Below are 72,089 nucleotides of genomic sequence, written 5' to 3'. Positions count from 1 at the left end.
TCAGTCCGACCATGGCTTGAGCGATCGAGCGGGAAAAGGGGCGGGCCATCGGCATTACTCTCAGGGCAAAATTCAGCTGGCCCACCAATTGTTGTAATTGATGCAGTCTGACTTTAGACTCACTAATACACGTTTTCAGGGAAGCCCTGAATCTTAACACCTTTTCCCTTGGTAATCGAAAACAACCTTCCCCTGAATCGAGCTCGATCCCCAGGAACTCGAGGCAGGTCGAGGGACCCACAGTCTTACCTGGTGCCAGTGGCACACCAAAATGCTTCATTAAGACACAAAACTCATTCAAAGCCTGTCCACATTCCGGATCCCCGGCCGCCCCCAGAAACAAAAAGTCATCGAGATAATGCATGACATGTTGAAAACCCGTCCTCTTTGTGAAGACCCATTGCAGAAAACAACTGAACTTTTCAAAATAGGCACAAGATATAGAGCATCCCATCGGCATACATGTATCCATGTAATAGTGACCCTGAAACATGAAACCAAGGAGACGCTGATCGTCTGGGTGTACCGGGAGCAACCGGAACGCTGACTCAATATCTGACTTCGCCATCAGCGCCCCGGGCCCTAGGCGATTCAACATGGCGACGGCCTCATCGAAAGATGCGTACCGCACCGAACACACTTCCGGGTCTATCGCATCATTCACGGAAAGACCACGTGGGGCTGATAAATTATGTATCAGTCGGAACTCACCCGGGTCCTTCTTCGGGACCACCCCCAAAGGAGAACAAACAAAGTTAGCACACGGTGGCTCATCAAATGGACCGGCGACTCGACCTCGAGTAACCTCCTTCCCAATCTTTTCCTGTACCACGGTCGTATGTTGCAGGACCGACATTTGGTTTTTACATTTTGCTAAACCCTGAAACTCCCCCACTGGGATGCGGAAACCATATGAAAACCCGTTCCGCAACACCCCAGCGGAAGCATGATCCGGGTATTCGCTGAGCCAAGGAATCATTGCCATGGTATCAATCGGAGTAGGTAAAGGCACCCCTCGGACTATTTCAGACCTGTTTGGTGCCTCCTCTACCACCGTTATCACCCGTTTTGGCTCTGCACATGGACTCAGGATGGGATGACTGCCCACACCCTCCACATTCGTGTCTAAATTTGCACGACCCCTGGGGCCTCGTACATTTACCCCTGTTAAAGTTCCAACAAATCCCCTTTTTACCTGCGTTGCCGTTCGGCCTCGAGTGGTGGTCGTTACCTGTACCTGATCGAAAGGGTGTCCCAACATATTGGCGTGAGGACTCACCCCCGCTACTCCCTACCAATGGTAACTTCAACATACCAGTACTCTCCATTTTCGACCACGAAACAGAATCGTAACAATCCCAAGTCAAGTTCTTGTCGTGTTCCTTCGCTTTTCTAAAAATATTATCGTAACAGAACCACTGATTGCCCCCATATGATACAGAATATTCCATGATCCGCGACTGATAAATAGGCAATTCGGACAGCAACTCGGGCCTACGTTCACCCATGATGGAGGTAAAAATTCCCCATGCCCTGCCCCAAGTGCCAATGTTTTCGTCAACCTTAAAGGCGGCCATCTTTGCGCGCCAAACACTCGGATGCATGAGCTCCTTTTGGCTCTTAACATGCTCCATCTCATAATGATCTGTAAGCAACGAGAAAATGTTTACATACTCATCTGCCCACATCTTTTCCTTAATAGCCAGAGGGACATGCTGACCCAACTTTTCCCTTCGTGAGGGTGCAGACTCATCCCTCGCAATCGGCAATGGCCGCTTACCTGAACCGGAAGCTGCGTCTGCCGCTGGACCTGCTCCTGTCGATTTTCCACCCACCGGAGACGGCGTGATAACTGGCGATGGTGCCTTCGCCCTATTTTCACGCAGTTGCTTCATCAACACCCGTGCGTCGTCAGCCGTGGCGCCCTCGCCATTTTTCCCCAACCACGCTGCCAATTGTGCTGCCAACTCGGGCGGCATATCCTCCTCGGACACGGGGGTGACCACCCCGGGAATCGGATTCCCCTCTGTCGGCACCGGAGTTGGCCCTTCGAGTGGGGTATCGGGAACCGGGATGTCTCCCCCAGCTGCCCCCCGTCGGGGCCTCTTGCCCTTCCCTCCTGGAGCGGCTCCTGCCAAAGGTCGTTTCGGTCCCCCTTCCCCGTCTCTAGCCGCCATCTGCTTCTTTAGATCGGTTACCTCTTTCATGAGCATACGGAGCATCTGGTCGGTAGTAACTCGCTTTCCGACTTTCTTAGGCATTCTCAGACAGAGTATCTGTAAGACAAAAAAGAAAGATTACCACGCTCAAAATTGGCTCTTCGTTCCGTCTCGAGCTCACGTGCAGCGAGGAGGTGCAGCTTCAGAGCACAGGAACAAGAGGATGCTTTCTTGGCTTGTTGCTCCTTTTATCCGTCTTCAGGGCGGGCGTAAACCCGCCCCTGCCTGCCCCAAAGGGCGTGGCCGGCCGCGTCAGTGTCTAGGCCAGCCCACTCCAGGGCGGGAAAAAGCGCGCCCCGGCTACGCTGCTTCGGGCATACCAGCCGAGACTCGCCTCCCGCCCAAGATGGCTTCCCGGGGGGATCGTGGTACTCCGCCATACGTTCGGGGGGACCGAATGGTCGCCCCTTTCCAGTATTACTCTGTTGATGCGGTAGGTCTTTCCTGTATAAGAACAAGAAAAGGAGAGAGGACATTGTAGACATTGCATGTGTATAATCCTCACGATTACATATATAGCAAATATTATGTAAAAGTTGTTATAACTGTGCAAAACCAGTGATGGTTCAAAATAACCTCAGACTGGATCATCACTATTTTGTGATAGTCACATACATAGTGCATTGTGTTACGTCACCAAAGTTAGATAATATACAAAAGTTTAACACTCACCCATCAGTGTGTGGGAAGTAAACCTCACCTCACCCGGCAACTGCTCGGACGGATAAGGCACCGCTCTAAACATAGAAAGACAAACTCTATAAAAGATGCATGTCTTAAAGATACGACCTCAATGTACTGTTAGGAAACTCACCTATTTTCTTGTCTGTCTGAAACATGCACCCCACTGGTGTATTTGGTGGCTACATCGAACGACTAAGGCAACTAACCCCCTTCAATGTATTCAAGGAGGTGCTCCACAATTATGCCAAGGTGCCCAACTGATGCCTGTGTAAACAGCTGAATGATGTTGCTGTTTCAAAAAAGTGGAGAAGTCTCCACCCCAATTCATTATCTATTCCTCAAGTGGAGGGGCAAAAATGTCAACTAATTCGCCCCTTGAAGTCTAAACAACCTGGTCACATCTTACCTGTCCGTCGGTACCTTGCGGCAGGATCTCGAGCCGAAGGGGAGGCACCGATGGGCAGGTCGGGCGTCTATTTATAGCGCAGCTAAGTGTCTAATTGAGTTCAGCTGGTCCGCTCGTCTATCGTGCTGTAATTGCGCAGTGCAGAACAACTACACTCCGCGCATGCGCACAAGCAGACAGGCGTCGGGGGCGCATGCACGAGGGTGAGGACGCCTTTTAGTGCGCACAACGCATGCCCATTAGCCATGTGCTTATTCTCCTGTCTCGCCGAGTGGCGAGACACTGCAAAGAAGTATCGCGCTTGCGCGATCAACTCAATATTCAGCACTGCTTTCCGCGTCTATGCGGAGACACGGAGAATACAATTGTTATTGACTAAAAAAGCTCCGTGTCTCCGCATAGACGCGGAAAGCAGTGCTGAATATTGAGTTGATCGCGCAAGCACGATACTTCTTTGCAGTGTCTCGCCACTCGGCGAGACAGGAGAATAAGCACATGGCTAATGGGCATGCGTTGTGCGCCCTAGCAGGCGTCCTCACTCTCGCTCTCGCGCGTGCAAGACAAGTTAATAAGCACATGGCTAATGGGCATGCATAGACATATGTGGAAAGTCATGATAAGTGTCAGAGAGAAAATTTGAATCTACAGTTATAGGAAATGTTACTGTTTATTTTCATCTGATAACTATTGTACTTAACAAATCATAAACTTTTGCCTTTTTTGCATTACTTCTTTAGAAATGCCTCTATTAATTTTTTTCTGCATGTCCTTCATTACGCAGAAAAAATGCTGAGCGGCTGTATATAGGTCAAGTTCACTCTCTCTTAAATCTGTAGCAACAGAAAGGTAATGGACAAAACGCTTTAGATTTTTCATGTAGTTGACAATTGTCTGCTGGGCCAGGCCTGATGTTTTTAGCTGATTGAAAAACTCACGTGTCCGAGGGATGTTTTTAATGAAATCCGTAGTTGGTTCTTCAGGTTTGTAGAAATATAGGAATCTTGCTACATTTTCCAGCTTTAATTAAAAAAATACTGATAACAGTTATTATATAATTTGCTGAAAATCATGATTAATAGTATTCGCAGTATAAACAGCTATAGTTAAGAGCCTTTTTATATTACCTCTTGTTTGAAGTTGCAGACAGAGAGATCCTCATTCAAATAGTTCCGGAATCCAACTAAAGTTGGCAATCCAAGGAATGCTTCCGGTAAAGTCCCATGTCACTAAGCTTCTTGCGTATGGATGTCTGCCATGATTTTCCTTTTGGGCTGTTGAATTGAATGGTGAAACGTTTTAGAAAACAAACAGTTTAAGATTGAATAGTTAACCAAGATGCAGGTGATGCAAACAGATGGTGGTTATTTAAACTTTCGGTTGATATAATTCAGATTCTATCTCAGTTCCTTCTTCGTCGTCTATCTGAAGGTCAGCATCCATTTTTTCTTCTGATATCACAGGAAGTCTAAAAAGAAAGGGTTATATTTGAGCCTTAAAAATGGAGTGGACAAATATACAAGGTAATAAAAAACATAGGTTTCCTTACAAGGTTGCAACAGTATGCATGGATAGAATGGAGACCCCCCCCCCCAAAAAAAATTAAAATCATCTGTTAGTGAAATAGAGGATATATAACAATTGATAGTGTATAAAGAGCTAACAATTATAGCAAACTAACAATAATTACCGAAAGATTGTTTACTTACACAACAACTGGATCAACAGGCTTTCCAACAACGAAACAACATTTGTTTCCAACATTTTTTTAACAGGTATCAGGGCCTCTTCATTGATAAGAAGCTTGAGATTTTCATAATTGTAGATCCTTCCCTTCGCAAAATGGTCAATCATGGATGATCTAGCTTCTTTGACTGTTTTTCTAATCTCTTCAGGAGTGCTTTGCTTCATGCAAACTCTAGACAAGGGAAGTGGCAACTGAAAACTGTTTTTAAAACACTTCCCGCAAACAAGAGGAATGCGATTGCTTATCACTGGCTACACCAACCCATACATTTTCAATTGACTGTGCCCCTCCCCACCAGAAGTTGGGCCCTTGTGATGAAGCTGAGTCGCCAAGTTAGTGAAACTGGTTTTGAAGCCTGCCATAAAACTCAGCATGGAGTCCATCAGCTTACACATTTTGTCCATAGACTCGTCGCTTGCTGGTGTTGTGCCATTGGTGCATGCTGGCACTGCCCGGTGTCTGCCTCGCACGGCCCGGTGTCTGCCTCGCACGGCCCGGTGTCTGCCTCGCACGGCCCGGTGTCTGCCACGCACGGCCCGGTGTCTGCCACGCACGGCCCGGTGTCTGCCACGCACGGCCCGGTGTCTGCCACGCACGGCCCGGTGTCTGCCACGCACGGCCCGGTCTCTGCCTCGCACGGCCCGGTCTCTGCCTCGCACGACCCGGTCTCTGCCTCGCACGGCCCGGTCTCTGCCTCGCACGGCCCGGTCTCTGCCTCGCACGGCCCGGTCTCTGCCACGCACGGCCCGGTCTCTGCCACGCACGGCCCGGTCTCTGCCTCGCACGGCCCGGTCTCTGCCTCGCACGGCCCGGTCTCTGCCTCGCACGGCCCGGTCTCTGCCTCGCACGGCCCGGTCTCTGCCTCGCACGGCCCAGTCTCTTCCTCGCACTGTGATACCGGGGCTCTAATTTTTGGTTTTGGAGCGGGGCCTAGCAAAATAATTCCTTGTTCTTAGGCCGGTGGGCCTTTTTATGGCTTGTTAGCCCAGTATTTGCATGAACTGGCTAGGGTGCTCCGGGTCTGTCCAATTCGACCCCAGAGTCTTCTGGCCCTTGTCCGCGCAGTGTGCCCCTTGTCAGCGCAGTGTGCCCCTTGTTCGCGCAGTGTGCCCCTTGTCCGCGCAGTGTGCCCCTTGTCCGCGCAGTGTGCCCCTTGTCCGCGCAGTGTGCTCCTTGTCGGCGCAGTGTGCCCTTTGCCCGCGCAGTGTGCCCTTTGCCCGCGCAGTGTGCCCCTTGCCCATCGCCATGTGCCCCTTGCCCATCGCCATCTCCATGAAACTTGCCCAGTCTTCATCCTGAGATGTGCTGGGAGTCACCGCTAGTTGTCATCTGTGAAAACAGGGGAAGGTGAGCCCTGGCTTTCCGTGCCATTGTCTTCGTGCGTTAGACTCCATCTTGGAAGAATCTGCAGGTAATGTGTTTGGAATTGGTCCCAGCACCCTCCCTGACCGCTGATCTGGGCAGGTTCCAATTGGATTCTGTTCCCCACCACTTGTTCATTAGTCCCCCATCCCTGCCATACTTACTTTTCCGCTGTGTGTCACGACAACCAATTGACATGGTGTACATTCTGGGAAGTCTGGGGTGTGAAAGATGAGCACAGGTTATCATCCTGTGAATGCTCTCTTTGCTATCTATTCCGGGCACCTTTGCCTGAGTCCACCCCAAAGCTCTCCCACACCTGAGTGTCCCGACTTATCCTTTATGTTCTCATCCCCCTTAACGCTCCTCAGGTGAAGACCAGTGCATCAAAACCAGAGAAACCACATTACCTTGATTGGAACAGAAAAAGGGAGGAGGGGTGGAGGGGATATGAACATACACAAACATATTTACACTTCTGGCCCGTGCCTGATGGTATGCCTGTCCCCATCTAGGTCTACCCTGCTGCTGCCCTGCTCTTAGTACCAATTGGAAGTTCAGGAAGTAGAACATTCCCCTGCTAATCTTGAGACATTATAACACAGTCTCTTGTGTTTCACATCCCTGATGTGGGCTCGGAGGTCCCTATGTCAATTGTACTGGTCCCAAGCTCAATTAGCTCCAATGCGTCCATCCTCGTGGCATTCAAGGAGCTGTATAGAATAATGCACATGATTAGGACCTGACAGCAATATGAATTGCAAAAACCACAAGGCCCCTGTTTTCCTCATTCTGAGAAGCCCTTCCATTTTCTTTCCTTCCACCGTAACATCTGTATGCCACCGAAGGTGTGCCCCCTACCTACTTAATGGCTTACACCTGCAACGTGAGCGCTCAGTATCCTTCTCATCCTCCTGCAGGCAGTCACGTATGGCTGCAAAACCAATTTCAAACCTGTGCATAAACACCCAGCCCACAATGCTCAGTTCTTCCAATAGGTTGCAGCTGATCAACCGGGACCCATGAGTGCAAAGACCCAGTTGGCCCCCACCGTGCCAGGCTGGTAAGTCGACCAATGACCCAAACCTGGCTGCCCCTGGAGGGCGGGGTCCACCGTGTGATCCTCCATAGCAATCACTCCAGGTCAGAGTACTCCAGGGTGCTGGGCCACCCCTCCCTGTAGAGGGTGCAAAGGTGCACCCACTCCAACCGCGGGCAGAAAAGAACAGAGGTCGGGTCAACACCCCAGCATGTGCCTGTATGCCCCCGGCTGTCCCCGCTAAGCCCAACTTCGCAGGGTGGAAGCCAAAATACCCAGGGTCTAAGTGGCCCTCAGGCTTCTGCCCCTGCATGCACCGAGGTGATCCTGAGGCCCCTATTCACAGCAGGCCCATCCTGTATAGCCCTGGAGGCCTATAGCTGCTATGGTAGAGCTCCACCCCAGGCACGTGCCTCCCTGCCTGAGGCTGTCCCCGCTGACCGGGGCTCGGGGGCTGCAGGGCTCGGGGGCTGCAGGGCTCGAGGGCTGCAGGGCTCGGGGGCTGCAGGGCTCGAGGGCTGCAGGGCTCGGGGGCTGCAGGGCTCGGGGGCTGCAGGGATGCAGGGCCCCGGGGCTGCAGGGCTGCTGGGCCCCGGGGATGCAGGGCTCAGGGGCTACAGGGCTCAGGTCTGGAGGACCCGGGGAGGCGTCACATGCGCCACCGGGCTTGGGAGCCCCGGTTGGATCCAGGGGCCCGTCCGGGCCCCGGGTCAGGTGTCACGGCCCGGGGCCCATCAACCCGGCCTGCCACAGTGCCAAAGGCCCAGGACAGGGGTTCCGTTGTGCCCAGGGAGCCTGCCCTTCTTGTGAAGGTGTCGGCAGGCCCCAGGTGGGGTCCCCATTGAAGCCAACATGGCTGGGGCCCAGCTGAAGGCCCAGTCCTCCGGTCCCCCATTCCCCGGCGCCAGCTCATCTTTTTCGGCCCCGGTGCCCCGTTCATGGCTTCCCCTCTGGGAGTCAGACTGCACTGTTGGGAGAAAAAAACATTGCCAGGCGGTCTGCATTATTCCTAGCTGACGTATTCAGGTGACCGGCCTGCTTTGAACACTCTAATTTTTTCAAAGTAAATGCTTCGAACCCCCAGGACACTCAGTCAAGAGCATCAAGGGGGCGCCGAGAGGCAGGGGCTGGGACAGGCAGTAGCTCGCCTCTCGGCGGACCGCCAGCTCGATCCCAAGATCCAACTACGAGCTTTTTAACTGCAGCAACTTTAATATACGCTATTGGAGCTGGAATTACCGCGGCTGCTTGCACCAGACTTGCCCTCCAATGGATCCTCGTTAAAGGATTTAAAGTGTACTCATTCCAATTACAGGGCCTCAAAAGAGTCCTGTATTGTTATTTTTCGTCACTACCTCCCCGAGTCGGGAGTGGGTAATTTGCGCGCCTAGATGCTTGTTTCCGGTCCAGGGAAGACATGGCTTAGCAGTTCGGGCTGGTCTGTTCCCATGAAGCACATCATCAAACTGATTTGCATATGGCCATGTCTGAAATGGGGTGGTGGAGTGAGCTAAAGAATGGTAATGGAATAAACCAAGATCAGTTGACTGGGGTGAGTTTTTGATTTGCTCAAACGCTCCGTCCATCATCCCCTATGTAATCATGAGTATGGACACTCCATCTAAGATATACCTAGTGGACACCATTAGGCTCCATGGTGTCTACACTAACAAAGAACAAACTAGGCAGCACATACTACAACTGCATGACCTACACACTGTCGGTGCCTTGTAACCTCAGGTTTGGGACGATACTCAAAATGGCCCAACTCTCGTACAGTACAGAGACCGGGATACTGTTCTGTGCAGGGCGAAGGACCAGCAAGAAACAATGTAAAAGGACAATGCTGTCTCGTTCTGCCCGGGCTTCACCTTGACTGTACAGGCTACCAGAAGAGAGTTTGTGCCAGTGAAAATAATGCTCCAGAAACAGGACATTAAGTATTTCATGCTCTAACCTGCAGAACTTTGCATTTTCCATTCTGGAAAAACAACATACTTTGAAAACAAAATGTGATGTAGAAATCACTGCAAGGCGCGCATTTTCACATGAAACTGGGGGGTTTCTTCAAAGGCTTAAAATCAAACTGCCAAAACAAACTTGCTTGAATGCTTCATTGCGAATTTATTTCATTCCAATAGAGGGAAAATCCATCAGGTATTATTCATGTAATGTATTAAACATAAATCCCCAGAGGGTTAAGAATCGCTCTGAAACCGATGTTGTGCAAGAACAGTAAAAATTTTGTTGAAAAGTGGTACCAAATCCTGAACAAATGCTCGTTGGATTTAATTTTATTAATCATACAAGAACTTTCCAAAGTCTTATCAGAAATTGAAGTTGATCTGAATAACATGAAGAAGGAGCTTGAAAAGCTTCCAGATTTACAAACAACGCTGGAGGACGTAAACAAAAGACTCGACAAATATGCGAAGGAAGTAAATGATCGGAAAGTCAGGAAATACAAAAGAGACACAATTGATTATAAATATGACGAAGTGTACACCTGGGCAGAAATTTATAATCAGAAGAAATGGCAGCAACCCAAAACCAAACCATCCACGGATTCATCACAAGAAAGTCTAGTATCTGAATCTGACATCGCACAGACAAGACAACCTATTGAGAAAACTCAACAGACAAGACAACCCATTGAGAAAACCCAACAACCTAGCACATCCACCAATAAGCAGCCTTTTTTAGACATCAGCCCCGCAGCCAACGCACCACCTATAATCGCATCAGGAGGGGGAGAAGAAACTCCCGAAGAAATAGCCAAACGAACCAGGAGTCAGAAGTCAATAAAACCAACTTAGTGATCAACATTTCATCTAAACCTCTGACACCAGCCCAGATGGCGGTTTTGAACAAAGGAACTACATTTGTACCTACATATAAAACTAACTTGGCGGAAACTGAGATAGCACTCTTTAAGTTTTTCAGAAACCTCAAACTGAAATATTTCTTCAAAGATGCGCCACCTTCCAATACTACTGACATCAGTCTTTAAACCCAAGAGCACATTCTGTGCACCATATTCACACAAAACCATTGAAACTGTGGAAAGAATGATACTTACCGACATTCAAAAAATCAATTACAGCAAAACCACTAAAAACAACTTGTCTAAGAATGAACTGAGTACTATCATACAGTTGTCAAAGGATGCTGAAATCACTTTTCAAAAAGCAGATAAAGGGGGAGCCCTTATCGTCATGGATACCATCTTTTATAAATCCAGTGTCAACCAACATGTAAATGATGTGAACACTTACATTCCTTTGGACAAAGATCCCACCAAAGAATACCAAAAAATTCTCACAGCAATTCTGGATCATGCTCTAGAACAAAAATGGATCGATGAAAGAACACACAAATTTTTGGTAACCAAATACCCAAGGAGGCCAAAACTTTATATGTTACCAAAAATCCACAAAGACTTGAAAAAACCACCCTTCAGACCAATCGTGTCTGCGTGCGGGTCTATATCTGATAGCATTGGCAAATACCTAGACTGTTTTTTACAGCCGATCGTACAAAGAGGGCAAACTTATATCAAGGATACTACGTCTTTTCTCAACTTACTCAAAACCATAGAGTTGGAACCTAACACTGAATATTGGCTCAGTACAATTGATGTAGTGTCACTGTACACTTCCATACCACACAATGAAGGTCTTGAAGCGTTTGAATGGAATCTTTTGAGAGATGATCAATGTGAAGCCAATAAAATCTTTCTAACTGAACTCATGCACTTTGCGCTATATCATAGCTACTTTGAATGGGATGACAAGTTCTACAACCAATGTAATGGAACCTCAATGGGTTTCGGGGGGGCCCCCTCGTATGCCAACCTGTACATGTCTAAATTTGAACATGAGAACATATTGAACAATACTAACTGGACTGATCACTTAGTAATATTCAAGAGATATATAGATGATTTGTTTTAATTTGGAAAGGTGACAAAGAGCAACTGTTGACTAACATCATGGAAATTAATCAACTAAACCCAAGGATTAAGTTCACACATACTGTTCAAAAAGAAACCATCTCTTTCCTGGATGTACAGATAACCATCACCAATCAAAAACTGCACACTCAAGTGTATAAAAAACCCACTGATCGTAATTCCAGTTTGCTGTACCAAAGCTTTCATCCTGAAACTCTGAAAAAACATTTACCTACGTCCCAATTCATTCGTCTCAAAAGAATCACCTCGGACCCTCATAGATTGGAAGAAACCCTTAATGATCAATTACAACAATATCAAAAACGTGGATATCCCAAAGATGTCCTTGAGGAATCCATCAAAAAGGTAACGAACCTCACAAGAGATCAACTGTTAACATCTCATCCTCCATCAAAGGCAAACAAAACAGTATGCGTTTTAAAATACTCAACTGCATTTACACAAATCAAGAGAATAATCAACCACCATTGGAACTTGATCAGAATGGAACCTGACCTAACCAACCTCTACAGTGAACAGTGACGTTTGCTTTCAAAAGATCTAGAAATCTTAAAGAGACACTGAGTGCCAGAAAAGTAATGAAAACGTCATCTAAAGGCATGCTCAAATGCCTTAATTGCATACATTGCAATAATATAATACCTGGCAATACTTTCATGCATCCAACCAGAGGCCACAAAATTGATTTACAATATACTGGGACCTGCGACACAAAAAATGTGATCTATGCCATCAAATGCCCATGTGGCAAAATTTATGTTGGCCAGACGGAAAGGAAGATCAAGACGAGAATATCAGAGCACAAAAGTAATATTCGGACAAAAAATATGAAATCAGCAGTAGCAACACACTGGCTGGAAAACAATCACCAAATCACTCAACTAAAATTCACCATATTAGAGATACTCCCGCAACGTCCAGACATTGATCCAACGAAACAACGACTTCAAGCAGAATTTTACTGGATCAAGAAACTGAATTCCCTCCAACCAGCAGGGATCAATGATCGAATCGAATTTGCATGTTTCCTGTAAACCTTAGACACTTCTATCGGCTGGATGAGTGATCCCAGACTCCTCTACGGATGACATCTAGGACAATTCAGAATTTGATACTCCTATTTTGCATTATACAATCTGTGTTTACCATTTTTATGTACTTCAGCTCTGTGAGTGAGCACTGTTTTATTTATATCACGATTGCTTATGTTTGTATTCCGCCAATCATGGATTTTTCACGTTTTGTTTTTTTTTCACCCAGCTTTTCACTCGTAATCCACATGTGCAATGTATTTCATTCATTACACCCTTAGCTTTAGATACGTGCGCTGATCGTATATTGCACTCTCGCACTAACCTTTGTTTATTTTTCTGAGTCACATCACATGACCCCAGTGGGCCAATCACAACTCACTTAACCGCGACGCTACTACGCGCGTTTTAAGATTGCGTATTACCGCATACGAATATATTTTTTTTGAGCTTTCGGTAACATTTCCTGTGGTGCACCACATCATTTACATTGCCATCTGCATTAGTTTTGGCTTCGTTTCCCGCCGTATGTAACTATTTTTCGTAACCGTATCACGTGACCCCCTGATATTCCTATATTGCTTCTTCCCATAGGTCCTTTCCTTATCGGACCGGTTCCGCGTTCGGAACACTGAGACGACCACTCGCTACTGTTGCGGTAAGCCTCTCTACCCCGGTTGTAGTCTGCCTCCCGGTTAGGCTCGCACTCCTTCCTTCCTCGCGTTTACATTTCTTTGCCGAATACCCCTTGCTTTCAGCACTTTACCCGCTCACACCATACACTCGATTAATGCATTACAATGTTTCACGCTGTCAGTCTCTTTTCTTTTTCACAACTGTTCTATGAAGTACGCTTTGTTTTTCGTTTTGATGTATATTGCAGCGTTCAGGCTTGATAATGTTCAATTGGCCACAGGCACAATAACAGCAATGTTTTATATGTTTGGTCACTATGACCCCATGGTTCTTTTGCCTGAAAGTGATGGTCTTGTATGTTTTTCATTTATAGGCCCCTGACGAAGGGTTACCTCTCGTTAACCCGAAATGCATTGGGCAAGCATCAAGTAATGCGAGGATTTATGTTTAATACATTACATGAATAATACCAGATGGATTTTCCCTCTATTGGAATGAAATAAATTCGCAATGAAGCATTCAAGCAAGTTTGTTTTGGCAGTTTGATTTTAAGCCTTTGAAGAAACCCCCCAGTTTCATGTGAAAATGCGCGCCTTGCAGTGATTTCTACATCACATTTTGTTTTCATGATTTAAGGCACTTCCCGGCAGAGTGCGACAAGGAAACGCGCTTAAACTAATTGAATTGGTAAAATTCAGTGAGTGCACGGAGATATCATAACCTATTTTCATAGACTGTTGCCTACCTCATCTCCCAGCGCACCAAAAACATTTAGAAAATGCAGTTTGAAGAAATAGCCCAGTTAACTACCAATCAAGCCGAGTTGTTAGCTTTCACTTCTGAAGCGGCAGAAGAAATATATGGACTCATACAAGAGACCAGAACTTTCAGTCCAAACATCTCTACTACAGCGCAATTAATCCAGCAATTTGAATTTCTAAGCAAAAAAGAAATCAACCAAAGATTACATGCGACCACATTGATACATTATCATAAAAATAGGAGAATCCCCAGAGGGTTAAGAATCGCTCTGAAACCGATGTTGTGCAAGAACAGTAAAAATTTTGTTGAAAAGTGGTACCAAATCCTGAACAAATGCTCGTTGGATTTAATTTTATTAATCATACAAGAACTTTCCAAAGTCTTATCAGAAATTGAAGTTGATCTGAATAACATGAAGAAGGAGCTTGAAAAGCTTCCAGATTTACAAACAACGCTGGAGGACGTAAACAAAAGACTTGACAAATATGCGAAGGAAGTAAATGATCGGAAAGTCAGGAAATACAAAAGAGACACAATTGATTATAAATATGACGAAGTGTACACCTGGGCAGAAATTTATAATCAGAAGAAATGGCAGCAACCCAAAACCAAACCATCCACGGATTCATCACAAGAAAGTCTAGTATCTGAATCTGACATCGCACAGACAAGACAACCTATTGAGAAAACTCAACAGACAAGAAAACCCAACAACCTAGCACATCCACCAATAAGCAGCCTTTTTTAGACATCAGCCCCGCAGCCAACGCACCACCTATAATCGCTTCAGGAGGGGGAGAAGAAACTCCCGAAGAAATAGCCAAACGAACCAGGAGTCAGAAGTCAATAAAACCAACTTAGTGATCAACATTTCATCTAAACCTCTGACACCAGCCCAGATGGCGGTTTTGAACAAAGGAACTACATTTGTACCTACATATAAAACTAACTTGGCGGAAACTGAGATAGCACTCTTTAAGTTTTTCAGAAACCTCAAACTGAAATATTTCTTCAAAGATGCGCCACCTTCCAATACTACTGACATCAGTCTTTAAACCCAAGAGCACATTCTGTGCACCATATTCACACAAAACCATTGAAACTGTGGAAAGAATGATACTTACCGACATTCAAAAAATCAATTACAGCAAAACCACTAAAAACAACTTGTCTAAGAATGAACTGAGTACTATCATACAGTTGTCAAAGGATACTGAAATCACTTTTCAAAAAGCAGATAAAGGGGGAGCCCTTATCGTCATGGATACCAACTTTTATAAATCCAGTGTCAACCAACATGTAAATGATGTGAACACTTACATTCCTTTGGACAAAGATCCCACCGAAGAATACCAAAAAATTCTCACAGCAATTCTGGATCATGCTCTAGAACAAAAATGGATCGATGAAAGAACACACAAATTTTTGGTAACCAAATACCCAAGGAGGCCAAAACTTTATATGTTACCAAAAATCCACAAAGACTTGAAAAAACCACCCTTCAGACCAATCGTGTCTGCGTGCGGGTCTATATCTGATAGCATTGGCAAATACCTAGACTGTTTTTTACAGCCGATCGTACAAAGAGGGCAAACTTATATCAAGGATACTACGTCTTTTCTCAACTTACTCAAAACCATAGAGTTGGAACCTAACACTGAATATTGGCTCAGTACAATTGATGTAGTGTCACTGTACACTTCCATACCACACAATGAAGGTCTTGAAGCGTTTGAATGGAATCTTTTGAGAGATGATCAATGTGAAGCCAATAAAATCTTTCTAACTGAACTCATGCACTTTGCGCTATATCATAGCTACTTTGAATGGGATGACAAGTTCTACAACCAATGTAATGGAACCTCAATGGGTTTCGGGGGGGCCCCCTCGTATGCCAACCTGTACATGTCTAAATTTGAACATGAGAACATATTGAACAATACTAACTGGACTGATCACTTAGTAATATTCAAGAGATATATAGATGATTTGTTTTTAATTTGGAAAGGTGACAAAGAGCAACTGTTGACTAACATCATGGAAATTAATCAACTAAACCCAAGGATTAAGTTCACACATACTGTTCAAAAAGAAACCATCTCTTTCCTGGATGTACAGATAACCATCACCAATCAAAAACTGCACACTCAAGTGTATAAAAAACCCACTGATCGTAATTCCAGTTTGCTGTACCAAAGCTTTCATCCTGAAACTCTGAAAAAACATTTACCTACGTCCCAATTCATTCGTCTCAAAAGAATCACCTCGGACCCTCATAGATTGGAAGAAACCCTTAATGATCAATTACAACAATATCAAAAACGTGGATATCCCAAAGATGTCCTTGAGGAATCCATCAAAAAGGTAACGAACCTCACAAGAGATCAACTGTTAACATCTCATCCTCCATCAAAGGCAAACAAAACAGTATGCGTTTTAAAATACTCAACTGCATTTACACAAATCAAGAGAATAATCAACCACCATTGGAACTTGATCAGAATGGAACCTGACCTAACCAACCTCTACAGTGAACAGTTGACGTTTGCTTTCAAAAGATCTAGAAATCTTAAAGAGACACTGAGTGCCAGAAAAGTAATGAAAACGTCATCTAAAGGCATGCTCAAATGCCTTAATTGCATACATTGCAATAATATAATACCTGGCAATACTTTCATGCATCCAACCAGAGGCCACAAAATTGATTTACAATATACTGGGACCTGCGACACAAAAAATGTGATCTATGCCATCAAATGCCCATGTGGCAAAATTTATGTTGGCCAGACGGAAAGGAAGATCAAGACGAGAATATCAGAGCACAAAAGTAATATTCGGACAAAAAATATGAAATCAGCAGTAGCAACACACTGGCTGGAAAACAATCACCAAATCACTCAACTAAAATTCACCATATTAGAGATACTCCCGCAACGTCCAGACATTGATCCAACGAAACAACGACTTCAAGCAGAATTTTACTGGATCAAGAAACTGAATTCCCTCCAACCAGCAGGGATCAATGATCGAATCGAATTTGCATGTTTCCTGTAAACCTTAGACACTTCTATCGGCTGGATGAGTGATCCCAGACTCCTCTACGGATGACATCTAGGACAATTCAGAATTTGATACTCCTATTTTGCATTATACAATCTGTGTTTACCATTTTTATGTACTTCAGCTTTGTGAGTGTGCACTGTTTTATTTATATCACGATTGCTTATGTTTGTATTCCGCCAATCATGGATTTTTCACGTTTTGTTTTTGTTTCACCCAGCTTTTCACTCGTAATCCACATGTGCAATGTATTTCATTCATTACACCCTTAGCTTTAGATACGTGCGCTGATCGTATATTGCACTCTCGCACTAACCTTTGTTTATTTTTCTGAGTCACATCACATGACCCCAGTGGGCCAATCACAACTCACTTAACCGCGACGCTACTATGCGCGTTTTAAGATTGCGTATTACCGCATACGAATATATATTTTTTTTGAGCTTTCGGTAACATTTCCTGTGGTGCACCACATCATTTACATTGCCATCTGCATTAGTTTTGGCTTCGTTTCCCGCCGTATGTAACTATTTTTCGTAACCGTATCACGTGACCCCCTGACATTCCTATATTGCTTCTTCCCATTGGTCCTTTCCTTATCGGACCTGTTCCGCGTTCGGAACACTGAGACGACCACTCGCTACTGTTGCGGTAAGCCTCTCTACCCCGGTTGTAGTCTGCCTCCCGGTTAGGCTCGCACTCCTTCCTTCCTCGCGTTTACATTTCTTTGCCGAATACCCCTTGCTTTCAGCACTTTACCCGCTCACACCATACACTCGATTAATGCATTACAATGTTTCACGCTGTCAGTCTCTTTTCTTTTTCACAACTGTTCTATGAAGTACGCTTTGTTTTTCGTTTTGATGTATATTGCAGCGTTCAGGCTTGATAATGTTCAATTGGCCACAGGCACAATAACAGCAATGTTTTATATGTTTGGTCACTATGACCCCATGGTTCTTTTGCCTGAAAGTGATGGTCTTGTATGTTTTTCATTTATAGGCCCCTGACGAAGGGTTACCTCTCGTTAACCCGAAATGCATTGGGCAAGCATCAAGTAATGCGAGGATTTATGTTTAATACATTACATGAATAATACCTGATGGATTTTCCCTCTATTGGAATGAAATAAATTCGCAATGAAGCATTCAAGCAAGTTTGTTTTGGCAGTTTGATTTTAAGCCTTTGAAGAAACCCCCCAGTTTCATGTGAAAATGCGCGCCTTGCAGTGATTTCTACATCACATTTTGTTTTCATGATTTAAGGCACTTCCCGGCAGAGTGCGACAAGGAAACGCGCTTAAACTAATTGAATTGGTAAAATTCAGTGAGTGCACGGAGATATCATAACCTAAAACAACATACTTTACCAACCCTAAACTAGCAGCCACATTTGCCCAGAACATACGACCAGTCAAGCACCCCTCACGTGTGGAGCGACATGCAGAAGAAGGTGAACACCTCAGTAAAAATGACAAAATACTTGGCTGAACTGAGCTGATATAATGATTACTGTTTCTCAAGACTGTTTAACTCATCCTTTTGTTATGATGTTCTCACCCACTCAGGATTTTCCCTAATTGATTTGTCCTGTCTGTGAGAAGTTAGCCTGGCATATGTAGTGGGCACTTTGCACCAGTCTAAAAAACCCTTATGGTTGTAAAGACAACCTTATAGACCAGCTATCCTAGTGGTAGCATGGATGAAAGCAGTCTTAGGCTAAACTTCAGAATGCATGTAAAGCTTGCAGTTTTACAATATGTAACCCCTTGATTATCAAATGAAAGGACACCACAAAAGGCATATATCAAACATAGATGTATTTATTACTAACACAACCCCTCTGATCTCTTTATGAGACCAGAGTTCGAGATACAGCACAAGTTAATCAATTAGCATAGTATAAGTTGCACAAATCTATGGAGACCTGTAAAAAGATGCTGCAGGTGACCTGGAATATTTTGTGAGAATTAGTTTAAGCTATCCAGGGGGGCACATGTCCTTTGTGGGCTCTGGTTGAGAAGGAGTAGTCATACTTGATTTCGGATTTGATCATAATCGTTTCCAATGCCACAAACAAAATAGAATAGCTATATGTGTCACCTGTGGGAACTGTCTCTAGCACTGGCTTCACATTGCCTTTTTTTTTAAAGTTGGTAGCTGTTAGAACTGGCTATTTCTGGTAGGCTAAGGCTGACGCCAAAGCCAGGCAGAAACCACCATTCTAGTCAGGGCAAGGAAGTCACATGCCAAGATAACCTCTGCTCACCCCCTTGGTAGCTTGGCACAAGCAGTAAGGCTAAACTCGGAGGCAATGTGTAAAGCATTTGCACCAGCGCACAACAGCAACAACATACTAGGCACACCACAAAAGAGACTCCACACAAGGTTATTATAAAAATAACTTTTGTATTGTAAAAACATATCCGATAAAATCACACATATACATGGTGCCAACTGGCACGGGCAATATTCACAGGGATTATGTACACAAGACAGGGCCACAAGGGCCACTGTCATATTCAGATATAACACTTCTAGATAAAATGTAGAATAAAATAATAATCAAAGATAACAACCAGTAACCACTGGTAACAGGAACAAGGACCTTACTAGGACCACCTGTACTAAGAAAGAAGAACCACCTAAGTATCACACAGCATTTAGGGGTTTAAGAAAGAATACATTACTCATGATGCACTAAACCTACATTCAGAGGAGTAGAAAAGACAACCACCTAAGTATCACTCAGCATTTAGGGGTCTAAGAAAGAATACCTTACTCATGATGCAATAAACCTACATTCAGAGGAGTAATAAAGAAGAACACATGATGCCATAAACATTCAGAGGTGTTAAGAATAGAGCACATGATGCAATAAAATACATTCAGGGGTGCAGCGCAAGAAGACACATGATGACTAAACATTCAGAGGTGCAGCGCATGGGAAGAAAGACACATGATGCAGTAACACATTCAGAGGTGCATAATAAATCAATAGCGCAAAAACACACAGTAGGCAATTACTATTTAAAAGCATAGAAATCACATTGCGCCTACACTACATAAGCCACTACCTGTGGCAGTCCCTAGGCCAACCGGCCTTGATGGGGCAAAGATGCCCTGGGTCCAATGTCAGGGCGCGCTGCCATGCAGTGCCAGTCTCAAAGTACAAAAGCCTAAACGTGGCAGGTGCCCACAAAGTGCTGGGCACCTGGGCATCGCAATAAAATAAACTGCGACAGGGTCCTCACTGACCCTTGGGCGCAAACTGCGCCATGCTGGAGCCACACAGGCTCTAAAACAAACACTGTGGCCAAACGTGGGAGCCCTCAGGCTCTGCAAACAATGCCCCCCTCGAGCCTTCTCCTGGCTCTGGACAACGTTGGGGTGACCCGCTGCCAACTGGGGCCGCCCTGACTCTGCGCCGTTCACGGTGGAGTCCCCTACGGGGTACTCTAATTTCTCAAACTGCCCCCAGAGCCTCTCAGGGCTCTAAATACGAAAAATGGGGCGGGGAGCCTCTCCGGGCTCCGTGCACATTGGGGCGACCCACTGCCAACCGGGGCCGCCCTTGAAGCCCTCATGGCTTCAGACAACAAGCAGCGCGAACTCGCGCTACTGCGGGGGGGGGGCGGACACCGACAATGTGTCCCGGCGCCCCTCCCCTGCTCTATTCTGCCCAGCCCCAGCCCAGACTCACCGGGCTCTCCTCTGCGGGGCTCATCCGGGCGGCGGCTCCTTCTTCTGGCCAGCGCGGGGCTCCTCTTCCACCACGGAGCCCCGCCGGCCCGCTCAGACGTTCTCGGCTGCTCTCCTCTCGCTGCAGGGCTCCCTCCGCTCACGGGAGCCCTGTAAGCCGGCCGCCATCACTCTTCTCCTCTCTCTCCCCTCGCCTCGCGGTCGCCATTCCTCGGCACCTGGGCTGCGGGGGCGGGCCTTCCGGCCGGCCGCGCTGAGATTGGCCGGCCGGCCAGGTACTTCCGGGTCGCTGCGGGCAGCGCAGCGGCCCTTCTCCTTAGGCAGGCAGGCGGGCAGGCATTAAAGATATCGGCGTGGGCAGCCGAACTAAAAGTACAGATAAGCAAGGTGGGCACTCGCTAAGTAAATAATCCAATAAGCGGGGTGGCACCCGCCAATCCTCACGCAAAATGCGTGCAACGAAATGCTTTAAATGCAGCCAGGAGCGCTCTCAATCGCTAGGATCCCAGCACAGCGCTCCCAGGCGCCAAAGGTCCCCAGAGCAGACCCCTTCAGCAAGAAGGGTCCACAGAAAGCTCAAGAAGTCCAGCAAAAGTCCTTAAAGATGCAGCCAGACAGGGGGACAGCCAGGAAGAGTCCCCCAGCAGTCCATCAGATGTCCAGGAGCTGGGCAGAGCCCAGGGATTCCCCTGAGCCCCAGCAGCAGCATGCCCCTGGCAGATTCAAGTTGAAAACAAGAACATTTTGGAAGGGGATACAACCCCTTCTTATACAGTGCAAAACCTTTGAAGTCCTTTGAAGCAGGCAGTGTGAGAACCAGCTGGACTGGTTTAGAGGGAAGTCCCCTTCAGTATCAGGGACAGAGGTGTCAGTCGCCCAGCGGGAGGTGGAGCCAGCTTTGTAGTTACACAGGAACAGCCCTTCACTATCAGGTGCCATCTCCTCCCACTTCCCTGGCAGCAGATGCTGCCTTTCATCCATGGGCTGACTTCAGACAACCTCCTGGGCTCTCAAGCCCCTGTCATCCTCAAACCAGACAGTCAATCCACAAGCAGGCCCATGCACTCTGGGCCAGGCTCACCAGCCAATCACACGCTAGCATCAACTTACACAATTATTCCAACTTCCAAAAGTAGTACTTCTAGACTAGACACAGTCATGCTGCATACATCATTTTGCAGCATTCACTCTCACGAGTTGATACATACCAAACTCGCCCCTGCACTCCCCACACATCAGGAACTACCATGGGCATACATACTCCCCATTCATTCCTATGGGAGGGCAGGTCACTCACCACACATACAGAGAGCTCATGCACTTTACACTGTACCACAGTGAAAAAGTGCGCAGAGGCCTAAAATCACCAATACCAGGTTCCATAAATAGGCTAGGAAAACGCAAAAAGTCTAGGGGTGAACCTGCCTAATGGGCCGGGTCCAACACAACCCCCTTCCAGCCAAAACGCAGGGTAGACCAATCACACCACTGATGGGCTTCACTGCTTTGGGCGACAAAACCACGGACACGGCCTCGCACAGCAGGGACACCGTCCAGTTTTTCGCCACTCTGAACCTACATGGTTTCCTCCAAATAATAACTCTCTGACTCAACTAGGGTACCCCACTGGTACACACTAGTCATCCACAGCCAAGACCAGGCCATAGGCCATCCAAATCACAGGTCCTAACTAATCCACAGAGTGGGGGGTAGTAACCCCTGGCATACAATAGCCATTCTCCACTCTCTCTCTCAGTGTAGCTACAACTACCACTGATCCAACAACCTAGGGACCATACCCTCAGGCTCACCAGAGGTCACGGGCAAGAATGCCCCACCCTACCTCTACTTCTGGGTTTCCGCACCCTCACAGAAAAGCACTTCACCAGAACACAATTCTCCTACCAGATCAGGACCTCACTCCATCACTGGTCTACCACCTGGAAACTATTTCACTTCTGAGGTACAAAGCACACAGCACAGTTCCTCTTCAAGCAGGTGGGGGGACACTGCACACAGCAAAGCCCCCTTTCCTCTACCTTAGTGAAAACAACAAACTGCAGGTGAGCCCCAGAACACACAGCAAGGGCAGCCCCCTCAGTCTCTTCAGCTGATCCACTTTGGTAGAGATTCCTCTTGACCTAGAAGTTTCCTAATCTCCCAACCTAAGATCTAAACCCTCAGGTTACACCGGGGTCAGAAGTAAGGACACCGTCCCTCTGCACCCCCTTCCAGTTCCAGTATGTCTCAGGCTAGACAGAGCACACGCCAGCGGCGTATCAGCGACACACTCTCCTCCAGTACTCCTCCCAGGTCAGGCCACAACCCCAACCCGGCTTTCCCCCCTCCTCGGGGAACGACCTCCAGAGGCCCCACAAATGGTCAAGCACTCTAGACGGTCAAATGCTCAGCGAGCCAGGACTTCTGCACCCTCCACTTAGGAGCGGTACTGCCCAACACTAGGACCGCCGGAGTTCTGGTTACAGACACTCCCCGTCCTCTAGACACAGGAAGATCCTCCTCAAATGACCTATGTACAGCTTAGGCCCCTGACCTGGCGCTCCCTTAGGGAACCCTCCAGGCCCTGAGATAGGGTTTCAGGCCAACGTGGGACACACCGTCCCACACTCACTCTGCCTCCACTGAGATAGGGCGTGAGCCCCTACACCCCTACCATATTACTGGGACCTAGCTGGGTTACACAGTAACCTCTTCCCCTTCACAGGATCATCAGATACACAAACCACTCCTTTTGGAACCACTCCCTAATGCCTCTGCAAGACATCTAGCACACCGCCAGACATCTACCTTCTTGTCCAGTGCCTCTGCAGGACCTCCTGCATACCACCAGAGGTACACCTCTCATGCAAGCTCTTTAACAAAAAGAAAACTCACACCAACTCCTCCAGTTCAGCACTTCACTCATTCGCACACCCCCCCCCCCCTCAGACTGGTAAGGCAGTTACTACCACCCCTGATCACTCAACCTGACCACATGTGACACAGGTACCAAACTCTGGGAGCGGGGAATGGGAATTAACACACTGGACACATTAAAGCTGCCACCACTGGATCCTACCACACTGGGGAATCCAGACACACACTACACTCAGGGAACAACCACCCTCCTGAGCTAGTCATTTCTCCTCCACACCCCTTCTCTCTCCTATCTACCCACACACACACATGGGGACAGGATTTGGGATTGGACACAGGACCCAGCAAGGGATTCCTAATCTATGGGAACCTCCCCCTCTACTGGCGTCCCGCCCTGTCACTTTCTCTCATCTGCCACTAAACATAAAGTGCAGAACACATTTGAAAATGACACTCTTGAGGAAAAAAAATCAAAAACAATAATCCCAAACATGTGACTATCTGAAAAAAAACAATTGCAGAGTTTTGTAATGTAGCCAGTTGTCGCTATGGCACTGCGCAAACACAAGTCCAAATCCCACCGCTGCCACCAATGTTAGAACTGGCTATTTCTGGTAGGCTAAGGCTGACGCCAAAGCCAGGCAGAAACCACCATTCTAGTCAGGGCAAGGAAGTCACACGCCAAGATAACCTCTGCTCACCCCCTTGGTAGCTTGGCACAAGCAGTAAGGCTAAACTCGGAGGCAATGTGTAAAGCATTTGCGCCAGCGCACAACAGCAACAACATACTAGGCACACCACAAAAGAGACTCCACACAAGGTTATTATAAAAATAACTTTTGTATTGTAAAAACATATCAGATAAAATCACACATATACATGGTGCCAACTGGCACGGGCAATATTCACAGGGATTATGTACACAAGACAGGGCCACAAGGGCCACTGTCATATTCAGATATAACACTTCTAGATAAAATGTAGAATAAAATAATAATCAAAGATAACAACCAGTAACCACTGGTAACAGGAACAAGGACCTTACTAGGACCACCTGTACTAAGAAAGAAGAACCACCTAAGTATCACACAGCATTTAGGGGTTTAAGAAAGAATACATTACTCATGATGCACTAAACCTACATTCAGAGGAGTAGAAAAGACAACCACCTAAGTATCACTCAGCATTTAGGGGTCTAAGAAAGAATACCTTACTCATGATGCAATAAACCTACATTCAGAGGAGTAATAAAGAAGAACACATGATGCCATAAACATTCAGAGGTGTTAAGAATAGAGCACATGATGCAATAAAATACATTCAGGGGTGCAGCGCAAGAAGACACATGACTAAACATTCAGAGGTGCAGCGCATGGGAAGAAAGACACATGATGCAGTAACACATTCAGAGGTGCATAATAAATCAATAGCGCAAAAACACACAGTAGGCAATTACTATTTAAAAGCATAGAAATCACATTGCGCCTACACTACATAAGCCACTACCTGTGGCAGTCCCTAGGCCAACCGGCCTTGATGGGGCAAAGATGCCCTGGGTCCAATGTCAGGGCGCGCTGCCATGCAGCGCCAGTCTCAAAGTACAAAAGCCTAAACGTGGCATGTGCCCACAAAGTGCTGGGCACCTGGGCATCGCAATAAAATAAACTGCGACAGGGTCCTCACTGACCCTTGGGCGCAAACTGCGCCATGCTGGAGCCACACAGGCTCTAAAACAAACACTGTGGCCAAACGTGGGAGACCTCAGGCTCTGCAAACAATGCCCCCCTCGAGCCTTCTCCTGGCTCTGGACAACGTTGGGGCGACCCGCTGCCAACTGGGGCCGCCCTGACTCTGCGCCGTTCACGGTGGAGTCCCCTACGGGCGACTCTAATTTCTCAAACTGCCCCCAGAGCCTCTCAGGGTTCTAAATACGAAAAATGGGGCGGGGAGCCTCTCTGGGCTCCGTGCACGTTGGGGCGACCCACTGCCAACCGGGGCCGCCCTTGAAGCCCTCATGGCTTCAGACAACAAGCAGCGCGAACTCGCGCTACTGCGGGGGGGGGCGGACACCGACAATGTGTCCCGGCGCCCCTCCCCTGCTCCATTCTGCCCAGCCCCAGCCCAGACTCACCGGGCTCTCCTCTGCGGGGCTCATCCGGGCGGCGGCTCCTTCTTCTGGCCAGCGCGGAGCTCCTCTTCCACCACGGAGCCCCGCCGGCCCGCTCAGACGTTCTCGGCTGCTCTCCTCTCGCTGCAGGGCTCCCTCCGCTCACGGGAGCCCTGTAAGCCGGCCGCCATCACTCTTCTCCTCTCGCGGTCGCCATTCCTCGGCACCCGGGCTGCGGGGGCGGGCCTTCCGGCCGGCCTCGCTGAGATTGGCCGGCCGGCCAGGTACTTCCGGGTCGCTGCGGGCAGCGCAGCGGCCCTTCTCCTTAGGCAGGCAGGCGGGCAGGCATTAAAGATATCGGCGTGGGCAGCCGAACTAAAAGTACAGATAAGCGAGGTGGGCACTCGCTAAGTAAATAATCCAATAAGCGGGGTGGCACCCGCCAATCCTCACGCAAAATGCGTGCAACAAAATGCTCGAAATGCAGCCAGGAGCGCTCTCAAGCGCTAGGATCCCAGCACAGCGCTCCCAGGCGCCAAAGGTCCCCAGAGCAGACCCCTTCAGCAAGAAGGGTCCACAGAAAGCTCAAGAAGTCCAGCAAAAGTCCTTAAAGATGCAGCCAGACAGGGGGACAGCCAGGAAGAGTCCCCCAGCAGTCCATCAGATGTCCAGGAGCTGGGCAGAGCCCAGGGATTCCCCTGAGCCCCAGCAGCAGCATGCCCCTGGCAGATTCAAGTTGAAAACAAGAACATTTTGGAAGGGGATACAACCCCTTCTTATACAGTGCAAAACCTTTGAAGTCCTTTGAAGCAGGCAGTGTGAGAACCAGCTGGACTGGTTTAGAGGGAAGTCCCCTTCAGTATCAGGGACAGAGGTGTCAGTCGCCCAGCGGGAGGTGGAGCCAGCTTTGTAGTTACACAGGAACAGCCCTTCACTATCAGGTGCCATCTCCTCCCACTTCCCTGGCAGCAGATGCTGCCTTTCATCCATGGGCTGACTTCAGACAACCTCCTGGGCTCTCAAGCCCCTGTCATCCTCAAACCAGACAGTCAATCCACAAGCAGGCCCATGCACTCTGGGCCAGGCTCACCAGCCAATCACACGCTAGCATCAACTTACACAAATATTTCAACTTCCAAAAGTAGTACTTCTAGACTAGACACAGTCATGCTGCATACATCATTTTGCAGCATTCACTCTCACGAGTTGATACATACCAAACTCGCCCCTGCACTCCCCACATATCAGGAACTACCATGGGCAAACATACTCCCCATTCATTCCTATGGGAGGGCAGGTCACTCACCACACATACAGAGAGCTCATGCACTTTACACTGTACCACAGTGAAAAAGTGCGCAGAGGCCTAAAATCACCAATACCAGGTTCCATAAATAGGCTAGGAAAACGCAAAAAGTCTAGGGGTGAACCTGCCTAATGGGCCGGGTCCAACAGTAGCAATCTACCAGGCGTTTCAATTTCAGAGTGGCATGTACATGGACTTATGGTGGCATCCAAGCAGTATGTATCCTCATTATGTTTAAAAAATAATAAGTGATTCATTTCCTTCTTATGAAGTTCTTCCATTTTCTTTAGTCCTTCAGCCACAGTAATTAGTCTGCCATGAAAGTCACACACAACCTCTCCTTTTTGAAAAATGCGGTCTATGATGACCATCATTGTCCCTTCTTGATTAATTACAGAGACTCCACACCACTGTTGGCGCTGCACACACGACCGAATGTGCTTATCCATCATAGGTGATGTGGCTTCTGACATTGGCTTCCAGCTGTCAATTACATCTTGTATTTCCGGGACATTTGATGTCCATGTCATTTTGGAATAAAACTTCTTAACCATCTTTTCAGTCGGTAGCCTTCGTGGAAAATGGTCTGTGATTTAAACAAACAAAATAAAATGAATAATGCTCTTTACAATGGATATTTGAAAATACATTTCAGCAAATCTGAATATTCACTTACTCATGGTTTTCTCCTTTCTCATAAGTTGCTGCTTAACAAGCCAATTAAGATACAGCCGATGTTCGTGAATCCCAGACATTTCAGTTCGTTGTTTTTTTTGGGTGGCTCCCCATTAAGAGTTACTGGAAACATATTTTCAATGTGTATAAGCATATCATCCCCATTGTCTGCATTAACTTTGGAATTAAACTTCTCGCTCTTATGCGCCCTTTAAATATACAGAAAAAAAAGTATTGAAATTATGGCAATAGCAGATCACAATAGTGCTGTGTGATATAAAGAGAATGATTTCAATAGAGATCATGTGCAGGTTCAGTTAATTTAGATTTGCAACATGCAAGAAGCCCTTTAAATTTTAGTAACTGAATTCTGAAACAGCATCTTACAGAATATATATGTAAATTAAAGAACAGAAAAAAGTAAAACCTAATCTACAAAGTGTTCATACATTTATGACATAGAGAATTATATCTAATAAACAAAAGAAAACATATTACATGGCATACCTTTGATGTTGCTCTTTAGGGAGGGCTGCAAAATGCACATTTGACTTTTGTTTTAAGTCTCTGTAAATGAACACAAACAGTATTAATGGCTAGTTATTGTTTGAAATAAAGGTCTAAATATAACAATTATTTGCCATTGAAGTCTAATGATTATAGTATTGCAACTGTGTTTTCTATAAGTCAAAGAGAGAACAAAAGAAATGATTGTTTTCTCACCGTGGTGTTTCCTGTGTAAGCTTGTTCAGCAGTGTTGCTGCAGCACAGATATTTTCCACCCTCATCATTCTGTAGTGCTTTTCTGCAGTCGGTGTAGAATGCGCCATATAATCAGCCACAAGGTTTTTTTCCTCGTCAGAGCAGCCTTTTTTTTGTTGCTGTCTCGAAAACACGTCTCACTTGCTGGCTTGTGATTGAAGGGACACCGTATCTGTAAGAATTACTTACATGTGACAACTGTTCGACTTTCTATACATATTTATTTCAAGGATTTATTTGGCTCGTGAGCTGATACCATTTTCAACAGAGGTAATACTAAAGCCATCTATTTGGATGCCAAATTAACCACAATCCCTATTCAACTTATAGACAAACATCAGCCATTCGGAGCATGTGATCTCAAAAGTTGTAGTGTAGTTCCTAGTTTCCCACTAGGCCCTGCGCATTGGAATAACATAAACAGTAGTATCGACGTGGAACTGCGGATATTCCAGGCCTCCACTGACTATCCTAAACTTAATTGGGTTGTGTTACCAACTAGCTCAGAGGTCACTGGAAACTTTCTTCTCTGCATAGGAAGTGATCAGCTTCCTTGGCACAGACAAGAAGGGATTCAGCTTTCCAACAACCGTGCAACATGACAACTTTGCTCCTCAGATCAAGAGTCAATCTCTAGGGTCGTGTGAAACAATAGACATGTATTTCACTCAGTCAGTCTAGTGCAGTTTACTTTCACGAGATGTAGAGAATAGAGAGACGGGCGTTTATCAATAACGGGTTAACATTTATTGAACAGTCTTTCTTCTCGTACAAGAGAAATGTATTGCCACAATTGCAATAATTGTTATTATAAAAAGTACGTACAGTAAGATAAGTATTGCGAAATAGAACTGTAAAAGCATTGATTTGGTTTCTTAGCCATACAATGGTTTAAAAGTAATAAAACATATATACAGTCATATATACATTAGGCTAACATACTCAACTGGTGCTTCTAACTAAGCCTACCCCAGTGTGCCTGACCTAAGCCTAACACGTGAAAGGGGAGCAAGTAAGTAGCTTTAAGTTAAGTTGGTTTTGCCAAGGTTTGTTTCAAGAATTCTCGTCTAAGGGTTTAGTCAACACCATACCTCTGAATAGAATGATGGAGGATTGGTATCTCCTTCAGGGGTCTCTCTCGATATCCCAGTCACCCGCGAGGGTAGACCGGAAACGCCGGAGCTGGATTTCTCTGCACGAGAAAGGCAGCAGCTTCTCTTCAGCGCGTCGAGGAAGGAGGGGGGACAGCGTCCGCGGGCAGCTGGAATCTGCTGGATGTCTTCGCAGAGGGACGGCTGTTCAGCTCCTTAAGCGTACTGCACCATAGTTCGCGCTTTAGCGGCGATAATGGTATCAGCAGCTTCACCACCACAGGATAGCAGGCTGCAGCGACAGAGTGCTAGATTTACCAACACGGGGTCTTGCAGGCAGCCAGCATCAGCAACAGTAGCTTGCAGCTCACATTGCTTAAGGCAACGTTGGTAATATTTATACCTGACAGGTGCCGGGTTTGACGCAAGTTTGCTAGACATAAGACGTCAATTAAAGATGTCACTAGGAAGTGATAGTTATCAGTTGCTCATTAGAGTTCCATTACTAATCAAAACATAGCAAGCGGGGATTTCCAGTTTTGCTGAGTTTTTATCTTGTTGAAGAACTCTGAGTGTTATCTAGGAATATCAGATAGTGACTACTGCTCTGTCATTGCACTAATTGGTCGCAAAGGAAGTGGCAGAGAGAACTATGCTGGAATGTGGCTCTGTTCGTGTGAGGCCAGAGATGACTTTTCAGAAAATCGCACTTGAACGGTTATGCCAATATAGGGAATAAATGGGTTTATAGCCGAATAGGGGCATAAGGTCACAGTATCGATCAGGAACCTAGATAAACACGCAACAAAGTATGCAGCCATCACTGCAATAATACCTTTCATGAAATCGGTGGAGATCATTAGACAGATTATAGATTGCTCCTCCAGTGGAAGATATGAAAAATGTATCTGTTGAAGCAGTCTTCCTCTTCCTTAACATATCAGGCCTGATCGTTGTGAGATATTGCTCAAACCACTGTAAGTAAAGAGAGAAACTAATAGGAATTCACATTAAAAATGCATCTGTGACTGAAGTATTCACAATCTGTTATATTTTAAAGGTCAATATGAATTGAACTGTCTATACACTCCTGTTCTTCTTCACGGCTTAAACAAAATGATGCAATCTCCTGAGCTGCTGTCTTGTGTTCTTTGACTGCAACAATTGCATAATAGTTGCCGTCCTCATCATGGTATGATCTTCGTTCTTCCCATTCTTTAACCTGCAAAATTGTGAGATATTTATAATAATTACATAGTGTTTATAATTCTTTAAAAGTCCTTCTTTTAAGAGATACAACAATTAACCATTGAGCATGGTTATGCAGAGGAAGAAGGAAGGCTCCGATGATTAGCTGATTGAAACATTTGCGTGTCCGATGGATGTTCTTAATAAAATTTGTAGTTGGTGCTTCAGGATTGTAGAAAAATACGAATGTTGCTACATTGTCCAGCTTTAATTAAAGAAAAAACAGAAACAGTTACTATATCATTTGCTGTTATTATATAATTTCTTCCCATTCTTTAACATGTAAAATTGTGAGATATTTATAATAATTACATAGTGTTTATAATTCTTTAAAAGTCCTTCTTTTAAGAGATACAAAAATTAACCATTGGGCATGGTCATGCAGAGGAAGAAGGAAGGCTCTGATGCCACGTTGATGGATCCTAGTAATTGTTTTTATTTCGTTACCATACCTGAAAATTCTTGACGACACCAGGTCTTTGTACATGTTTTAGGAGCAATAGTGCCTCTAAATAGTATAAAACCAAGAGTGTATCCTGCACAGAGAATTTCTGCTTGTTGGCGAGTTTTTCGATGACTTCAAGGAATTCCTCCTTTGCTTTCTCCAAGATACGTAAGCAGTTTCCAGGGGTCATTTTTTCTGCTGTGAACTCCGTGTACCTAAGACATATGTGGAAAGTCATGATAAGTGTCGGAGAGAAAATTTGAATCTACAGTTATAGGAAATGTTACTGTTTATTTTCATCTGATAACTATTGTACTTAACAAATCATAAACTTTTACCTTTTTTGCGTTACTTCTTTAGAAATGTCTCTACTAATTTTTTTCTGCATGTCCTTCATTACGCAGAGAAAATGCTGAGCGGCTGTATATAGGTCAAGTTCACTCTCTCTTAAATCTGTAGCAACAGAAAGGTAATGGACAAAACGCTTTAGATTTTTCATGTAGTTGACAATTGTCTGCTGGGCCAGGCCTGATGTTTTTAGCTGATTGAAAAACTCACGTGTCCGAGGGATGTTTTTAATGAAATCCGTAGTTGGTTCTTCAGGTTTGTAGAAATATAGGAATCTTGCTACATTTTCCAGCTTTAATTAAAAAAATACTGATAACAGTTATTATATAATTTGCTGAAAATCATGATTAATAGTATTCGCAGTATAAACAGCTATAGTAGTAAGAGCCTTTTTATATTACCTCTTGTTTGAAGTTGCAGACGGAGAGATCCTCTTTCAAATAGTTCCGGAAACCAACTAAAAGTTGGCAATCCAAGGAATGCTTCCGGTAAAGTCCCATGTCACTAAGCTTCTTGCGTATGGATGTCTGCCATGATTTTCCTTTTGGGCTGTTGAATTGAATGGTGAAACGTTTTAGAAAACAAACAGTTTAAGATTGAATAGTTAACCAAGATGCAGGTGATGCAAACAGATGGTGGTTATTTAAACTTACGGTTGATATAATTCAGATTCTTTCTCAGTTCCTTCTTCCTCGTCTATCTGAAGGTCAGCATCCATTTTTTCTTCTGATGTCACAGGAAGTCTAAAAAGAAAGGGTTATATTTGAGCCTTAAAAATGGAGTGGACAAATATACAAGGTAATAAAAAACATAGGTTTCCTTACAAGGTTGCAAGAATATGCATGGATAGAATGGAGACCCCCCCCCAAAAAAAAAAAAATCATCTGTTAGTGAAATAGAGGATATATAGCAATTGATAGTGTATAAAGAGCTAACAATTATAGCAAACTAACAATAATTACCGAAAGATTGTTTACTTACACAACAACTGGATCAACAGGCTTTCCAAACACGAAACAACATTTGTTTCCAACATTTTTATAACCGGTATCAGGGCCTCTTCATTGATAAGAAGCTTGAGATTTTCATAATTGTAGATCCTTCCCTTCGCAAGATGGTCAATCATGGATGATCTAGCTTCTTTGACTGTTTTTCTAATCTCTTCAGGAGTGCTTTGCTTCATGCAAACTCTAGACAAGTGATGTGGCAACTGAAAACTGTTTTTAAAACACTTCCCGCAAACAAGAGGAATGCGATTGCTTATCACTGGCTACACCAACCCATACATTTTCAATTGACTGTGCCCCTCCCCACCAGAAGTTGGGCCCTTGTGATGAAGCTGAGTCGCCAAGTTAGTGAAACTGGTTTTGAAGCCTGCCATAAAACTCAGCATGGAGTCCATCAGCTTACACATTTTGTCCATAGACTCGTTGCTTGCTGGTATTGTGCCAATGGTGCATGCTGGCACTGCCCAGTTTCTGCCTCGCACGGCCCGGTTTCTGCCTCGTACGGCCCGGTTTCTGCCTCGCACGACCCGGTGTCTGCCTCGCACGGCCCGGTGTCTGCCTCGCACGGCCCAGTGTCTGCCTTGCACGGCCCGGTGTCTGCCACGCACGGCCCGGTGTCTGCCACGCACGGCCCGGTGTCTGCCACGCACGGCCCGGTCTCTGCCACGCACGGCCCGGTCTCTGCCACGCACGGCCCGGTCTCTGCCACGCACGGCCCGGTCTCTGCCACGCACGGCCCGGTCTCTGCCACGCACGGCCCGGTCTCTGCCACGCACGGCCCGGTCTCTGCCACGCACGGCCCGGTCTCTGCCACGCACGGCCCTGTCTCTGCCACGCACGGCCCTGTCTCTGCCACGCACGGCCCTGTCTCTGCCATGCACGGCCCGGTCTCTGCCTCGCACGGCCCGGTCTCTGCCTCGCACGGCCCGGTCTCTGCCTCGCACGGCCCGGTCTCTGCCTCGCACGGCCCGGTCTCTGCCTCGCACGGCCCGGTCTCTGCCTCGCACGGCCCGGTCTCTGCCTCGCACGGCCCGGTCTCTGCCTCGCACGGCCCGGTCTCTGCCACGCACGGCCCGGTCTCTGCCTCGCACGGCCCAGCCTCTGCCTCGCACGGCCCAGTCTTTGCCTCGCACGGCCCAGTCTCTGCCTCGCACGGCCCAGTCTCTGCCTCGCACTGCCCAGTCTCTGCCTCGCACGGCCCAGTCTCTGCCTCGCACGGCCCAGTCTCTGCCTCGCACGGCCCAGTCTCTGCCTCGCACGGCCCAGTCTCTGCCTCGCACGGCCCAGTCTCTGCCTCGCACGGCCCAGTCTCTGCCTCGCACGGCCCAGTCTCTGCCTCGCACGGCCCAGTCTCTGCCTCGCACGGCCCAGTCTCTGCCTCGCACGGCCCAGTCTCTGCCTCGCACGGCCCAGTCTCTGCCTCGCACGGCCCAGTCTCTGCCTCGCACGGCCCAGTCTCTGCCTCGCACGGCCCAGTCTCTGCCTCGCACGGCCCAGTCTCTGCTTAGCACGGCCCAGTCTCTGCCTCGCTCGGCCCAGTCTCTGCCTCGCACGGCCCAGTCTCCGCCTCGCACGGCCCAGTCTCTGCCTCGCACGGCCCAGTCGCACTGTGATGCTGGGGCTCTAATTTTTGGTTTTGGTGCGGGGCCTAGCAAAATAATTCCTTGTTCTTAGGCCGGTGGGCCTTTTTCTGGCTTGTTAGCCCAGTATTTGCATGAACTGGCTAGGGTGCTCCGGGCCTGTCCAATTTGACCCCAGAGTCTTCTGGCCCTTGTCCGCGCAGTGTGCCCCTTGTCCGCGCAGTGTGCCCCTTGTCCGCGCAGTGTGCCCCTTGTCCACGCAGTGTGCCCTTTGCCCGCGCAGTGTGCCCTTTGCCCGTGCAGTGTGCCCCTTGCCCATCGCCATCTCCATGAAACTTGCCCAGTCTTAATCCTGAGATTTGCTGGGAGTCAACGCTAGTTGTCATCTGTGAAAACAGGGGAAGGTGAGCCCTGGCTTTCCGTGCCATTGTCTTCGTGCGGTAGACTCCATCTTGGAAGAATCTGCAGGTAATGTGTTTGGAATTGGTCCCAGCACCCTCCCTGACCGCTGATCTGGGCAGGTTCCAATTGGATTCTGTTCCCCACCACTTGTTCATTAGGCCCCCATCCCTGCCATACTTACTTTTCCGCTGTGTGTCACGACAACCAATTGACATGGTGTACATTCTGGGAAGTCTGGGGTGTGAAAGATGAGCACAGGTTATCATCCTGTGAATGCTCTCTTTGCTAGCTATTCCGGGCACCTTTGCCTGAGTCCACCCCAAAGCTCTCCCACACCTGAGTGTCCCGACTTATCCTTTATGTTCTCATCCCCCTTAACGCTGCTCGGGTGAGGACCAGTGCATCAAAAACGGAGAAACTACATTACCTTGATTGGAACAGAAAAAGGGAGGAGGGGTGGAGGGGATATGAACAAACACAAACGTATTTACACTTCTGGCCCGTGCCTGATGGTATGCCTGTCCCCATCTAGGTCTACCCTGCTGCTGCCCTGCTCTTAGTACCAATTGGAAGTTCAGGAAGTAGAACATTCCCCTGCTAATCTTGAGACATTATAACACAGTCGCTTGTGTTTCACATCCCTGATGTGGGCTCGGAGGTCCCTATGTCAATTGTACTGGTCCCAAGCTCAATTAGCTCCAATGCCTCCATCCTCGTGGCATTCAAGGAGCTGTATAGAATAATTCACATGATTAGGACCTGACAGCAATTTGAATTGCAAAAACCACAAGGCCCCTGCTTTCCTCATTCTGAGAAGCCTTTCCATTTTCTTTCCTTCCACTGTAACACCTGTATGCCACCGAAAGTGTGCCCCCTACCTACTTAATGGCTTACACCTGCAACCTGAGAGCTCAGTATCCTTCTCATCCTCCTGCAGGCAGTCACGTATGGCTGCAAAACCAATTTCAAACCTGTGCATAAACACCCAGCCCACAATGCTCAGTTCTTCCAATAGGTTGCAGCTGATCAACCGGGACCCATGAGCGCAAAGACCAAGTAGGCCCCCACCCTGCCAGGCTGGTAAGTCGACCAATGACCCAAACCTGGCTGCCCCTGGAGGGCGGGGTCCACCGTGTGATCCTCCATAGCAATCACTCCAGGTCAGAGTACTCCAGGGTGCTGGACCACCCCTCCCTGTAGAGGGTGCAAAGGTGCACCCACTCCAACCGCGGGCAGAAAAGAACAGAGGTCGGGTCAACACCCCAGCATGTGCCTGTATGCCCCCGGCTGTCCTTGCTAAGCCCAACTTCGCAGGGTGGAAGCCAAAATACCCAGGGTCTAAGTGGCCCTCAGGCTTCTGCCCCTGCATGCACCGAGGTGATCCTGAGGCCCCTATTCACAGCAGGCCCATCCTGTATACCCCTGGAGGCCTATAGCTGCTATGGTAGAGCTCTACCCCAGGCACGTGCCTCCCTGCCTGAGGTTGTCCCCGCTGACCGAGGCTCGGGGGCTGCAGGGCTCGGGGGCTGCAGGGCTCGGGGGCTGCAGGGCTCGGGGGCTGCAGGGCTCGGGGGCTGCAGGGCTGCAGGGCCCCGGGGATGCAGGGCTCAGGGGCTACAGGGCTCGGGGTCTGGAGGACCCGGGGAGGCGTCACATGCGCCACCGGGCTTGGGAGCCCCGGTTGGGTACAGGGGCCCGTCCGGGCCCCGGGTCAGTTGTCACGGCCCGGGGCCCATCAACCCGGCCTGCCACAGTGCCAAAGGCCCAGGACAGGGGTTCCGTTGTGCCCAGGGAGCCTGCCCTTCTTGTGAAGGTGTCGGCAGGCCCCAGGTGGGGTTCCCATTGAAGCCAACATGTCTGGGGTCCAGCTGAAGGCCCAGTCCTCCGGTCCCCCATTCCCCGGCGCCAGCTCATCTTTTTCGGCCCCGGTGCCCCGTTCATGGCTTCCCCTCTGGGAGTCAGACTGCACCGTTGGGAGAAAAAAACATTGCCAGGCGCTCTGCATTATTCCTAGCTGACGTATTCAGGTGACCGGCCTGCTTTGAACACTCTAATTTTTTCAAAGTAAATGCTTCGGACCCCCAGGACACTCAGTCAAGAGCATCAAGGGGGCGCCGAGAGGCAGGGGTTGGGACAGGCAGTAGCTCGCCTCTCGGCGGACCGCCAGCTCGATCCCAAGATCCAACTACGAGCTTTTTAACTGCAGCAACTTTAATATACGCTATTGGAGCTGGAATTACCGCGGCTGCTTGCACCAGACTTGCCCTCCAATGGATCCTCGTTAAAGGATTTAAAGTGTACTCATTCCAATTACAGGGCCTCGAAAGAGTCCTGTATTGTTATTTTTCGTCACTACCTCCCCGAGTCGGAAGTGGGTAATTTGCGCGCCTGCCGCCTTCCTTGGATGTGGTAGCCGTTTCTCAGGCTCCCTCTCTGGAAACAAACCAGGCTCCACTATTGGTGGTGCCCTTCCGTCAATTGCTTTAAGTTTCAGCTTTGCAACCATACTCCCCCCCCCCCCGTTCCCAGGATGCTTGTTTCCGGTCCAGGGAAGACATGGCTTAGCAGTTCGGGCTGGTCTGTTCCCATGAAGCACATCATCAGACTGATTTGCATATGGCCATGTCTGAAATGGGGTGGTGGAGTGAGCTAAAGAATGGTAATGGATTAAACCAAGATCAGTTGACTGGGGGTGAGTTTTTGATTTGCTCAAATGCTCCGTCCATCATCCCCTATGTATTCATGAGTATGGACACTCCATCTAAGATATACCTAGTGGACACCATTAGGCTCCATGGTGTCTACACTAACAAAGAACAAACTAGGCAACACATACTACAACTGCATGACCTACACACTGTCGGTGCCTTGTATCCTCAGGTTTGGGACGATACTCAAAATGGCCCAACTCTCGTACAGTACAGAGACCGGGATACTGTTCTGTACAGGGCGAAGGACCAGCAAGAAACAATGTAAAAGGACAATGCTGTCTCGTTCTGCCCGGGCTTCACCTTGACTGTACAGGCTACCAGAAGAGAGTTTGTGCCAGTGAAAATAATGCTCCAGAAACAGGACATTAAGTATTTCATGCTCTAACCTGCAGAACTTTGCATTTTCCATTCTGGCAAAACAACATACTTTACCAACCCTAAACTAGCAGCCACATTTGCCCAGAACATACGACCAGTCAAGCACCCCTCACGTGTGGAGCGACATGCAGAAGAAGGTGAACACCTCAGTAAAAATGACAAAATACTTGGCTGAACTGAGCTGATATAATGATTACTGTTTCTCAAGACTGTTTAACTCATCCTTTTGTTATGATGTTCTCACCCTCTCAGGATTTTCCCTAATTGATTTGTCCTGTCTGTGAGAAGTTAGCCTGGCATATGTAGTGGGCACTTTGCACCAGTCTAAAAAACCCTTATGGTTGTAAAGACAACCTTATAGACCAGCTATCCTAGTGGTAGCATGGATGAAAGCAGTCTTAGGCTAAACCTCAAAATGCATGTAAAGCTTGCAGTTTTACAATATGTAACCCCTTGATTATCAAAGGAAAGGACACCACAAAAGGCATATATCAAACATAGATGTATTTATTACTAACACAACCCCTCTGATCTCTTTATGAGACCAGAGTTCGAGATACAGCACAAGTTAGTCAATTAGCATAGTATAAGTTGCACAAATCTATGGAGACCTGTAAAAAGATGCTGCAGGTGACCTGGAATATTTTGTGAGAATTAGTTTAAGCTATCCAGGGGGGCACATGTCCTTTGTGGGCTCTGGTTGAGAAGGAGTAGTCATACTTGATTTTGGATTTGATCATAATCGTTTCCAATGCCACAAACAAAATAGAATAGCTATATGTGTCACCTGTGGGAACTGTCTCTAGCACTGGCTTCACATTGCCTTTTTTTTGTAAGTTGGTAGCAATCTACCAGGCGTTTCAATTTCAGAGTGGCATGTACATGGACTTATGGTGGCATCCAAGCAGTATGTATCCTCATTATGTTTAAAAATAATAAGTGATTCATTTCCTTCTTATGAAGTTCTTCCATTTTCTTTAGTCCTTCAGCCACAGTAATTAGTCTGCCATGAAAGTCACACACAACCTCTCCTTTTTGAAAAATGCGGTCTACGATGACCGTCATTGTCCCTTCTTAAATAAATTACAGAGACTCCACACCACTGTTGGCGCTGCACACGCGACCGAATGTGCTTATCCATCATAGGTGATGTGGCTTCTGACATTGGCTTCCAGCTGTCAATTACATCTTGTATTTCCGGGACATTTGTTGTCCATGTCATTTTGGAATAAAACTTCTTAACCATCTTTTCAGTCGGTAGCCTTTGTGGAAAATGGTCTGTGATTTAAACAAACAAAATAAAATGAATAATGCTTTCTACAATGGATATTTGTAAATACATTTCAGCAAATCTGAATATTCACGTACTCATGGTTTTCTCCTTTCTCATAAGTTGCTGCTTAACACGCCAATTAAGATACACCCGACGTTCGAGAATCCCAGACATTTCCGTTCATTGTTTTTTTTTGGGTGGCTCCCCATTAAGAGTTACTGGAAACATATTTTCAATGTGTATAAGCATATCATCCCCATCGTCTGCATTAACTTTGGAATTAAATTTCTCGCTCTTATGCGCCCTTTAAATATACAGAAAAAAAAGTATTGAAATTATGGCAATAGCAGATCACAATAGTGCTGTGTGATATAAAGAGAATGATTTCAATAGAGATCATGTGCAGGTTCAGTTAATTTAGATTTGCAACATGCAAGAAGCCCTTTAAATTTTAGTAACTGAATTCTGAAACAGCATCTTACAGAATATATATGTAAATTAAAGAACAGAAAAAAGTAAAACCTAATCTACAAAGTGTTCATACATTTATGACATAGAGAATTATATTTAATAAACAAAAGAAAACATATTACATGGCATACCTTTGATGTTGCTCTTTAGGGAGGGCTGCAAAATGCACATTTGACTTTTGTTTCAAGTCTCTGTAAATGAACACAAACAGTATTAATGGCTAGTTATTGTTTGAAATAAAGGTCTAAATATAACAATTATTTGCCATTGAAGTCTAATGATTACAGTATTGCAACTGTGTTTTCTATAAGTCAAAGAGAGAACAAAAGCAATGATTGTTTTCTCACCGTGGTGTTTCCTGTGTAAGCTTGTTCAGCAATTTTGCTGCAGCACAGATATTTTCCACCCTCATCATTCTGTAGTGCTTTTCTGCAGTCGGTGTAGAATGCGCCATATAATCAGCCACAAGGTATTTTTCCGCGTCAGAGCAGCCTTTTTTTGTTGCTGTCTCGAAAACACGTCTCACTTGCTGGCTTGTGATTGAAGGGACACCGTATCTGTAAGAATTATTTACATGTGACAACTGTTCGACTTTCTATGCATATTTATTTCAAGGATTTATTTGGCTCGTGAGCTGATACCATTTTCAACAGAGGTAATACTAAAGCCATCTATTTGGATGCCAAATTAACCACAATCCCTATTCAACTTATAGACAAACATCAGCCATTCGGAGCATGTGAACTCAAAACTATGCAGCCATCACTGCAATAATACCTTTCATGAAATCGGTGGAGATCATTAGACAGATTATAGATTGCTCCTCCAGTGGAAGATATGAAAAATGTATCTGTTGAAGCAGTCTTCCTCTTCCTTAACATATCTGGCCTGATCGTTGTGAGATATTGCTCAAACCACTGTAAGTAAAGAGAGAAACTAATATGAATTCACATTAAAAATGCATCTGTGACTGAAGTATTCACAATCTGTTATATTTTAAAGGTCAATATGAATTGAACTGTCTATACACACCTGTTCTTCTTCACGGATTAAACAAAATGATGCAATCTGCTGAGCTGCTGTCTTGTGTTCTTTGACTGCAACAATTGCATAATAGTTGCCGTCCTCATCATGGTATGATCTTCGTTCTTCCCATTCTTTAACCTGCAAAATTGTGAGATATTTATAATAATTACATAGTGTTTATAATTCTTTAAAAGTCCTTCTTTTAAGAAATACAACAAATAACCATTGAGCATGGTTGTGCAGAGGAAGAAGGAAGGCTCCGATGATTAGCTGATTAAAACATTTGCGTGTCCGATGGATGTTCGTAATAAAATCTGTAGTTGGTGCTTCAGGATTGTAGAAAAATACAAATGTTGCAACATTGTCCAGCTTTAATTAAAGAAAAAACAGAAACAGTTACTATATCATTTGCTGTTATTATATAATTTCTTCCCATTCTTTAACATGTAAAATTGTGAGATATTTATAATAATTACATAGTGTTTATAATTCTTTAAAAGTCCTTCTTTTAAGAGATACAAAAATTAACCATTGAGCATGGTCATGCAGAGGAAGAAGGAAGGCTCTGATGCTACGTTGATGGATCCTAGTAATTGTTTTTATTTCGTTACCATACCTGAAAATTCTTGACGACACCAGGTCTTTGTACATGTTTTAGGAGCAATAGTGCCTCTAAATAGTATAAAACCAAGAGTGTATCCTGCACAGAGAATTTCTGCTTGTTGGCGAGTTTTTCGATGACTTCAAGGAATTCCTCCTTTGCTTTCTCCAAGATACGTAAGCAGTTTCCAGGGGTTATTTTTTCTGCTGTGAACTACGTGTACCTAAGACATATGTGGAAAGTCATGATAAGTGTCGGAGAGAAAATTTTAATCTACAGTTATAGGAAATGTTACTGTTTATTTTGATCTGATAACTATTGTACTTAACAAATCATAAACTTTTACCTTTTTTGCGTTACTTCTTTAGAAATGCCTCTACTAATTTTTTTCTGCATGTCCTTCATTACGCAGAGAAAGTGCTGAGCGGCTGTATATAGGTCAAGTTCACTCTCTCTTAAATCTGTAGCAACAGAAAGGTAATGGACAAAACGCTTTAGATTTTTCATGTAGTTGACAATTGTCTGCTGGGCCAGGCCTGATGTTTTTAGCTGATTGAAAAACTCACGTGTCCGAGGGATGTTTTTAATGAAATCCGTAGTTGGTTCTTCAGGTTTGTAGAAATATAGGAATCTTGCTACATTTTCCAGCTTTAATTAAAAAAATACAGATAACAGTTATTATATAATTTGCTGAAAATCATGATTAATAGTATTCGCAGTATAAACAGCTATAGTAGTAAGAGCCTTTTTATATTACCTCTTGTTTGAAGTTGCAGACGGAGAGATCCTCTTTCAAATAGTTCCGGAAACCAACTAAAAGTTGGCAATCCAAGGAATGCTTCCGGTAAAGTCCCATGTCACTAAGCTTCTTGCGTATGGATGTCTGCCATGATTTTCCTTTTGGGCTGTTGAATTGAATGGTGAAACGTTTTAGAAAACAAACAGTTTAAGATTGAATAGTTAACCAAGATGCAGGTGATGCAAACAGATGTGGTTATTTAAACTTACGGTTGATATAATTCAGATTCTTTCTCAGTTCCTTCTTCCTCGTCTATCCGAAGGTCAGCATCCATTTTTTCTTCTGATGTCACAGGAAGTCTAAAAAGAAAGGGTTATATTTGAGCCTTAAAAATGGAGTGGACCAATATACAAGGTAATAAAAAACATAGGTTTCCTTACAAGGTTGCAACAATATGCATGGATAGAATGGAGACCCCCCCAAAAAAAATTAAAATCATCTGTTAGTGAAATAGAGGATATATAACAATTGATAGTGTATAAAGAGCTAACAATTATAGCAAACTAACAATAATTACCGAAAGATTGTTTACTTACAGAACAACTGGATCAACAGGCTTTCCAACAACGAAACAACATTTGTTTCCAACATTTTTATAACAGGTATCAGGGCCTCTTCATTGATAAGAAGCTTGAGATTTTCATAATTGTAGATCCTTCCCTTCGCAAGATGGTCAATCATGGATGATCTACTTCTTTGACTGTTTTTCTAATCTCTTCAGGAGTGCTTTGCTTCATGCAAACTCTAGACAAGTGAAGTGGCAACTGAAAACTGTTTTTAAAACACTTCCCGCAAACAAGAGGAATGCGATTGCTTATCACTGGCTACACCAACCCATACATTTTCAATTGACTGTGCCCCTCCCCACCAGAAGTTGGGCCCTTGTGATGAAGCTGAGTCGCCAAGTTAGTGAAACTGGTTTTGAAGCCTGCCATAAAACTCAGCATGGAGTCCATCAGCTTACACATTTTGTCCATAGACTCGTCGCTTGCTGGTATTGTGCCAATGGTGCATGCTGGCACTGCCCAGTTTCTGCCTCGCACGGCCCGGTTTCTGCCTCGCACGGCCCGGTTTCTGCCTCGCACGGCCCGGTGTCTGCCTCGCACGGCCGGGTGTCTGCCTCGCACGGCCCGGTGTCTGCCTCGCACGGCCCGGTGTCTGCCTCGCACGGCCCGGTGTCTGCCTCGCACGGCCCGGTGTCTGCCTCGCACGGCCCGGTGTCTGCCTCGCACGGCCCGGTCTCTGCCACGCACGGCCCGGTCTCTGCCACGCACGGCCCGGTGTCTGCGTCGCATGGCCCCGTCTCTGCCACGCACGGCCCTGTCTCTGCCACGCACGGCCCTGTCTCTGCCACGCACGGCCCTGTCTCTGCCACGCACAGCCCTGTCTCTGCCACGCGCAGCCCAGTCTCTGCCACGCGCGGCCCAGTCTCTGCCTCACGCGGCCCAGTCTCTGCCTCGCGCGGCCCAGTCTCTGCCTCGCGCGGCCCAGTCTCTGCCTCGCGCGGCCCAGTCTCTGCCTCGCACGGCCCAGTCTCTGCCTCGCACGGCCCAGTCTCTGCCTCGCACGGCCCGGTCTCTGCCTCGCACGGCCCGGTCTCTGCCTCGCACGGCCCGGTCTCTGCCTCGCACGGCCCGGTCTCTGCCTCGCACGGCCCGGTCTCTGCCTCGCACGGCCCGGTCTCTGCCTCGCACGGCCCGGTCTCTGCCTCGCACGGCCCGGTCTCTGCCTCGCACGGCCCGGTCTCTGCCTCGCACGGCCCGGTCTCTGCCTCGCACGGCCCGGTCTCTGCCTCGCACGGCCCGGTCTCTGCCTCGCACGGCCCAGTCGCACTGTGATGCCGGGGCTCTAATTTTTGGTTTTGGTGTGGGGCCTAGCAAAATAATTCCTTGTTCTTAGGCCGGTGGGCCTTTTTCTGGCTTGTTAACCCAGTATTTGCATGAACTGGCTAGGGTGCTCCGGGTCTGTCCAATTCGACCCCAGAGTCTTCTGGCCCTTGTCCGCGCAGTGTGCCCCTTGTCCGCGCAGTGTGCCCCTTGTCCGCGCAGTGTGCCCCTTGTCCGCGCAGTGTGCCCCTTGTCCGCGCAGTGTGCCCCTTGTCGGCACAGTGTGCCCTTTGCCCGCGCAGTGTGCCCCTTGCCCATCGCCATCTCCATGAAACTTGCCCAGTCTTCATCCTGAGATGTGCTTGGAGTCACCGCTAGTTGTCATCTGTGAAAACAGGGGAAGGTGAGCCCTGGCTTTCCGTGCCCTTGTCTTCGTGCGTTAGACTCCATCTTGAAGAATCTGCAGGTAATGTGTTTGGAATTGGTCCCAGCACCCTCCCTGACCGCTGATCTGGGCAGGTTCCAATTGGATTCTGTTCCCCACCACTTGTTCATTAGGCCCCCATCCCTGCCATACTTACTTTTCCGCTGTGTGTCACGACAACCAATTGACATGGTGTACATTCTGGGAAGTCTGGGGTGTGAAAGATGAGCACAGGTTATCATCCTGTGAATGCTCTCTTTGCTAGCTATTCCGGGCACCTTTGCCTGAGTCCACCCCAAAGCTCTCCCACACCTGAGTGTCCCGACTTATCCTTTATGTTCTCATCCCCCTTAACGCTGCTCGAGTGAGGACCAGTGAATCAAAACCGGAGAAACCACATTACCTTGATTGGAACAGAAAAAGGGAGGAAGGGTGGAGGGATATGAACAAACACAAACGTATTTACACTTCTGGCCCGTGCCTGATGGTATGCCTGTCCCCATCTAGGTCTACCCTGCTGCTGCCCTGCTCTTAGTACCAATTGGAAGTTCAGGAAGTAGAACATTCCCCTGCTAATCTTGAGACGTTATAACACAGTCTCTTGTGTTTCACATCCCTGATGCGGGCTCGGAGGTCCCTATGTCAATTGTACTGGTCCCAAGCTCAATTAGCTCCAATGCCTCCATCCTCGTGGCATTCAAGGAGCTGTATAGAATAATTCACATGATTAGGACCTGACAGCAATTTGAATTGCAAAAACCACAAGGCCCCTGTTTTCCTCATTCTGAGAAGCCTTTCCATTTTCTTTCCTTCCACCGTAACACATGTATGCCACCGAAGGTGTGCCCCCTACCTACTTAATGGCTTACACCTGCAACGTGAGAGCTCAGTATCCTTCTCATCCTCCTGCAGGCAGTCACGTATGGCTGCAAAACCAATTTCAAACCTGTGCATAAACACCCAGCCCACAATGCTCAGTTCTTCCAATAGGTTGCAGCTGATCAACCGGGACCCATGAGCGCAAAGACCAAGTTGGCCCCCACCCTGCCAGGCTGGTAAGTCGACCAATGACCCAAACCTGGCTGCCCCTGGAGGGCGGGGTCCACCGTGTGATCCTCCATAGCAATCACTCCAGGTCAGAGTACTCCAGGGTGCTGGGCCACCCCTCCCTGTAGAGGGTGCAAAGGTGCACCCACTCCAACCGCGGGCAGAAAAGAACAGAGGTCGGGTCAACATCCCAGCATGTGCCTGTATGCCCCCGGCTGTCCCTGCTAAGCCCAACTTCGCAGGGTGGAAGCCAAAATACCCAGGGTCTAAGTGGCCCTCAGGCTTCTGCCCCTGCATGCACCGAGGTGATCCTGAGGCCCCTATTCACAGCAGGCCCATCCTGTATACCCCTGGAGGCCTATAGCTGCTATGGTAGAGCTCCACCCCAGGCACGTGCCTCCCTGCCTGAGGCTGTCCCCGCTGACCGGGGCTCCGGGGCTGCAGGGCTCGGGGGCTGCAGGGCTCGGGGGCTGCAGGGCTCGGGGGCTGCAGGGCTCGGGGGCTGCAGGGCCCCGGGGATGCAGGGCTCAGGGGCTACAGGGCTCGGGGTCTGGAGGACCCGGGGAGGTGTCACATGCCCCACCGGGCTTGGGAGCCCCGTTTGGGTCCAGTGGCCCGTCCGGGCCCCGGGTCAGGTGTCACGGCCCGGGGCCCATCAACCCGGCCTGCCACAGTGCCAAAGGCCCAGGACAGGGGTTCCGTTGTGCCCAGGGAGCCAGCCCTTCTTGTGAAGGTGTCGGCAGGCCCCAGGTGGGGTCCCCATTGAAGCCAACATGGCTGGGGCCCAGCTGAAGGCCCAGTCCTCCGGTCCCCCATTCCCCGGCGCCAGCTCATCTTTTTCGGCCCCGGTGCCCCGTTCATGGCTTCCCCTCTGGGAGTCAGACTGCACCGTTGGGAGAAAAAAACATTGCCAGGCGCTCTGCATTATTACTAGCTGACGTATTCAGGTGACCGGCCTGCTTTGAACACTCTAATTTTTTCAAAGTAAATGCTTCGGACCCCCAGGACACTCAATCAAGAGCATCAAGGGGGCGCCGAGAGGCAGGGGCTGGGACAGGCAGTAGCTCGCCTCGCGGCGGACCGCCAGCTCGATCCCAAGATCCAACTACGAGCTTTTTAACTGCAGCAACTTTAATATACGCTATTGGAGCTGGAATTACCGCGGCTGCTTGCACCAGACTTGCCCTCCAATGGATCCTCGTTAAACGATTTAAAGTGTACTCATTCCAATTACAGGGCCTCGAAAGAGTCCCGTATTGTTATTTTTCGTCACTACCTCCCCGAGTCGGGAGTGGGTAATTTGCGCGCCTGCCGCCTTCCTTGGATGTGGTAGCCGTTTCTCAGGCTCCCTCTCTGGAATCGAACCAGGCTCCACTATTGGTGGTGCCCTTCCGTCAATTCCTTTAAGTTTCAGCTTTGTAACCATACTCCCCCCCCCCCCCGTTCCCAGGATGCTTGTTTCCGGTCCAGGGAAGACATGGCTTAGCAGTTCGGGCTGGTCTGTTCCCATGAAGCACATCATCAGACTGATTTGCATATGGCCATGTCTGAAATGGGGGGGTGGAGTGAGCTAAAGAATGGTAATGGATTAAACCAAGATCAGTTGACTGGGGGTGAGTTTTTGATTTGCTCAAACGCTCCGTCCATCATCCCCTATGTAATCATGAGTATGGACACTCCATCTAAGATATACCTAGTGGACACCATTAGGCTCCATGGTGTCTACACTAACAAAGAACAAACTAGGCAACACATACTACAACTGCATGACCTACACACTGTCGGTGCCTTGTATCCTCAGGTTTGGGACGATACTCAAAATGGTCCATCTCTCGTACAGTACAGAGACCGGGATACTGTTCTGTGCAGGGCGAAGGACCAGCAAGAAACAATGTAAAAGGACAATGCTGTCTCATTCTGCCCGGGCTTCACCTTGACTGTACAGGCTACCAGAAGAGAGTTTGTGCCAGTGAAAATAATGCTCCAGAAACAGGACATTAAGTATTTCATGCTCTAACCTGCAGAACTTTGCATTTTCCATTCTGGCAAAACAACATACTTTACCAACCCTAAACTAGCAGCCACATTTGCCCAGAACATACGACCAGTCAAGCACCCCTCACGTGTGGAGCGACATGCAGAAGAAGGTGAACACCTCAGTAAATATGACAAAATACTTGGCTGAACTGAGCTGATATAATGATTACTGTTTCTCAAGACTGTTTAACTCATCCTTTTGTTATGATGTTCTCACCCTCTCAGGATTTTCCCTAATTGATTTGTCCTGTCTGTGAGAAGTTAGCCTGGCATATGTAGTGGGCACTTTGCACCAGTCTAAAAAACCCTTATGGTTGTAAAGACAACCTTATAGACCAGCTATCCTAGTGGTAGCATGGATGAAAGCAGTCTTAGGCTAAACTTCAGAATGCATGTAAAGCTTGCAGTTTTACAATATGTAACCCCTTGATTATCAAATGAAAGGACACCACAAAAGGCATATATCAAACATAGATGTATTTATTACTAACACAACCCCTCTGATCTCTTTATGAGACCAGAGTTCGAGATACAGCACAAGTTAGTCAATTAGCATAGTATAAGTTGCACAAATCTATGGAGACCTGTAAAAAGATGCTGCAGGTGACCTGGAATATTTTGTGAGAATTAGTTTTAGCTATCCAGGGGGGCACATGTCCTTTGTGGGCTCTGGTTGAGAAGGTGTAGTCATACTTGATTTCGGATTTGATCACAATCGTTTCCAATGCCACAAACAAAATAGAATAGCTATATGTGTCACCTGTGGGAACTGTCTCTAGCACTGGCTTCACATTGCCTTTTTTTTTTAAGTTGGTAGCAATCTACCAGGCGTTTCAATTTCAGAGTGGCATGTACATGGACTTATGGTGGCATCCAAGCAGTATGTATCCTCATTATGTTTAAAAAATAATAAGTGATTCATTTCCTTCTTATGAAGTTCTTCCATTTTCTTTAGTCCTTCAGCCACAGTAATTAGTCTGCCATGAAAGTCACACACAACCTCTCCTTTTTGAAAAATGCGGTCTATGATGACCGTCATTGTCCCTTCTTGATTAATTACAGAGACTCCACACCACTGTTGGCGCTGCACACACGACCGAATGTGCTTATCCATCATAGGTGATGTGGCTTCTGACATTGGCTTCCAGCTGTCAATTACATCTTGTATTTCCGGGACATTTGTTGTCCATGTCATTTTGGAATAAAACTTCTTAACCATCTTTTCAGTCGGTAGCCTTCGTGGAAAATGGTCTGTGATTTAAACAAACAAAATAAAATGAATAATGCTTTCTACAATGGATATTTGTAAATACATTTCAGCAAATCTGAATATTCACGTACTCATGGTTTTCTCCTTTCTCATAAGTTGCTGCTTAACACGCCAATTAAGATACACCCGACGTTCGTGAATCCCAGACATTTCAGTTTGTTGTTTTTTTTTGGGTGGCTCCCCATTAAGAGTTACTGGAAACATATTTTCAATGTGTATAAGCATATCATCCCCATCGTCTGCATTAACTTTGGAATTAAACTTCTCGCTCTTATGCGCCCTTTAAATATACAGGAAAAAAGTATTGAAATTATGGCAATAGCAGATCACAATAGTGCTGTGTGATATAAAGAGAATGATTTCAATAGAGATCATGTGCAGGTTCAGTTAATTTAGATTTGCAACATGCAAGAAGCCCTTTAAATTTTAGTAACTGAATTCTGAAACAGCATCTTACAGAATATATATGTAAATTAAAGAATAGAAAAAAGTAAAACCTAATCTGCAAAGTGTTCATACATTTATGACATAGAGAATTATATTTAATAAACAAAAGAAAACATATTACATGGCATACCTTTGATGTTGCTCTTTAGGGAGGGCTGCAAAATGCACATTTGACTTTTGTTTCAAGTCTCTGTAAATGAACACAAACAGTATTAATGGCTAGTTATTGTTTGAAATAACGGTCTAAATATAACAATTATTGGCCATTGAAGTCTAATGATTATAGTATTGCAACTGTGTTTTCTATAAGTCAAAGAGAGAACAAAAGCAATGATTGTTTTCTCACCGTGGTGTTTCCTGTGTAAGCTTGTTAAGCAGTTTTGCTGCAGCACAGATATTTTCCACCCTCATCATTCTGTAGTGCTTTTCTGCAGTCGGTGTAGAATGCGCCATATAATCAGCCACAAGGTTTTTTTCCGCGTCAGAGCAGCCTTTTTTTTGTTGCTGTCTCGAAAACACGTCTCACTTGCTGGCTTGTGATTGAAGGGACACCGTATCTGTAAGAATGACTTACATGTGACAACTGTTCGACTTTCTATGCATATTTATTTTAAGGATTTATTTGGCTCGTGAGCTGATACCATTTTCAACAGAGGTAATACTAAAGCCATCTATTTGGATGCCAAATTAACCACAATCCCTATTCAACTTATAGACAAACATCAGCCATTCGGAGCATGTGAACTCAAAAGTATGCAGCCATCACTGCAATAATACCTTTCATGAAATCGGTGGAGATCATTAGACAGATTATAGATTGCTCCTCCAGTGGAAGATATGAAAAATGTATCTGTTGAAGCAGTCTTCCTCTTCCTTAACATATCTGGCCTGATCGTTGTGAGATATTGCTCAAACCACTGTAAGTAAAGAGAGAAACTGATATGAATTCACATTAAAAATGCATCTGTGACTGAAGAATTCACAATCTGTTATATTTTAAAGGTCAATATGAATTGAACTGTCTATACACACCTGTTCTTCTTCTCGGCTTAAACAAAATGATGCAATCTGCTGAGCTGCTGTCTTGTGTTCTTTGACTGCAACAATTGCATAATAGTTGCCGTCCTCATCATGGTATGATCTTCGTTCTTCCCATTCTTTAACCTGCAAAATTGTGAGATATTTATAATAATTACATAGTGTTTATAATTCTTTAAAAGTCCTTCTTTTAAGAGATACAACAAATAACCATTGAGCATGGTTATGCAGAGGAAGAAGGAAGGCTCCGATGATTAGCTGATTGAAACATTTGCGTGTCCGATGGATGTTCTTAATAAAATTTGTAGTTGGTGCTTCAGGATTGTAGAAAAATACGAATGTTGCTACATTGTCCAGCTTTAATTAAAGAAAAAACAGAAACAGTTACTATATCATTTGCTGTTATTATATAATTTCTTCCCATTCTTTAACATGTAAAATTGTGAGATATTTATAATAATTACATAGTGTTTATAATTCTTTAAAAGTCCTTCTTTTAAGAGATACAAAAATTAACCATTGAGCATGGTTATGCAGAGGAAGAAGGAAGGCTCCGATGATTAGCTGATTGAAACATTTGCGTGTCCGATGGATGTTCTTAATAAAATTTGTAGTTGGTGCTTCAGGATTGTAGAAAAATACGAATGTTGCTACATTGTCCAGCTTTAATTAAAGAAAAAACAGAAACAGTTACTATATCATTTGCTGTTATTATATAATTTCTTCCCATTCTTTAACATGTACAATTGTGAGATATTTATAATAATTACATAGTGTTTATAATTCTTTAAAAGTCCTTCTTTTAAGAGATACAAAAATTAACCATTGAGCATGGTCATGCAGAGGAAGAAGGAAGGCTCTGATGCTACGTTGATGGATCCTAGTAATTGTTTTTATTTCGTTACCATACCTGAAAATTCTTGACGACACCAGGTCTTTGTACATGTTTTAGGAGCAATAGTGCCTCTAAATAGTATAAAACCAAGAGTGTATCCTGCACAGAGAATTTCTGCTTGTTGGCGAGTTTTTCGATGACTTCAAGGAATTCCTCCTTTGCTTTCTTCAAGATACGTAAGCAGTTTCCAGGGGTTATTTTTTCTGCTGTGAACTCCGTGTACCTAAGACATATGTGGAAAGTCATGATAAGTCAGAGAGAAAATTTGAATCTACAGTTATAGGAAATGTTACTGTTTATTTTCATCTGATAACTATTGTACTTAACAAATCATAAACGTTTACCTTTTTTGTGTTACTTCTTTAGAAATGCCTCTACTAATTTTTTTCTGCATGTCCTTAATTACGCAGAGAAAATGCTGAGCGGCTGTATATAGGTCAAGTTTGTTCTCTCTTAAATCTGTAGCAACAGAAAGGTAATGGACAAAACGCTTTAGATTTTTCATGTAGTTGACAATTGTCTGCTGGGCCAGGCCTGATGTTTTTAGCTGATTGAAAAACTCACGTGTCCGAGGGATGTTTTTAATGAAATCCGTAGTTGGTTCTTCAGGTTTGTAGAAATATAGGAATTTTGCTACATTTTCCAGCTTTAATTAAAAAAATACAGATAACAGTTATTATATAATTTGCTGAAAATCATGATTAATATAATTCGCAGTATAAACAGCTATAGTAGTAAGAGCCTTTTTATATTACCTCTTGTTTGAAGTTGCAGACGGAGAGATCCTCATTCAAATAGTTCCGGAAACCAACTAAAAGTTGGCAATCCAAGGAATGCTTCCGGTAAAGTCCCATGTCACTAAGCTTCTTGCGTATGGATGTCTGCCATGATTTTCCTTTTGGGCTGTTGAATTGAATGGTGAAACGTTTTAGAAAACAAACAGTTTAAGATTGAATAGTTAACCAAGATGCAGGTGATGCAAACAGATGGTGGTTATTTAAACTTACGGTTGATATAATTCAGATTCTATCTCAGTTCCTTCTTCGTCGTCTATCCGAAGGTCAGCATCCATTTTTTCTTCTGATGTCACAGGAAGTCTAAAAGGAAAGGGTTATATTTGAGCCTTAAAAATGGAGTGGACAAATATACAAGGTAATAAAAAATATAGGTTTCCTTACAAGGTTGCAACAATATGCATGGATAGAATGGAGACCCCCCCCAAAAAAAATTAAAATCATCTGTTAGTGAAATAGAGGATATATAACAATTGATAGTGTATAAAGAGCTAACAATTATAGCAAACTAACAATAATTACAGAAAGATTGTTTACTTACACAACAACTGGATCAACAGGCTTTCCAACAACGAAACAACATTTGTTTCCAACATTTTTATAACAGGTATCAGGGCCTCTTCATTGATAAGAAGCTTGAGATTTTCATAATTGTAGATCCTTCCCTTCGCAAGATGGTCAATCATGGATGATCTAGCTTCTTTGACTGTTTTTCTAATCTCTTCAGGAGTGCTTTGCTTCATGCAAACTCTAGACAAGGGAAGTGGCAACTAAAAACTGTTTTTAAAACACTTCCCGCAAACAAGAGGAATGCGATTGACTTTGCTAGGAAGAAAAAAAAAGTTGCACATTTAGAATAGCACATTTTTTTAAACAGAATGACATTAAATATACTGCTAATAAAAGTCAAAGACTATGTATAAACACATAGAAATAATGAAAGAGATATAAAAAGAATAAGGAAAACCATATATCTGTAAAACATTTTATTGTTGACAGGCAGGTTGAACTTTGGAAATGATCTGGCTCTCTGATGGCTATGTCATTGTAAGCATCAAGTGTGAACTTATCCTAATCCTTCAGCTCAGGGTTTCAGGACCTAACATGACAGGCATTTTGCACCAGGCTGAAGGAAAGGTAGGCTCATTTAGGTCAAGGACCCACCTGTAAACACACATGACTCAGGGACACCACCACACCACTCAGGGACACCTCCACACTGCTCAGGGACACCACCACACCACTCAAGGACACCACCACATTCATCAAGGAACCCAACCACATCCCTCAGGGACACCACCACATCCCTCAGGGACACCACCACATCCCTCAGGGACACCACGACATCCCTCAGGGACACCACCACATCCCTCAGGGACACCACCACATCCCTCAGGGACACTACCACATCACTCAGGGACACCACCAAATCCCTCAGGGACACCACCACATCCCTCAGGGACACCACCACAACACTCAGGGACACAAGCATATCCCTCAGGGACACCACCACATCACTAGAGGACACCACCACATCACTCAGGGACACCACCACATCACTCAGGGACACCACCACATCCCTCAGAGACACCACCACATCCCTCAGAGACACCACCACATCCCTCAGGGACACCACCACATCACTCAGGGACACCACCACATCACTCAGGGACAACACCACACCACTCAAGGACACCACCACATCCATCAAGGAACCCAACCACATCCCTCAGGGACACCACCACATCCCTCAGGGACACCACCACATCCCTCAGGGACACCACCACATCCCTCAGGGACACCACCACATCACTCTGGAACACAAACACATCACTCGGGGACACCACCACATCACTCGGGGACACCACCACATCACTCAGGGACACCACCACATCATTCAGGGACACCACCACATCATTCAGGGACACCACCACATCCCTCAGGGACACCACCACAATGCTCAGGGACACCACCACAATACTCAGGGACACCACCACATCACTCAGGGACACCACCACATCACTCAGGGACACCACCACATCACTCAGGGACACCACCACATCCCTCAGGGACACCACCACATCACTCAGGGACACCACCACAACACTCAGGGACACCACCACAACACTCAGGGACACCACCACAACACTCAGGGACACCACCACAACACTCAGGGACACAAGCATATCCCTCAGGGACACCACCACATCACTAGAGGACACCACCACATCACTCAGGGACACCACCACATCACTCAGGGACACCACCACATCCCTCAGAGACACCACCACATCCCTCAGAGACACCACCACATCACTCAGGGACACCACCACATCCCTCAGGGACACCACCACATCCCTCAGGGACACCACCACATCCCTCAGGGACACCACCACAACACTCAGGGACACCACCACAACACTCAGGGACACCACCACAACACTCAGGGACACAAGCACATCCCTCAGGGACACCACCACATCACTAGAGGACACCACCACATCACTCAGGGACACCACCACATCCCTCAGGGACACCACCACATCCCTCAGGGACACCACCACATCCCTCAGGGACACCACCACATCCCTCAGGGACACCACCACATCCCTCAGGGACACCACCACATCCCTCAGGGACACCACCACATCCCTCAGGGACACCACCACATCCCTCAGGGACACCACCACATCCCTCAGGGACACCACCACATCCCTCAGGGACACCACCACATCCCTCAAGGAACCCAACCACATCCCTCAGGGACACCACCACATCCCTCAGGGACACCACCACATCCCTCAGGGACACCACCACATCCCTCAGGGACACCACCACATCCCTCAGGGACACCACCACATCCCTCAGGGACACCACCACATCCCTCAGGGACACCACCACATCACTCAGGGACACCACCATATCACTCAGGGACACCACCACAACACTCAGGGACACAAGCACATCCCTCGGGGACACAAGCACATCACTCGGGGACACCACAACATCACTCGAGGACACCACAACATCACTCGAGGACACCACCACATCCCTCAGGGACACCACCACATCCCTCAGGGACACCACCACATCCCTCAGGGACACCACCACATCACTCAGGGACACCACCACATCACTCAGGGACACCACCACATCACTCAGGGACACCTCCACACCACTCAAGGACACCACCACATCCATCAGGGACACCACCACATCCATCAGGGACACCACCACATCCCTCAGGGACACCTCCACATCCATCAGGGACACAACCACATCACTCGGGAACACCACCACATCACTCGGGGACACGATCACATCACTCAGGGACACCACCACATCATTCAGGGACACCACCACATCCCTCAGGGACACCACCACATCACTCGGGAACACCACCACATCACTCGGGGACACGATCACATCACTCGGGGACACGATCACATCACTCAGGGACACCACCACATCATTCAGGGACACCACCACATCCCTCAGGGACACCACCACATCACTCAGGGACACCACCACATCACTCAGGGACACCACCACATCACTCAGGGACACCACCACATCCCTCAGGGACACCACCACATCACACAGGGACACCACCACAACACTCAGGGACACAACCACAACACTCAGGGACACAAGCACATCCCTCAGGGACACCACCACATCACTAGAGGACACCACCACATCACTAGAGGACACCACCACATCACTCGGGGACACTATCACATCACTCAGGGACACCACCACATCACTCAGGAACACCACCACATCACTCAGGGACACCACCACATCACTCAGGGACACTACCTCATCACTCAGGGACACCACCACATCCCTCAGGGACACCACCACATCCCTCAGGGGCAACACCACATCATTCAGGGACACCACCACGACTCTCAGGGACACAAGCACATCCCTCAGGGACACAAGCACATCACTCGGGGACACCACAACATCCCTCGAGGACACCACCACATCCCTCAGGGACACCACCACATCACTCAGGGACACCACCACATCACTCAGGGACACCACCATACCACTCAAGGACACCACCACATCCATCAAGGAACCCAACCACATCCCTCAGGGACACCACCACATCCCTCAGGGACACCACCACATCCCTCAGGGACACTACCACATCCCTCAGGGACACCACCACATCACTCAGGAACACCACCATATCACTCGGGGACACTATCACATCACTCAGGGACACCCCCACATCATTCAGGGACACCCCCACATCATTCAGGGACACCCCCACATCATTCAGGGACACCACCACATCCCTCAGGGACACCACCACATCACTCAGGGACACCACCACATCCCTCAGGGACACCACCACATCCCTCAGGGACACCACCACATCCCTCAGGGACACCACCACATCACTCAGGGACACCACCACATCACTCAGGGACACCACCACAACACTCAGGGACACAAGCACATCCCTAGAGGACACCACCACATCACTCAGGGACACCACCACATCCCTCAGGGACACCACCACATCCCTCAGGGACACCACCACATCACTCAGGGACACCACCACATCACTCAGGGACACCACCACATCACTCAGGGACACCACCACATCCCTCGGGGACACCACCACATCCCTCGGGGACACCACTACATCACTCAGGGACACCACCACAACACTCAGGGACACCAACACATCATCTCAGGGACACCACCACATCACTCAGTAACACCGCCACACCACTCAGGAACACACTCAGTAACACCACCACATCACTCGGGGACACCACCACAACACTCGGGGACACCACCACAACACTCGGGGACACCACCACTACACTCAGGACACCACCACTACACTCAGGACACCACAACAACACTCAGGAACACAACCACATCAATCGGGGACACCATCACATCACTCGGGGACACTACCACATCACTCAGGGACTCCACCACATCACTCAGGGACACCACCACATCACCCAGGGACACCACCACATCACTCAGGGACACCACCACATCACTCAGGGACACCACCACATCACTCAGGGACACCACCACATCACTCAGGGACACCACCACATCACTCAGGGACACCACCACATCCCTCAAGGACACCACCACATCACTCAGGGACACCACCATATCACTCAGGGACAACACCCCATCCCTCAGGAACACCACCACATCACTCAGGGACAACACCCCATCCCTCAGGAACACCACCACATCACTCAGTGACACCACCACAACACTCAGGGACACAAGCACTTCACTCAGGGACACCACCAATCCACTCAGGGACACCACCAATCCACTCATGGACACCTCCGCACATGACTCAGGAGCATCCCCATACATGACTCCGGGACACCACCACACCACTCAGGGACACCTCCACACCATTCAGGGACACCACCACTCCACCCAAGGACACCACCACATCACTCGGGGACACCGCCACCTCACTCAGGGACACCACCACATCCCTCAGGGACACCAACACACCACTCAAGGACACCACCACATGACTCAGGGACACCAACACACCACTCAAGGACACCACCACATCACTCGGGGACACCGCCACCTCACTCAGGGACACCACCACATCCCTCAGGGACACCACCACATCCCTCAGGGACACCACCACATCCCTCAGGGACACCAACACACCACTCAAGGACACCACCACATGACTCGGGGACACCACCACATGACTCAGGGACACCACCACAACACTCAGGGACACAACCACAACACTCAGGGACACAAACGCATCACTCAGGGACACCACCACATCACTCAGGGACACCGCCACACCACTCAGGAACACCACCACATCCCTCAGGGACACCACCACATCCCTCAGGGACACCAACACACCACTCAAGGACACCACCACATTACTCAGGGACACCACCACATGACTCAGGGACACCACCACATGATTTAGGGACACCACCACATGACTCAGGGACACCACCACAACACTTAGGGACACCACCACAACACTTAGGGACACCACCACAACACTCAGGGACACAACCACACCACTCAGGGACACCGCCACACCACTCAGGAACACCACCACATCACTCAGGGACCCCACCACATCACTCAGGGACACTACCACATCACTCAGGGACACTACCACATCACTCAGGGACACCACCACATCACTCATGGACACCACCACATCACTCAGGACACCACCACATCACTCAGGACACCACCCCATCACTCAGGGACACTACCACATCACTCAGGGACACCACCACATCACTCATGGACACCACCACATCACTCAGGACACCACCACATCACTCAGGACACCACCCCATCACTCAGGGACACCACCCCATCACTCAGGGACACCACCCCATCACTCAGGGACACTACCACATCCCTCAGGGACACCACCACATCCCTCAGGGACACCACCACATCACTCAGGGAAAATACCACATCACTCAGGGAAAATACCACATCACTCAGGGACACCACCACATCACTCAGGGACACCACCACATCACTCAGGGACACCACCACATCACTCAGGGACACTACCACAGCACTCTGGGGGCACCACCACATCACTCAGGACACCACCACATCACTATGGGGCACCACTACATCACTCAGGACACCACCACATCACTCTGGGACACTACCACATCACTCAGGGACACTGCCACATCACTCAGGGACACTACAACACATCACTCAGGGATATCCCCAGACATGGCTCAGGGACATCCCCACACTGGCTGGTGGTGAAACTGCCTGTCTGGTGCTTGGCCCCAAGATATGCACAAGCTTGCGGGCCTTGAAAAAGGGGGGGGTCGAGTGGCTTTAACTCGGTTTGAGGGCAGGAACGTGGGGGCACCTGGAATTTCTGCCCTGCTTAGCCGCTGACACAGGCGGTGAAAGGAGGCATGCAATCTCTGCATTGATGCGCAAACAGTACCAACATATGTGATATCTCCAGGCACATCGGGGGTTCGTTTGTGCCGGTGGCTCATGCAGGGCTGTCAGGTATGTGTGTGTTAGATATGGCCAGATTACCTGTATGCTTGGTGGACGGCATTCGGGAGCCTTGCATGCTCACCTGTGCAAGTGTTGTGCCCTGCTTTTCGCCCACAGCTGCTCCCAAGCTAGTTGTTAGCTCGCACCTAATGATGATCTTGGTAAAGAGCGCTCGGATTTCTGGCCTGCTTTTCGCACGCAGCTGGACGGCATCGGGGCTCGTGTGCACAAGTGGCTCAGGCAGCGCTGGCAGGTATGTGTGTGATAGATTTGGCCAGATTACCTGTATGCGTGATGGACGGCATCGGGGCCTCGTGTGTGCATGTGGCTCAGGCAGCGCTGGCAGGAATGTGTGTGTTAGATTCGGCCAGATTACCTGTATGCGTGATGGACGGCATTGGGGGCTCATGTGCGCCGGTGGCTCAGGCAGCGCTGGCAGGAATGTGTGTGTTAGATTCGGCCAGATTACCTGTATGCGTGGTGGACGGCATCGGGGCCTCGTGTGTGCATGTGGCTCAGGCAGCGCTGGCAGGAATGTGTGTGTTAGATTCGGCCAGATTACCTGTATGCGTGGTGGACGGCATCGGGGCTCGTGTGCGCCGGTGGCTCAGGCAGCGCTGGCAGGTATGTGTGTGTTAGATACGGCCATATTACCTGTATGAGTGGTGGACAGCATTCGGGGGCCTTTCATGCTCACCTGTGCAAGTGTTGTGCCCTGCTTTTCGCCCGCGGCTGCCCCCCACTCGTGGTTAGCTCGCACCTAATGATGATCTTGGTAAAGAGCGCTCGGATTTCTGGCCTGCTTTTCGCCCGCAGCTGCCCCCCACTCGTGGTTAGCTCGCACCTAATGATGATCTTGGTAAAGAGCGCTCGGATTTCTGGCTTGCTTTTCGCCCGCAGCTGCCCCCCACTCGTGGTTGGCTCACACCTAATGATGACCTTGGTAAGGAGCGCTCGGATTTCTGGCCTGCTTTTCGCCCGCAGCTTCCCCCCACTTGTAGTTAGCTCGCACCTATTGATGACCTTGGTAAAGAGAGCTCTACCCCTCCAACTATCCTACTTGTGCCAGTGCATGTGATGCACGTGGCACATGCAGGTGCTATGTGTGAACAGGTGTATCCTTGAAGCAAGAGGTTGTATTCGGTGCTGTTCTTTTTCGCCTGTTTGTACATATTAGGAATACAGTAGACATGCAATTTGAAACACTTGGACAGCTGTACCAGTATCCAGGTTAAATGTAGCAAAACAAAATAAAACACAAATTCAATATAGTCAAATATAAATCTTTGCAAAAACAGCCCATGCACATAGACTTACCTCAGAGGGGTATCCATTCCTAAGGTTTTAAAGAAGAAAGTTATCTGGCTAGCAATAAACACTCTTGACCACCAATAGCCACCTGCACTCATTTCATTTCATCAACTTTTATTCGATTATAGAATCATATAATCATAAAAAGTACCGTTTTTAAAAAGAGAATCAAAAGATAAAAGCAGTATACAAATAAGATCACAGGATGGAGATCACTGTATAGAAAGGGGAATGGTGGTATAGTTTCTCCAAATTGAAAAAGTACAAGTTTAGATAGAAACTTTGCGACGTGTTAATATAACTACTTTGAGAAAGGTCGCTATCTGTTTCGCTTCTTGTGGGGATTTCGGTGATTGTAAATGAAAAAGTGCTGGGTACGATTGTCTAAGTCCACTGGATCGGAGGATAGGAATGATCCATGTTTTTCTTGCTGATCTGTAATATTTACAGAAAAGGACTACATGGATCGTGGATTGTGCAGAAACTCCATCGCAGGGACAGCTCATCAAATTACGGGGCCAGTTCTTCATTTCCGGAAATGAGACCAAACGGTAAAAAAGATCAAACCGGAGCCTTGTAATTAAGAACTTTTCGTAGTTCGACAAAAAGTATGTCAAATAGGGCTGAATGAGTTTCCCTGTCTGCAATTTACAAATTTTTTCATTTTGTGTTTTAGTGATCTCTGCTTGGTTGCGGAGTTCCCTTAGATGGCCCATACATATTTGTTTCAACTGTTTCTTCGAGATGTCTTCAATTGAGGGTGGTTCAAGGAAGTAATGCTCACAGTCAAGATCTACAAAAAATTTATGAATATAATTCAGCCACGGAATTTTCCGCCAGTGCGCTAGGCCAAGGCAGTCGGAAATAAGGGAACGGGTAATGTGACTTTCAGGGTTACACCATATTCGCTGCCACAGTAGAATGGGCTGGCTTCGTATTGTGTCGATAATATATTCCATGCCAAGCTCCCGATGCGAGGCTGAGATCGGGGAACTTTGGGGAAGAGATAGGATATATTTGATAAAATCATTTTCGGTGACCTGGAGTTGGTCAATACATCCATGGCCCCAAATACCTGCTCCATAAGAAGCCACACTGTGGCACTTTGCATAGTATATAGTTAACAATTCCGCTGGGGCTGGTTTGCCTAGTTTTCTTGAGAAAGCAGTTAGTGCTGAGGTAGCGCGGCGGAAATTAAGATTTCTTGCTTCCACTGCCTTGCGCCAGGTCATTGTGTCATCCACTAGGATGCCCAAGTATGGGTACACAGATGTTTTTTCTAGTCTGCTGTTGTTTATAAGTATGGGTTTGGAGACTCTTGGCCTTGGGCCGATGTTCATTGTAAAAGTTTTTTTGATGTTGACTTTAAGGCCAAGTGTGTCCATAAAGCTCACATACTTATTAAGCTGCCGCTGGAGTTGGTTAGAAGTCCGTGCCAGAATTACAGAGTCGTCGGCATACAGGAGAATAGGTATCAGGCGGTGGTCTATCTGCGGGAGGTCCTGGCTCCCTTCCAGCATGTCAAGTCAAGTCAAGTCATAGCATTTATATAGCGCACTACATACCCAGAGGGTATCAAGGCGCTTAGGAAGGGGAGGCATGGCCTGCTCGAGCCCATTTGTATATAAGTTAAACAGGAAGGGAGCCAGTACGCATCCTTGCCTAACTCCTCTTGAGATTTTGAAGGGTCGTGATAGTTCACCTCCGGTGCCAAATCGAACTCGACCTTCTGCGTTGGTGTAGAGCTCTCTTAGGAAGGCTAGTATAGGTGGGTCCACTCCAAGGTGTGCTAGTATCTGCCAGAGCTTAGCATGTTGTACGCAGTCGAACGCCGCGCTTAAGTCTACGTAGACCAGGAAGATGTTGCCTCCTTTAGCGCACGCGTACTTTCCAGCCAGGAGGACGAGGTTTAGGGCCTGTTCGACCGTTCCGAGCCCCTTCTGGAAACCATATTGCAGGTCAGTGATGATGTTATTCTCCCGGGCCCAGGATTGTAGTCGGGCCAGGAGTATTCGACCTGCAATCTTGCCCGTGGAGTCCAGAAGGGAGATCGGCCTGTAGCACGCAGGGTCGTTACGGTCCCCTTTTTTGAAAATGGGCAGTAGTGTCGATGTAGACCATGAGGGGAAGAGACCGGTTAAGACTACTGCAGCCATGACCCGTGTGATTATTTTCGACCAATAGTCGACGTCGTGTAGAAACAGGTCCATGGGGACCCCATCTGGGCCTGGGGCCTTGCCTGTTTTTGAGGCCTTAATTGCCTTACTGACCTCATTTAGACTAAAACGTAGGTTGATTGGGTAGATGTTGCTCTTTGCCAGATCGGGTTCATGCATTTGGGATGTTGGTACGGCATCTGTTGATATTCCAAAAATGTTTGAAAAATGAGAGACCCAGTCGTCCTCAGTTATTGCCACGTCGAGATGGTCAGGATCGCTGATGTTGGCCAAGAAAGGTGATCTTATGGTCTGCCAGAACGCAGTAATATCTTTCCTTAGTGCACTCTCATGTAATCGAAGCCATAGGTCTTGCTTGATCTGTTTTTTACGATTTTTCCGAGCAGTATTGTACTTTTTCCTCAATTGGGAGATTTTTTGAGGATCTCTCAGTTGCTGGTGTAAAGCTTCTTTGAGGGATGTAAGGGCCTTCCGAGAGGCGGTATCAAACCATCTCGTAGTGAGATGTCTGGGCTTATTTTTTGAGTTAATGAATAGCTCGTCCCTTATTACAACCTGGATGTTTTGAAAAGAGGTGACAATTAATTCTGGGGACAGACAGTTGGTTAGCCAGAAGTGTGTTTTTTCGAGAATCCTCTGTGTCATCTCTTTCGGGTCGATCTTAGTCCATTTAATTGCATACCCGTTCAGCTTCTTCATCGCCAGAGACTGTTGATCAAGAGAACTGGCTTTTGAGGGAAGTATCTCGGCTTGTTTCATGTGGATTTCCACACTAATTGGGTAGTGGTCGCTGATTGGATTAGACCCGATCTTGTAGTTGCTTAGTTGCCCTTTATAAGAGTTTGAGGCTAAAATGTAGTCGATGGTTGACAGACATCCTCGCCCATGAAAGGTGGGTAGAAAGGCCTGCTCCGGGTTCACTAGTTCATTGACAAAGTCAAGATCTAAGGTGAAAAGGGTTTCGTTTAATTTGTTGCCACCTAGCGTGTGCACGAAGTGTGGAATGGGATTTCCAAGTTCGTTCTGAAACCCGCAGTTCCCATTTTTGTGCTTTGGGCACAGTGTGCAGTTAAAGTCTCCACCCCATATGAAGTAGATTGTGGAATTATTGTTGTTTTTTTGGAATGAGGATAGGTATGTGACTATTTCATCTAGATGTGAGCAGCATTCCAAAGTGCATGAGTTATTGTAGTAATTTATGAAAAGATATAGATTTCCTTTCGATACTGTTGACTGTGTAATTTGTATGATTTGGAAGATGGGTGTTTCCTTTTGCAGTTTCACAGTGAGGGGAAGGGTATTGGAAATGTAGATCGTGAGACCACCTTTGGGTCTGCCCATACTACCTGATAGTGCTTGAGTGAAGAAAGTTTTGTAGCCAGCTAAATGAAGTGGTGTTGTACACCAGGTCTCTTGTAGGCACAGAATTTGGTGGCTCTTTGCTGTATCCAGCCATGAGGAGGAGGGTATTTTTGTAATTAAGCCTGCGACATTCCAGTATGCGATGGCAAATCTCAAGGTTGAGAATTCCGTCACGGTGTCTGCTGGTCTTGTCGGGTTGTTAGCAGCCGCAGTGCCTAGTGTTTGTCGTGTTTTGACACAGGAATGTTCAAATGAAACTTCGATGTCTGCGATTTGCTGATGACACGTTTTGTCCCTGAATGGTCAATCGACCATTTCGAGACAGTCAAAACGGTTTTGGGTTAAGAGGCCCTGCCAACCTTCGTAGGTTTGATAGGGTCTTTCTTGCCAGTAGGGCCTCTGGTGTTCTCTTGGCCTATTTCTCGGTCCACCCCTACCTGCATAGTCATATGAATATTCCGTCTGTTTCCATGGCACTTGATACCATGGCTCTTGGTTCCAAGGTTCTTTGGGGAGCTGGTGCCATGTCCAGGGTGGGGGGTTACGTTGTTGTTTAGCTGGGGGATAGAAGAAGGAGAGATGACGAGCATCAATCCCCCCTTTTTTATCAAGCTGAGGCCAGGCACAGATGTAGTCCACTGTTGAGGGATCTCTACATGTTACAATGATGCAGTCTCCGCGGATTGTTTTTGTGGTTTTGCCTATCCAGGCTACCCTACGGGCTGTAGTGACCCCTCCAGATAGATGAGATTCGAGAGGTCTGTTGATGCTTAGCCACTGCATGGCCTTGTTTTTAAGTGACCATGCCGTTTCGGGTGTGTCATCGGTTAGCTCGGGTACACCTGTGAGAACTATTGTGTATGGGGTGGCTTCCGGTGGCTTCCGGTGGCAAGTGGGCAGGGCGTCTAGCAGCTAAAGGTTTTTTGGATGTATTTTTAGGAGTCGGTTGAGAGGGCATTGGTTTCGATGGAAAAGATTCAGCCCTTTTTTCCGAGCAGGCTCTACTGGTGTCTGTGTTTGTCAGTGGACCTGGGGTATCTATCGTAGCTGAATCTGGATTTACTGTTTGCTGGATGGATATAGCAGAAGGTTTCTCTCTCTGGGGTTGGGGCGCTTTGGCTGCCGACTTAGGGGGTGTAGTGTTTTGTTTATGGTTTTTCTGTGCTAGGAATGTTGGATTTGCGTGTTTAACTGTTTTCTGTACATGTACTTGATGTTGTTTTTTAGGTGGCTGTGAAACGTTCCGCTGACCCTTTGTTTCTATACGGGTGTTCGTGTCTAGAAGGGTCGCCGAGATTATGGATAGCTGAGCTTCAAGATTCCTAATGCTAAGTTGGATAGGCTTTAGGTATTGGAATAATAGGTCTTTCGTTGTGGTAAGGACTTGCGAGGTGACTCTGCAAGTTTTACATTGGTTTTCGAAATGGTCACTTGAAATTGCCTTGTGTGGTTGATCGGTTACTGGGAGAAGTAGTATGCTATGGGACGTAGTGGGATTTGAATGAGTTATAGAGTGTTCTAGACACGGGATATTGGTTCCTAGTTCTTCAGTGATTTGTGAATATTTTTTTGGGATTGCTCCTTCCCTTTCACCTTGTTGGAGCGAGATTTCATTTGGCAGGGCGGCCCCCTGAGTATGGCAACCCGCTAGGTCAGGAGTGGTTTCGAGGTCGTCAAACGTTATGGAGAGATCTGACTCAGACTGTGTGACGGAGAGGTTTACTACCGACGGTACTGTGTTTGAATCTGGTACTGATAAAGTCATTGGGAGAGAACAGTTCTGTGTGCTGATATGAATGGGAGAGGTAGCGTTTGCTATTGCACCTAGAGAGGAACGCTTCGCATTAGCGCTCATGAGATCTAGTGATACTCTCTTTTCCATTAGGGCTATACTCTGGTTTATTGTCTCATGGACCCGCGAAATGAATAGGTCGATAGGACCTGTTACTTGTGCGACCTCCTGTGCGTGTTTGGATTTTGGCTTGGTGGTACTCCTTGTTTTTGGAGGCATGATGTTGCCTGGTTGCGGGTTCAATGATGGAAGAGAGATGGCCCGGCCCGGTCTCTATCGGGCACTAACGGGCAACAACGGGCCCGCGCGCGTCCCGCGTTGCGCGGTCCGGGTAGCGCTTTTATGGTGTATGGACTTGTGAGGGCGGGGCACTGTGAGGGGGCGCGGCTCTCACGGGAAGAGGACCAGCTGGAGATGGTGTATGCTGGTCCTCGCAGTCCATGGGCCGGCGCCTCTCCCTCCTCTGCGGCCTCGCGGTGGTCGGCGTCTCACAGCAGCGCTTGGGCACAATTCAGCTACTCCTGTAGCAAGGACAACAGGTACTTGGCTTTCAGCTTTGGCAGGGAAAGTCCGTTCCACGAGTGGCACCCGCGAAGCGGGTGCCGCGAGAAGTTATTGCGCTATGCTGGGGGCGGGGCACTGTGAGGGGGCGCGGCTCTCACGGGAAGAGGACCAGCTGGAGATGGTGTATGCTGGTCCTCGCAGTCCCTGGGCCGGCGCCTCTCCCTCCTCTGCGGCCTCGCGGTGGTCGGCGTCTCACAGCAGCGCTTGGGCACAATTCAGCTACTCCTGTAGCAAGGACAACAGGTAATTGGCTTTCAGCTTTGGCAGGGAAAGTCCGTTCCACGAGTGGCCTGCACTCAGCGGAGCTCAAGCACAGGATTTTAGTGGGAAGATGCCCTGCTACTTAAACAGATAGTTAGGGGGTGGGACATTACCTGCAATGATTCCATTGGCTAAAGTACAGTAGGATTACACCTCCCTAGTGTTAACCCCTCCCTACAGAAAGGTGTAGCCAATAGAATCAATGGAAGCAGGTCTCCACCCACCTGGCAGTCTGCAAAAATGCCAGGCTTAGTCTACACTAAATTGTATTACTTCCACAGCTCTGAACAGTTTGGTGCTTCCCAGATATCCACGATCCTTTCTTGCAGCATGGATTCTTCTATGGGGTAAGTGTATAAAACGTTGCTCCCATAATTAAAATTTGAGAAAGGAAATTATTGTTATGGTGCTCCTCGAAGACTGACATTTCCAGAATGTATTTCAGCTGATTTGCGAGGTAGACTGCATTCGGGAGCCTTGCACGCTCACATGTGCAATTTTCAGTGTGCGTGGGTGTACCGTCTGGGCCTGTGAAGTGCAGGCCCTGTGGGAACCATTTGTGACTTTGGCACGGTCCCCACAGGGTGGACGAGAGTGTGTGCCCCAACAGGGCTGGTGGTGAAACTGCCTGTCCGGTGCTTGGCCCCAAGATATGCGCTTGCAGGCGCGAGGGTGCGGGCCTTGAAAAGGTGGGGGGTGGGGGGTGGAGTGGCTTTAACTCGGTGGGAGAAGGGAAAGTTGGAGCTCCTGGAATTTCTGCCCTGCTTAGCCGCAGACATAGGCGGGGAAAGGAGACATGCAATCTCTGCATTGGTGCGCAAACAGTACCAACATATGTAATGTCTCCAGGCACATCGGGGGCTCGTGTGCGCCTGTGGCTCATGCAGCGCTGTCAGGTATGTGTGTGATAGATTCGGCCAGATTACCTGTATGCGTGGTGGACACCATTGGGGGCTCGTGTGCGCCGGTTGCTCAGGCAGCGCTGGCAGGTATGTGTGTGATAGATACAGCCAGATTACCTGTATGCGTGGTGGACGGCATCGGGGGCTCGTGTGCGCCGGTGGCTCAGGCAGCGCTGGCAGGTATGTGTGTAATAGATTGGGCCAGATTACCTGTATACGTGGTGGACGGCATCGGGGGCTCATGTGCACAGGTGGCTCAGGCAGCACTGGCAGGTATGTGTGTGTTAGATACGGCCAGCTTACCTGTATGCGTGGTGGCTCGTGTGTGCCTGTGGGTCATGCAGCGATGTCAGGTATGTGTGTGATAGATACGGCCAGCTTACCTGTACGCGTGGTGGACGGCATCGGGGGCTTGTGTGCACAGGTGGCTCAGGCAGCGCTGGCAGGTATGTGTGTGATAGATACGGCCAGCTTACCTGTATGCGTGGTGGACGGCATTGGGGGCTCGTGTGCACAGGTGGCTCAGGCAGCGCTGGCAGGTATGTGTGTGATAGATACGGCCAGCTTACCTGTATGCGTGGTGGACGGCATCGGGGGCTCATGTGCACAGGTGGCTCAGGCAGCGCTGGCATGTATGTATGTGTGTGATAGATACGGCCAGCTTACCTGTATGCATGGTGGACGGCATCGGGGGCTCGTGTGCGCCGGTGGCTCAGGCAGCGCTGGCAGGTATGTGTGTGATAGATTGGGCCAGATTACCTCTATGCGTGGTGGACAGCATCGGGGGCTCGTGTGCATAAGGTGGCTCGGGCAGCGCTGGCAGGTATGTGTGTGATAGATTGGGCCAGATTACATGTATGCGTGGTGGACGGCATCGGGGGCTCGTGTGCACAGGTGGCTCAGGCAGCGCTGGCAGGTATGTGTGTGATAGATTCGGCCAGCTTACCTGTATTGTATTGTATTGTAATGGTATTTGTAGAGCGCGATTGCTGCCCGTGGGCGTCCAAGCGCTGAGCTGACCAGAACGTGACGGAAGAGGTGTTTATGGTACAGTGGGTTTGTCAAACAACCATGTTTTTAAGTCCTTACGGAATGAAAGGAGATTTGAGTTGGACCGGAGAGAAAGGGGAAGGTCGTTCCAGAGTCTGGCGGTGTTCAGCGAGAACATTCTTCCCCCTGCTCTGGCTCGCTTTATTCTCAGAGTGACGGCAAGGAAGGCCTCCTTTGATCGTAGGTTCCTGTTGGGATGGTAGGGGGTGACAAGGTTTCTGTTGATCGCTGGGCTTGTGTTCCAGAAGGAGCGGTGCGCTAGGCATAGTGCCTTAAAAGCTATCCTCTGCCTCACTGGCAACCAGTGGAGAGTTTTTAGGGCAGGTTTAGCAGACTGAGTGCGCGGAATTTGTAGCAAGGCACGCGCTGCACAGTTTTGGACAACCTGTAGTTTCCGAAGTGTAAACTCAGGTGCCCCCATGTACAGGGCGTTGTTGGAATCAAGGCGAGACTGAATTAGCCCTTGGACCGCAACTTTTTTGGCTTCTAGCGGCAGCAGCGGAAGAACCTTCCTCAAGGTTCTTAGAAGGCCGAAGCATGTGGCAGATAATTTTGTAGCCTGGATGGAAAAGGAGAGTTTGTTATCCAACCACACTCCCAGGCTCTTCACGCTCTCCTTTGGGGTAGGAGGGGGACCCAGTGCATTGGGCCACAGAGAGGTGAATGGTACTGGCGAGGGTGGGCCTAGGAGCATGAGCTCCGTTTTGTCTCCATTTAATTTAAGGGAGGAGTTGGTCATCCATCCCTTTATGTCCTCTAGGCAGTGTAACAGATCGGCTGGGGAGCGCTTGCTGTTCTCGGTGGCCAGTGAGACCACCAGCTGAGTGTCGTCGGCGTATGATACGATTTTAATGCCATATGGTTCGACGACACTTGCCAGCGGCCTCATGTAGACGTTAAACAGCACAGGGCTCAGGGAGGAGCCCTGTGGAACTCCGCAGCTCCGCAGTATGCGTGGTGGACGGCATCGGGGGCTCGTGTGCGCCTGTGGGTCATGCAGCGATGTTGGGTATGTGTGTGATAGATATGGCCAGCTTACCTGTATGCGTGGTGGACGGCATTCGGGAGCCTTGCACGCTCACCTGTGCAAGTTTTGTGAGCAGCGCAGGCCCTGTGGGTACCATTTGTGACTTTGGCACGTTGCCCACAGGGTGGACGAGAGTGTGTAGCCAGGGCTGGCGGTGAATAAATTATTGTCCGGTGCTTGGCCCCAAGATATGTGCGTGCAGGCGCGAGGGTGCGGGCCTTGAAAAGGTGTGTGGGGGGGAGGGAGGTGGAGTGGCTTTAACTCTGTGTGAGGACAGGAACGTGGGGGCACTTGGAATGTCTGACCTACTTAGCCGCTGACACAGGCGGTGAAAGGAGACATGCAATCTCTGCATCGATGCGCAAACAGTACCAACATATATAATGTTCAACAGGTCCATTGGGCGCTCATGTGTGCCTGTGGCTCATGCAGGGCTGTCAGGTATGTGTGTGATAGATACGGCTAGATTACCTGTATGCGTGGTGGACAGCATTCGGGAGCCTTGCACGCTCACCTGTGCAAGTTTTGTGCCCTGCTTTTCGCCACCAGCAGCCCCTCACTCGTGGTTAGTTCGCACCTAATGATGACCTTGGTAAAGACCGCTCGGATTTCTGGCCTGCTTTTGTCCCGCAACTGCCCCCCACTCGTAGTTAGTTCGCACCTAATGATGATCTTGGTAAAGAGCGCTCGGATTACTGGCCTGCTTTTTGCCCGCAGCTGCCCCCCACTCGTGGTTAGTTCGCACCTAATGATGACCGCGCCCTAAGCAGCTGCTCCCCCACCCGTTATTAGAACAGTGTATCCTTGAAGAAAGAGGTTGTATTCAGTGCAGTTCTTTTGCGCCTGTTTGAGTCCTACAGGCCCATCGGGGGCTTGTGTGTGCCTGTGGCTCAGGCAGCGCTGGCAGGTATGTGTGTGATAGATTCTGCTAGATTACCTGTATGCGTGGTGGACGGCATCGGGGGCTCGTGTGTGCCTGTGGCTCAGGCAGCGCTGGCAGGTATGTGTGTGATAGATTCGGCCAGATTACCTGTATGTGTGGTGAACGGCATCGGGGGCTCGTGTGCTCCGGTGGCTCAGGCAGCGCTGTAAGGTATGTGTGTGTTAGATACGGCCATATTACCTGCATGGGTGGTAGATGACATTCGGTAGCCTTGCACACTCACCTGTGCAAGTTTTGTGCCCTGCTTTTCGCCCGGAGCTGCCCCCCACTCGTAGTTAGCTCGCACCTATTGATGACCGCGCCCTAAGCAGCTGCTCCCCCACCCGTAATTAGAACAGTGTATCCTTGAAGGAAGAGGTTGTATTCAGTGCAGTTCCTTTGCGCCTGTTTGAGTCCTACAGGCCCATCAGGGGCTCGTGTGTGCCTGTGGCGCAGGCAGCGCTGGCAGGTATGTGTGTGATAGATTCTGCTAGATTACCTGTATGCGTGGTCGACGGCATCGGGGGCTCGTGTGCGCCTGTGGCTCAGGCAGTGCTGGCAGGTATGTGTGTGATAGATACGGCCAGCTTACCTGTATGCGTGGTGGACGGCATTTGGGAGCCTTGCACGCTCACCTGTGCAAGTTTTGTGAGCAGCGCAGGCCCTGTGGGTACCATTTGTGACTTTGGCACGGTGCCCACAGGGTGGAAAAAAGTGTGTAGTCAGGGCTAGTGATGAATAAATTATTGTCCGGTGCTTGGCCCCAAGATACGCGTGTGCAGGCGCGAGGGTGCGGGCCTTGAAAAGGTGGGGGGCGGGGTGGTCGAGGGGCTTTAGTTCGGTGTGAGGACAGGAATGTGGGGGCACCTGGAATGTCTGCCCTGTTTGGCCGCTGACACAGGCGGTGAAAGGAGACATGTAATCTCTGCATTGATGCGCAAACAGTACCAACATATATAATGTCTCCAGGCACATCAGGGGCTCGTGCATTCTTGTGGCTCATGCAGGGCTGTCAGGTATGTGTGTGATAGATACAGCCAGATTACCTGTATGCTTGGTGGACGGCATTCCGGAGCCTTGTACGCTCACCTGTGCAAGTTTTGTGAGCAGCGCAGGCCCTGTGGGTGCCATTTGTGACTTTGGCACGGTGCCCACAGGGTGGACGAGAGTGTGTAGCCAGGGCTGGTAGTGAAACTGCCTGTCCGGTGCTTGGACCCAAGATACGTGTGGTGGACGGCATTGGGGGCTCATGCAGCGCTGTCAGGTATGTGTGTGATAGATTCGGCCAGATTACCTGTATGCGTGGTGGACGGCATCGGGGGCTCGTATGCGCCGGTGGCTCAGGCAGCGCTGGCAGGTATGTGTGTGATAGATACGGCCAGCTTACGTGTATGCTTGGTGGACGGCATTCGGGAGCCTTGCACGCTCACTTGTGCAAGTTTTGTGAGCAGCGCAGGTCTTGTGGGTACCATTTGTGACTTTTGCACAGTCCCCACAGGGTGGACATAGAGTGTGTGCCCCAACAGGGCTGGTGGTGAAACTGCCCGTCCAGTGCTTGGCCCCAAGATACACACGTGCAGGCGCAAGGGTGCGGGCCTTGAAAAGGTGTGTGGGGGGGTGGAGTGGCTTTAACTCGGTGTGAGGAAGGGCAAGTCGGAGCTCCTGGAATTTCTCCCCTGCTTAGCCGCTGAGACAGGCGTTGAAAGGAGACATGCAATCTCTTCATTGATGCGCAAACAGTACCAACATATATAATGTCCAACAGGCCCATCGGGCGCTCGTGTGTGACTGTGGCTCATGCAGGGCTGTCAGGTATGTGTGTGTTACATACGGCCAGATTACCTGTATGCGTGGTGGATGGCATTCGAGAGCTTTGCACGCTCACCTGTGCAAGTTTTGTGAGCAGCGCAGGCCCTGTGGGTACCATTTGTGACTTATGCACGCTCCACACAGGGTGGATGAGAGTGTGTGCCCCAACAGACACATCAGGTGCAGTGAGTACACCCCTGGTGCCCTGTATACATGACCATGCGTGTCACAGGCGCGGTCCATGTGGGTTGCAAGAGATCTTGTATGTATTTGTTTGTAGAAAGTAGAATCACATCTCCACACATGACTCGGGGACATCCCCACACATGACTCAGGGACACCACCACACCACTCAGGGACACCTCC

General features: G+C 47.9%; 2 pseudogenes; both read right to left on the bottom strand.

Annotated features, from left to right (window-relative positions):
- Positions 1 to 27,601: 27,601 nt before the first annotated feature.
- Positions 27,602 to 40,760, bottom strand: LOC147725646 (uncharacterized; annotated as a pseudogene).
- Positions 40,737 to 49,228, bottom strand: LOC147725645 (uncharacterized; annotated as a pseudogene).
- Positions 49,229 to 72,089: the final 22,861 nt, after the last annotated feature.

The sequence above is a fragment of the Lissotriton vulgaris genome, chromosome 3_2, assembly GCF_964263255.1.
Source record: "Lissotriton vulgaris chromosome 3_2, aLisVul1.2, whole genome shotgun sequence".
Lineage (NCBI taxonomy): Eukaryota > Metazoa > Chordata > Amphibia > Caudata > Salamandridae > Lissotriton > Lissotriton vulgaris.
Note: the sequence above shows the minus strand (reverse complement) of the source record. Positions and strands in the feature narration are given on the sequence as shown.